Raw genomic sequence first — 71,144 nt, 5'->3', positions numbered from 1 at the left:
ACACAGCTGCTGTGACCCAAGCCAGACACGAGGCAGTACTACTTGAGTTACTGGGATGACTCAGTACAGCTCTCTCTGTTCTTTCCAACAGAATCAAGCCCTAATGATTGCAAAGATGCAAAAGCACTGTCATGTACTCTGATAAATGGGCTCATCATCACTGTGCATGCTTAGAAGGCTTTCCACAGAGAAACCAAGCAAATTCTCACAGAAATAAAGAGAAGCACTGCTCTCTGGAGACGGTCCAAATAGACTGGCATTCTGCAGCATCCCCACTTCATCACCAATGCAGAAGTTCATTGAACTTCTTGATACTCTGCAACAGCCAAAGCTATGTCCCCAGTGCCAGATCCTCAGGTAGGCAGAATTAGGGAGGAAAAGCAGTAGGTACACTGCTGGCATCACTTCACCACCACCAGAACCAGCAAAGCAGAAAAGCAGTGTGCAGAGGTATGGAAAGAAAGAGACAGGGCTCAAACTTGATTTATTTTTCCTATTCTTCAAGGGAGAGAGCACATAGCTTCCTTGCACATGTCTTTTCATTTATGTCATTGGGAATTGCACTAAATGGTTTTAATTATGGAAGCTAAGGTAACCTGTATTTCTATGACGTCATGCTTCATTTTGAGGGCTCAGTGAAGGCATCTGCCTTTTGTGCCTTGGATGGTCTCTAGACAAACTATCAGAAAAAAGAGCATGCATTGCTTCTTACTACCTTCCCATAAAGTGTTCATTTGAGTTCATCACAGCCTTCAAGGTCAGTTTAAGATCTCTTCTGCATTTCTGAATCTGCTGCCCAACTTCAGCAGCAGAAGAGAATCCTAAATGTCTGCCTGGTACTCTTCAACAGCTGCTTGTCAGACAGTTTAACTACCATGAACCTTCCCTTGGATCCTCATGCTTACATTTTCAGATTTACATTCAAAACAGTTTACAGGCATTATTCTTAAAGTGGACTGTGGAATTGTAATTATGGTAGGTAGAAATCACCAGTAAGATATACAAGTGTTATACTAAGCATTGAGTCTCAAAACTCAACAGAAAATCATAGCAGCATTATTTGTGCATCTGTAACCCAAAGGTGAGGTTGCAATTTACTCCTATGTTTATTCTCCTTCACCTGCTTTCCTCAAGCTCTAACACAGAGCACACACCAACTGACGTCTGTCTCAAACAGAAACAGGCTGCATTTTGCAAATAATAGATGAGACAGTAATATGTTCAGGTAGATTTACAAACTGGCGTGGTTACTACTATGTTTGCCTATGTACAGTGAAGTTCTACAGAAACTCTTCTCCTTGAATCTAGATGCATCTGTCTACAGGAGAACTCTGGACGCTGCAAATCCCCATTGCAATAACATGTTCAACTTCTGCCATTTTAGAGAAAAGCAGCAGCAAGAATCCTATTAGAAATAAAACAGTAATGTGCTCCCTCCTGAAAGGGACTCTGGGAGTCAATGGACTTGGAAAACTAAGATCTAGCTGCTTTTTCTAAACTGCTTGCATTCTACACCATGTCATTTTAATGGCCACATCATCCACAGCAGCTAAATCACAGCAGTTCCCGTGTATGCCATGACTTGTGGGATGGAGAGCACTTCAAGGAGCTGAAAAAACCGAAGCATCTCCTGCCCGAGTGTACAGGAAGCTAGCAGAGCACAGTGGTAGGTAGCTTTGACCAACCACACAAAACAGACAGCAGGCCAGCTGCCTGAGTTCACATCACTGAGCCATCCCATTTCCTGCTAGCAGGGGCAAAGCCTGCAATTCTACTCCCTGGCTCAGGAGAAGAGGATGCTGCCACAGGGAAGGGAGTGCAGGGAAGCAAATCAAACCACATGCCCATCTGGAACATGACCTCTGGGTAGCAGTGCACAAGCTGCAGCAATTTCACCTTGTCTGATGTAACCCTGCCTTCCAGCAGGGATGAAAGGAGCAGTCTTGTGATAGGATTGGCTTTGTGATAGGCAGATTGGATTTCACACTGACCTAGTTCTACTGAGGCAGAAAAAAAAAATTATCATGAATGTAACAGTGATGGATGTTCCCCTTTTTTTGTACAAAAGTTTGTCAGCTGATTTCTCCTTCAGTTAAACACACCTGTGTTGGTATGTTTTTCCATTTACAAATAACAAATGATCTTCTGTATCACGATCTTTTAGCTCCTGTTGCGTACCTCACTCTCTCCAACAGCCAGAGTGGGAGAAGACAAATGAAATCCTGAAGAAAAAGAAAAAAAATCTAGCAGTTCTTGAGAGTGAAAGTCAGGACTTGTGAAAATACTTGGGCAACAGCCCAAGAAAAGGGCCCAATCCTTAGAACAACTAAACAAAGGAGAGTAGGATCTCATCCTCCATCAGTCTTCAGAAGACAGCGAGAATACACAGAACTGCGGTCCCAAAGCAGAGGGTGTGAAGAATGGCCTCCCTGAGAAATTTGGGAGTGCTGCCCAAGAACCCACTGCCAACTGAAAGGAGATGGAAGAAGAAAGGTAGCCCAGCTATAGACCAGGGAATGCCAGCTTATTTTTGAACCTGTTCTACAATAACTGAAAGCCAAAACGCACCCAGCAGGAATGGGTGGCTCTGGGACTTGCATCACTTGGCTGCAATTGCTGTAATGCATTGTTTCATTCCCTCTGACAAACTAGAGATACTTGCTTCAGGAAATAAAAGTGATATCGAGTCAGTCAGTCTGTGAAACCCACAAAATCCAACATGAACTTGACCACTTTTTAATGTATACATGGGTAGAGGCTCACTCCACAAAAACCCCACCGCTGTGATCAGTAAGTGTTCTAAACTCTGAGCTGAGCAAGGGAGAGAACTCTGCCACATCTGTTAAGTTCTCATTTTCTCATAACGTGTATGTTCAAAATGCTCAACAATTAATTTCCCTGAGTGTTTGTTTTTCTCTCAGAATAATCTGCTTCTGTGAGCCCGATTTATGTTCAAGTTCCAGATTGTGCAGCTTCCCTGGAACACCTCATTTTACAGACTAGAAAGGACAGACATTGATTTCCTCGTCTGCCCCTTGCAATCTCCTCAGCTGAGAACACATTGATGCCTTTTGCTAATTGTTTTTATACAATCAAATCAAGATAGATCTATAAAACATTCACAGGCAGGTGATGTGACTGCTAATGCTATAGCATCAACTGCAGCCAAGCACTAGCAAACAGCACACAACTTCTGAATTCACCTGCCACCTCAAGGCTTTACCCCTTCACCTCCCCATCATCTCCTCCTGTAACGCTACCGAAGTGTGCAAAGGTCTCAGCAGCTGTAGCAAATGGCACATTTGATATCCCCAAAGCATAGAAGATGCACCACAAGCTCTCAGGGTTCCAGCCAGCCCCAACAGTTTACTTTCCCCCCACATTAGCATTAAGCAGTTTAAACAGACAGGAGGAGTATGTAGAGAGAAGCTGCTCCTTGCACTGGTTCTAACAAGCTGGAGATCTTGAGGCAAAGATCCTGGGAATGTCTTTTTCCCTTACTTTGCCCTACAATCAGCCCACTGACCCTTCCTGATTAAATATAAAATCCTTCCACTCCAGTGGAAGGAACCAGGAGTTTTTTCTGCCCCAGTCTCCCACAGCACAGAACGACTGCAGTGTCCCACAAAGAAATCTAGATCTGACTCTATCCTGGTGTCATTGATGTCAGAACTGGGCCAGTGTGTACAAACAAATACAAAGTAGTTTGTTGCTATGCCACAATGGCAGCAGGCTCTTTTCTGTATTTATGCCTGCAAAATGTTCCCCCGTGGGACCAGAGTGCAGTCCAGGAATCGGTGACAAATCTCCTTTAAACGCATTCAGAAATGTATTTTTAGGAATAAGGCCAAGAAGTCAACGCAACTTCCTCCTTGTTAAAAAGGAAAATAAAAATGTAGAAGTGTCTGACAGGCTGGGAAAGAAGAAAAAACTGAAAGTGTTCATCAGCTCAGCAGCTGGAAAAATGACTACTGGTACAAACAAAACTGTTAGAACTCCCTTAATATTTTAAAGACTGTGTGGCTGGAAAAAAAAACAAATTTTTTGTTAATGTGAGGGATTTACAGCTGCTGGAGAATCAGGTTTCCATAAAAACCTATCTACTGTTTAATGCCACTAAGAGCCTGGAAAATTAACTTCTTAAATATTTAACATTTATAGATGCTTACTCACTAAAAACTCAACAAACCCATAAAGGAGATGTGATAGCTACAGCAGCTATTTCATTCCTTTCAATGTCAGATGTGTGATGTGGGTGACTCGATTTCTTTTTAAAGAGAACACCACTCTTCTCCTTAGCCCCAGCCAGCCCCCTGTTGCTACTCCCTAACAGACAAGAGGGGGCTGGCTGCAATACTGAGTGTGGCAGTCGGTGCCATTCCAGCTTTCTGACTGCCCTCTCAACACTGGTATGTCAGGATGCTTTAATGACTCCTCATTGTCCTAAGGGACGAAGCAGGCCTGGTTTTCTCAGATACCTCAATTCCAGAGGAAGCCAAGAGAAGCTGCAGATGCTCTGAGCCTCAGCTCAGGCACTCCAGGTCACACATTTAAAAAGGGAGGTCCACACAACCAGAGTGAAAACATTAATTTTCTGCAGGTTCTCACAGGAGCACGTAAAATGTCTGGAGTATTTGTTTTTAGAACTTTAAGTCATCTTCAGTAAAGCTAAATGTCAGTTTTAACAAGTTACCAAAACCTCTTCTCAATTCCAATGCCAACACAACTCATCCTTTATTTCTTCAGAACAGTTTAGCAAAATTTGACCTTTGCTATTCAGTACAGTTCTGGCTGCTTTGTTAGATAAACAGCTGATTTGGTCTTTTGTCTAGAAGTGACTAAGACTTTAAAAAAAAGAAAACAATACTATAAACACAGCCTAGTGATGAACTCCCCATTTCTCAAGGAAATCAAAGAGAATCCCTACAGACAAAGCACATTCTCCCTGAAAGCCTCAAATGCAGGTTGAGGTATGCCTGTTGCTCCCAAAGTAATGCCTCCTATTTGTTTCTATGGAAACTACAACAGCTATAAAGAACACAATAACGCTGATTGGTAGAGCAAGTTCTCAGCTACTAAACACTTTTTCAGAGTCACCACCATTAGCTATGCCTTCTTGCCAGCAACGAACAAGAGCCTGCGTGCTGTGCTCATAAAAATCTGCACCAGCAGAGGCAACCCACTGTTTCACAGCTGCTGTGATGGAGCTGTCACTAGGAAAATGTTGCCCATGCAGCCCATCTTTCATTGGCCTCAGCAGATGAAAGTCAGAAAGCGCCAAGCCCAGACCACACAGTGGGTGTGGTAGGACAGCACAGCCAACATCGGCAATGTGTTCCATGATCTTCAGACTGGGAACTGGCCTGGCATTATCGTGTTGCAAGAGAAAGGCTGTCTTCTTCTCCAGCCCAACTGTGGGTTCAAGCCCTCAGCTTAGTCAGTATGATGATGTAGCAGTCAGAGTAAACAGTCTGATTCCAGGAAATCCAGAAGGATCACCCTTTTCCTGCCTCAGAAGACACTGACCACCACCTTACCTGCTGAGAGCTGTATCTTCAAATGTTTATTTCATGGGGAATTCAGATGCTGCCATTCCATGGTGTAACACAATGGAAAGCAAAGCAATGACAACAGAGTAGCAAGGTCCTAAGCTGCAGCAAGTGAGAATTTGCTCTAATGCAACAGTCACAGGCACAGAAGTAACACAAAGCTGCTGCTTACCTTTGGAAGACCTCAGGTACGCAGGAATCTCCAGCAAGAGATCCTCACCTCCACTGCCAACCCTTAAATGAGATCTGGGAAGGGGTGGATCCTGACTCCACCCCTTCTGGTCATTCAGCTGCATTGCATGCACCTGAGCCCCCCTGGGTTGGCCCTGCCTTCCCACCAGGTGCTCAATCACTGCTTCAGCTCATGACAGCACTTCTGCTACACAAGGACTGCTGTTTTGGCTCTGGATTGTAGTGTTCACACCACATCGCAGTTCAGGAACTGTCACCTTCAGCTTCATATACATTCAATAGGTTCTAACACACTTGCATACAGTGCTTTATCTGTTCCCACATGAGTATTCATGGAACCCATCTGGCACAGACTTTGTGATATTCTAACACTGCCGCCATTGTTTCCAATGCACTGAAGCTGATATTCAGCTCCAAACACAGTTCTCTGCTCATCATTCATTCATTCGCACAGATGAGCTAATCAAGACATTCTTATTTTGTGATCTGACAGCTATGCATGGCCATCCATAACATGGCTCATCTTCTGCATTGCTGTTGCCACTGCTGTAGCACATCACCCACCACCTCACTGTGCTACATCCAATGTTTGGTGTCCATAAATATCAATGGGTGCAGCTTTCTCCAGACAAAGGAATTCAGTTCTTCATCTTTGCTTCATACATACTTCCATGTCAGGCTCCATTGTGTCAGACTGATCCTCTGCTGACATTTTTCCCCACACAGCAACAATATGTAATGGGTGCTAAGGTCCAACTCCACTGCCATCCCACCATCAGCCTCTGATGTTGTGGGCTAATATAATAAAATACAAGGCATTGCTTTCAGAGCAAGCCTTGTACGTCTACTACTTCTTCTGGTTAGCATTTTACTTTGGTCACAGAATCCAAGCAAAACAGTGACCAGAAAGTAGTATGTCTTTTTCCACCCACCATGTCATCAGAGCAAGATTTACCTTCATGATGATCATGCTAAAGCAAGAAATGACACAGATTGTCTGTCAGACACCACAATGTTTTCAGCACTGGCAAACATTGTTTTATAAGAGTGTTTTCTTCACTTCTGAAATGAAAAAAATTATTCTGGGCTCCGTATCACAAAAACGATTGTAAAAAGATGGAACACCAGTGCCAACTTCGCACGGGTCATTTCCAGATTCCAGCCTCCATTTAACATTGCTTTGTCTTTGATCTTCATATAAGTTCAAAAGTACATGTTTACATCAAAGTCATTACAGCTGACTCAATAATTTGGCAAGATGAAATGTTTAAAAGAAAATAAGTGGCTAAAGTAACTATTGAGGCTGTAGGATTTTGTTATCGGTTTATGTCATGCCATAAACCAGAAAATGACTTTAAATACTGAAGGAAAAGACATGCATAAATGATAAAACATAGGCAGCCAAGAGCACCAGGATTCTGGATAACAATTTACAGCAGCAAATACTCTTGAACTGTTTAACTTTTACATGGTTTCAGAGCAGGAGAAAGTTTAACTCCGCAGCAAAGCAGACTTTAACCCTAGAAAAAGCTTTTCAAAATCATGAGGCTCTTTCATCATCCCTCGCCTGAGGTTTTTTTTTTGTTCAGTTCTTTTCTGTTTGAATTATGAAAAGTTTGAGGGTTGCTCTTCCCACTTCCCTTCACTTGAACTTTGCAGGCGCTCTCATGGGCATAAATCTTACAGTTTTGCTTGAAAATGAGTTAATAGGTAGAAGCAACAAGCGTCCTGTAGCAGCTTCCTTTCTACAGGGTTATAATACTCTGCGAGCTAGAATATACATGTCTACATTGTCCATATACACCCAAAGTTTAAGCATCCTGCGCTCGAGGGCAGCAATAAACCCTGACAAGGAACAGGGACTGTTTGGTGGCAGATCTTCTCAGTTCCTCTTGCATAAGAACAATAACAGGGACAGAAAAATGAGGACCAATTATGCTTACATTGTCATGGAAGAGGGAAACAGGCTAACCCACACACACTGCATATCCACTGTGGATTGCAGGGTGTTGATGGCTTGATATCCCACAGCCACCACATTATGAAGCAGACAGAGCTTGGATTACCATAAGTCCATCATCTCCACAGCACAAATACCTTAGAGCCATCTTCTCTGCTTGGCATTAGCAGTCATCAGGCAGGAACAAATGGATGTGTGCTGGCAGCAGCCCATTTGCTAGGCAGCTTCAGCACAGGGAGATCACAAACTGTCATGAAGCTGTCTATTTACCCAGTTTCAAAGCATTGCAGAGTTCTGGAGACTAAAAAGAGGAGATGTATTCTGTAACAGCTAGTCACCTTGTGGGACACCTGCTTCTGCAGCTATGGAGGCAGAACTTGACTCTCATTTCAGTGAAATTCAGCACTGCTCACAGGCAGTCTGTATGATAGGACCAGATCACACATGATCCTTTACTATGGGGAGGTAGAATTAAGGTCCCTCTTAATTCTGAATACATTTCCAGGAGCTGGGGAAAGTAAAAACAGAGGGCAGGTTTGAGAGCTGGCAGAACAGTCCTTTGTTTCACAAGAAGGAACACAGGTGCCACAAGAAAGGAATTTTATCCAGTAAGAATGTCTATTTCACCAAAAATCCAGCTGAAGTGACACATCAGAAAATCTTTCTGCTCTAGATTTAAAAATAGACTTATAGCCCTACTGCCTACAGCTTCACCTCTTCCTGCATCCCACCCTCCAAGGCATATCCCTCCACAGGATTTAACACTTCCGTGAGCCAACGAACAAGGCACCTAAGGCAGAGTTCCCTCATGAACTTAGCAGTCCCAGAACTCCTTCCACTTTCATTTTGGTTGTCATGGAGAGAACAGCACTTCCAGAAGAAACGAAGAAAAGAGTGTATGTGGCACTGAGGGACATAGGTTAGTATGCATGGTGGTGATTGCTTGATGGTTGAACTAGATGACCCTCGCAGTCTTTTCCAACCTTAATGATCCAATGATTGTAAGTTTTCCTCCCAGCTCCAGAACTTTCAGGCACGGGTAAGACAACTCACTGACTGCAGCAAGCTCCTAATGAACTGCAGCTTTGTGTATTAAAGTACCCCAGATGTGGCAGGGAACAAAACAACTACCAATAACCAGCCTTCCTTTACCTAGCCTTGAAACTCAGGTCAGGCTTACCTGTCATCTTCAGTGCCATCACCACCTGATTTACCATCAGCTTCTCTATGCTGATACCTACTTGTCTGCTTCACAGGCTCCAACAACATACATTGCACCCAGCTATTCTATTTAACACATCAAACAGCTCTCCCCCTTCAAGAGGAGTTCCTCTCCTAACGGTACCTTGCAGGTCAAGTCCTGTTGTTCACACCTATCTCCACACCTGTACTAAAGACAGCACTCAGGTGGAGCAAAGATTTACCAGCCATGAGATGTGGCAGGAGACAGGGGAGCAGCCTGCAAAGAGTGTGGTCACCCTGGCAGCACCTACAAAAACTCCTATTAGGTGGAGTTTAAAAGTCAGCCAGTACTTGTGTCATCTTTCATCAGTCTCCTTGGCTTGCCTCTCTCTGAACGAGTGATGAATATGACCTTCTTTGTTTGAGTTCTTGTGATGAAGCTCTGTTTGCACAAGGCTCTTTTTTATTTATTTTTTTCCTGTAGCTTGTTGACTTTTGTAAGACATTCATAAATTTGTTCTGAGTGCCAGGGAGATGCTTAATGGTGTTAAAGGGAAGGTATTAGGGATAGTCGACTCATGTTAGAACAAGCCACTTGAAAGTAGCTATAAATATTTGTCTGGATTTCATTATGCTAACAAACAGCTTCTTTTCTCTTTCTGCCCCCACCCCTCCATCCCCCTTAAAGAGTTGATTTCAGAAACAGAAGAATTTTCACATTAATATGAAAGTGCATGTCTGGGTTTGGTTTTTTAATAGAAACTTTCCTACTGGGGACATACGAGTCCTTGTGTTCTGTATGCATGAAGTCGTCTCCCTTTTCAGGAAAACTTTGGCAGCTTAAGTCCTCCAGGGTGAGCTCATGTTCTTCTACGCTCTCTCAGGCTCATCTCTACTCCTTCATTGCTCTGGCAATGAGTTTGGGCTAGACTTAGGGACTGCAGTATCCTACAACCAAGCCAGTAGCTACACATTCCTCCTCATTTTGCTCACAGGCACACTGGAGGTTTCTGGATTCCTCCAGGACTGCAGCCACTGACCACATACTTCATTAACTCCACCTTCTGGTCCCATTACTATAAGGTCACAATGACAGAGAGACACAGAATATTTTTATTTTATTGCCCCTAGTATCCAGGGTCCTCTCACTGGGAGATATGACTGCTAATCAGGGCCTACCACTCCTCTATGGTCTCACCTGTTGGAACACCAGCAATGCTGCTGCATGAGAATAGTCTAAAACTACTCCTTCAACAGACAACAAACATGAGAATTTTTTCCTGCCTCTGGCTTTAGATAGACTGAGTCTTATCCTTTCCAGAACAGTCTCTGCAGGTAACTCAGCCCAGAAAGCCCCATGTTTGTTCTCAGGGGTCTAAGAACCTTCAGATTGCTTCTGTAGGACTCAGCCGGCAGGACAGGAAAGGACAAGGGGATGCCAAGCAGTTAGGATGCTGTTCAAAGCAGAACAACTATGGGGGACCAGAAGTAGTAGCAGGGTTGGAGGAGAAGTCAGATAAAGGATTTTTTAGTTGTCTTTAACATATGACAAGAACGAGGAGCTGAGAATGCATCTTTTGACACATTTTCTCAGCAATTTCACCAACTGCAGTTCACTGCAATCAGGAAAGTTCCCTGCAAGGAGGTCTTGAACACTCATCTCAGCTCTCTAGAGCTGGGGGTGAGTTTTACCCTCAGTCCAAGTCAACAAAACTCACTAACATTTTCAGCTTAAAATCATTTCTAAAAATATTCAAAACTAACATCCCCCAGAGAAATTCCCCAGACAGCAGGAGAAACGCAGGGGAAAATAAACTTCCTAGTGACCAGAGCATCTCCATTATTTTTTCTGGATGTGCACACAGCTACATCCCAGTTCTCTCTGTTATAACATCATCATGTCACAAACAGCTCCCATGACTCCAGCATAGTTAATGGCAAAGACCTGGCAGATGGCCCAGGCCAGCAGAGATAACAGTGAGCACACCAGGTAGGTAAGCTACCTGCCTGGGGAAGGATGTAGAGCTACCTGCCAGCATGCAGCTTGCCATTTTTTGTTCTCTCCCCCTATTTTTTCTTTCATGCATATATATCATCCAGCTAGGTTTTCCAGTCAATGCAAATCTTAACTGCCACAGTTCGAAACATTCTGTACTCTATTAGAATTAAACGGCAAACCAGCAGTTCTGATGATATCATGGTGAATGATTTATCCAGTGATATACTACATTCCTTCAGTGTGCTTAAGCAATAAGGCATGCTATGGAGAACATTTGAGTTATTTGTTTGCCTCTGGTGTGAGCCACTGTCAAAGGTTAACGACCTCGAGCACCCAAGAAGCTCAATTAATGCCTTGAAAAGGACTACCTTGAGGGGCTGACTGCTATTATTAAATGAAACATTAACACAAGGAACACTATTTCATGACTTTGCAAGGCTATGGAAATTTGGATAGGGTACTCTTCATATCCAAAGGTATGTTTTTAAATTAGCAAATGCCTGAAGAACTGTTTGTTGAGAGTTGGGCCCCAGCTGCATTACAAACCCCAGTTTCTACTGTCACCACAAATCTGGACCACATAGAGTGCAGGGCTTGAGTCTGCCCCCTATACTTTTACTACCCAGCTCATCTCAGACTTCTTCAGGTAATTTTTGAGATCTCAAACTCATAAGAAATCATGGTTTCTTGTGCTACAGCAGGCAGGCTACATGCAGTTTTATGCCACCTTCCACTACTTCAGGCCCTGTTCCCACCAAAATGCCCAAAAACCAGAAACAAACAGAAGAACAGCATTTCTTTCAGATTCATAGGAAAGGCAAAGAAGCACTGGTGCTCCCTGCAGCAAACTGCTGACATTGGCTTCACTAACAACCAAGGGGACAGACCTGTCCCATGCACCACAAAGATTTTCCAGTGACTCATTTTTCCCTTGCATTCTGTGAATGCTGTGATGCTGCAAGGCAGGAGTGTGCCACAGTGCAGCCAGCCCAGGTTAGCTCTACTGAGGCTCTGGGCCACCCCATTCTGGTGGTGATACCCCCTGCCAAAACAAACTGGATTAAACTCAGGTCAGATGATGTGAGAGCTGGGCTGCAGGGACTTCTCATTCTAACCTCTTCAATAAAAGAAACCACAGGCTCAGCATGACAGTAAGAGAGAAAGGAGGGAGAAGCCATGAGGAGAAACGGACTCCTGGGGAGAGGAGAACAAAGAGATGAGATGTAAGGTAAATAAGAAGGGGCAAGGGCTTAGCTGTGACTTCAGAGGGAGTAGGGTCAAACCCTACACTGATTAACCTTGCCTCAGCAAACCCTGGAAGTCTACAACAGCACCAGCAACTGCAATATGGGCAAAGCTGCAAGTGAGAGCCAGATTTGGCTCATCTCCATGTTTTAAATTCAGGACAAAGAATGTGGCAGAAGTGTGACAGCTCCATCTCCAGATCCCAGGCAGAATTAGCTGGGCTATAGGTCTGGGCTGGAAACTGGTATCTCATCTGGGATCTCCCAGCATCTCAGTAGTTTTCTAAGAAACAGCGTTGTGAGAACACACCTGCTCCCTGCTGCAAAGCACAGAGGTACAAGCTACCCTGTACATGCAGGAGCTCTTATTAACCCAGTGTGACTATTTGCAACCTGAAATCTATGTAAATACTAACCTGGATTGGGGTTTTGTTGTTATTCTTTCTTCAAATACTGAGTAACCACCTTCATTCTGATGAATAAATCCATAGCACAGATCCCCTCTAGAGCAGGAGACACTGTAAGCATTGAAAGAACATCACAGCCTACAAGGGGATTTTTGTTATTATTTGTATAGCATGATTATAAGTATACATACCTAGAATTACTGCATTACTACAAAATAACTTCTACATACACTTCCCAGAATGATGTGTTGCCACTCAAGCACATCAACAAATCTTTGGAAACCCCTCATTTTCAACATAGTATCCAGAAATTTTTTTTTTTTTTTTTTTTTAAACACACATCCATCTTCCCTCCTGCTGCAGGATTTAACTAATCATTTTGCAGGATTTGGGAAGGTAAGGTCAGCTCTGCCAGCACATTACAGTCTAATAATTACAACAGAAGAAATAACATAGCAGTGTTCCCGTTCACTCAGGAAGAGAAACAAGCAATTGAGAATTTCTGCCTCCTGAAAAGTCTCTTTTGCTTCCCAGTCCAGTGTGCATTTGTTTAAGCTCAAGGCAAGCAAGCACAACACAAGCCCCCAGGAATCCATAACCACCCTGATACTTCTGGGTTGCAAGGCATCTCCACTGCCATCTGTTTTCAGTCACTCCAAAATGAGTTCTGAAGAGTCAATTGTTTTCTTCTAGGAAAAATAAACATGCAAGCTGCTGTTCTCCCGATTTCCAGCAATTTTCTGCTGTGGGTAAGTGTAGCTTCGGATTTTAGAACGTAAGTCTCATTCTCATCCAAAGAATTTTGCAATATAATTACCTCATTTTTACTGACTTGGATAACTGCTACCCTTAAGAAAAAAAAAGTGTGTGAAGTCTGCAAGACTAATTCCTCCTCCTGCCCCTTTGTTATAAAATCCTGGAGCAACTGATAGTGATTAATCTCACTTGATATTTCTTTGGTTCTCTATTTGTTGACTTAAAGGCGTTTGCTTTATGACTGATTGTTCTCAGTTGCTTGGACAGCTGTCAGATCTGTACTGTGGTTTTACTTGGCTTCCAGGGAGCAAGACTATTATTTTTCTTATTTTACAGCAATACCGCATGGTGGCTGATGGAGGTGGCCTTCAAAAACCATCTATGCAAAACCAAAACTACCTCCAGACTGAAAGAAGCCTTGCCTGAGATTCTGCAGGCAGATTCCACAAGCAAGATTAAGGAGGCAACCTTACAGCCTTCTTGTGTTGCTTTTTCTCAATACTCTGCTTACACATTGAATGCACACGCTCAAGTACATTGCTCAAGTCCCTCCCTAGGCAGAACTCCAGTGGCTCTACAGGAATGGTCTTTGGAGCATGCTGCCCAAGCTGGAGGGCTGCATCTCCCCTGCCCAGGGGCTCCAGCCAGAGCAGTGCACCCAGGAAAGGCTGTGCTCAGTGGGAGGAGGGGGGGGGAAGTGAGATCCAAGACTCCAGATCATAACAAAACAAAGGAGACAGTGCTTTTTTTCTTTTTGAGCATTCAGCATTAGCAAAATGCAATATCCATTATCTTGACTCCCCATTTTCAGCATTCTGACCATTTCTGACTGCATGCAGGTTCCTTTGCATCTGAACCTTACTTCCACTTCATATTTCTTAACATATGTATCAATTTCATTTTTTAACCTATACACCTCTTTTTGCCTTTTAGCTTCAACTCACAGCTGTGTGTCCTTTTATCCTTTTCCCCTCACCCTTCATCTCTTGCCCCTTTTCTCATGGTCTGCCTACAAACACAGCAACATCACCTGTATGACCTTCCTGGCTCATGCTCATGAGTCCTGATTCTAAACTAAAACCTCACCAGCCACCATCTCAAAATATGAACAGAAGAAAATCTCTTAGGCATTGAAGTCCCTCTCCTAAAATATGCAGAATAAAGTTCCCCTAAAGCAGAAAACATTGATATTAGACAGTGCTTTCTTTGCTTTCACATACAAAGCTCGTAAATTCTGCTGGTTTTCAGAAAACATACAGAAATCAGTGTTTGCTCTGGAATTTCAAGGTTCACACATTTGTGTTTTCTCTGACCTGCTGTGCTCATTCATACACAATAACCATGCTAACAACTTGATTTAAAGCAGATCTTACACATGGCTCAAGTTCTTAAGCATACAGGCAAGATCAATTACCACAGACTGTAATCTGCTAGAATATAAGCACTTCTGCATGAAGAAACAGTTGGTTTTTTTTAAAACCATAACACCTTGGAGGATAGATTATCTGATCTGCTTAACTTATCTTCATGCTGCCTCTGTCCAGCTAATAAACTGGAGGAAGAGTCTGCTTTAACCAAACACTGGAAGGAGATAGCTTAGCAACACAGCAACAGCTCAAGGGCCACACTTACTTTGTCTTTTTTTTTTTTTTTTTTAAGTGCTACTTTCACTGCCCACAGTTGCAGTATATGCAAAGAAAGAGCAAGTGTTGAAGAAGACAGTAAAGTTACGGATGGGCATCGTTGATTTGGCATGCCCCCCACCTCCTGCAAAGGAAGGTGCCTCCAGTTCTTGTGCTATCTTGAGTGACTCTCTCCTTCCATCGCCCACATCAGCCTTAGTCTGGCTGCCTCTGCCTTTCCTGGTAGCCTGTATTACTGCCAGCTCTTTGAGAAATATTAATCTTTTTCCCCCTGCCAGGTCATTCGTTACCCTTTCAGCTGAAGCATCTTAATTTAGACAAGAACTAACAGCCTTGCTACTTTTCTCAGACTTCATACATTTTTCTTGTGTTTTTACTTTTCTTTTTCCAGCCCCCTCCTTCACAGGGCACTGTGAGCAGTAGAAGTGAGTCCCATATCTTGCTTTGAAAGACTACATATAGAAGCAGAACTACGCATAGAAGTAAACTCAAGGTTGGTTTTACTAAGTCACTCACACTAGTATCTTCACTTCTTAACTTCCTAAAGCATGTCCATGAAGAGATGAAAGAAAACCCAAAACAGTGCAACAGTTGTGTCTTCCTGTCTGTACCCTCATTATCTTTTCTAACATACTCCACCATCCAAGTTTAGCCTTACACAACTGTAATACTGTAACATGATAGAAAACACAGCAATAATAGAGAAGTAGCACAATTCTAGGCTGCCCACATCAAACGAGAACAAACACCAATACAGCAGCTGTAGACACAGAAACAAAAGAGGAAAAACCACTCACCTTAGGAAAACCTCAAGCAGGCAGGGATCACCAGCAAGATATCCTTGCACCCACTGCCAACACTTAAATGAAGTCAGGGAAGGGGTGGATCCTGGCTCCACCTCTTCCAATCACTCAGGTCCATTGCATGCACCTGAGCTCCCCCTGGGTCGGCCCTGCCTTCCCACCAGTTGCTCAGTCAATATTTCAAGCCCTGACTTAGCATTTTCACTACAACAACACGCAGGTCTAGCACTACAGAGCACAGAAAAATTTCCACCCCATAGATCTTTCAACCCAGTACCTCCCCAGCTCCATAAATCCCACCATGTTCCTTTCCTCTCCATTCCTGACCATATTCTCAAGGCTCCATCTTCTCTGGACACATGTAGCACTGCTACAGTACTACTATAATCTTCCATACCACTTGGATACAGGATGGATTGGGACTGTCCTTGAACTAATCACCATGGCATTTTTATCTCTTCTGCTTTCCACCACTCTGGTCTCATTTCCATCACTCAATTCTTCTTTATTCATATTGCCTATTCTCACACCCGTTCACATCCCATGTTGAAGGTGACAAAGAGTGTTAACAATTTTTATAATCCAACAAGACCACATTTGCAGATTCAACCACCAGCTTAGTTCACCGCTCTCCTTTTAAACAAAAGGGAACAACTACAGAAGATCTAGCAACAACAGAAACAGGCAGCAGCAGAGCAGTACACACTGAAACTCAGCATGGTCCCCCATTAGGGGGAAAAATTCAAGGGTTTTAATCATGACAAACAGCCTCTTGGCTGGTGCAGTGCCAGCATCTTCCACAGGGGGTTCATCAGGCATGAATTGGCCCCATATGTGGAAAACCCAATGCAATTTGCCCAGTTTCTCCCATCCCTGTGGAGCGAAGTCTCCATATGTGAGATCCCACAGAGCTGTCAGCCAATGTCACATTTCAGTAACAGTAGAAATAACTAGGGCTGCATAAACCAGCAAAACAATCCTATTGCTCATAAACTGGCAAGTGAACCAAGTTGGCAGTGCTTTTGTTGATCACAACCCTTTCTATGGAACAAAACATAGGAACTATTATGCCAGAATAGACTCAGTGATCCATCTTCCCCTTGTCTTCTGTCTCCAGGATAGGCCAACACTGATGCTTTAATAGATGATTAAAAATGGATTTACAAAGCCTCAAGGCACCTGGGTCAGTTGTGCAATATTCTTCCCTTGACCTAGCACAGACCTATGCTACTACTATATGCAACTGTGTTGTATTATACTTTGTTATACCAGTTCTATTTCTTTATGATAGAAACTGACAGTCTATCATATGTCAAAGTCAAAGGCTTGTCATTTCTTCTCCTCTTCCTTTTCATTTTTAGCTTAGTTAATATAATTGTAACTCTCTGTCTCTAGAAGACAAATCTTTGACTGCTCACTACAATCTGCAAGATGGGACTCTATAAGGGAGTTCAACTTTGTGTCAAAAGGGGCATTTATCTTAATAGCATTCATGCCTTCACTTACAGCAGAAATTTCATGGCATTCTTTCTCATCCCATTCCCAACATCACAGAGCTATAATCCTTTTCCTTACCTTACCAAATTAACATTGGTCAAATCGATCTCTTTAGGGATTCTCTTCCCGCAGTTTTTATAAGCTTTTATTTATTCTTTTCTACCCTTATTCCACTTTCATCTAGATGTTTAAAGGTCAGCTAAAAAATACTTAGCTCTTCCCTGAGCCAGCATTGTATTCTCAGTTCCTACAATACAAATCAACAGATTAAAAAAAAAAAAAAAAAAAAGATAACTGAAACAATATCTTTTGGCCCTTATCAGAAGTAGAGTTTAGGGAAGTCATCTCAGATTATACTGATTGCTGTACAATGAATCATTCTTTCTAAACTACAGCCATTTATTTTCTGCATGAACTGTTTCATTTCCAGAGTGGAGACTATGAGGGGACTGCTTTACTGCATGTCACCTTTTGTCACAAAAAGAATGATTTCATATATATTAAATCAAAAGACAACACAGTCTAGCCTATTCTTTCTTCTGTTTTTCCTGTCTCTTTGAAAGAATTACTCTTATTGGCTGTGCCTGTGAGGTTGGTAGAGCACACCAACATGGTGAACTCCTAAATCTTTAGGGCGGGGAAAAAAAAATGTAGTGACATTTTTGTTTTGAGTGACTGCAAAACATTTGCCTCAATTTATATCAAATTAATACGGCAATCACTTCTGATTGAAGAGCTTGAAGGACTGAGGGAAAATACTTGCATCCATCTCCGAGCTAAATATTCTCTGCAGTACCAACTGCCAGCTCTGGCAGCCCCATCACCCTTGTTAGGTGATAAACTGATGCTCACACTCTTATTGTGAACCTTGCCAAGCAGGCAGAGCTCAGCCAGCCAAAGCCTTGCTTTGTCCAAACTGCACCCACCCTCTAGTGGGATGAGGAAAAAGTGCTTCTCTGGGCTGCTTTAGAACCCCATTCTCAAAGACTGGGATTCTCTCCTATACATTCATTATCCTGCAGCACAGCACAATTTGCTGTATCACTGAAATATCATTAGTACGGGGTAGATGTGATTTTCCTTTTTGCTTCCTTCTACACTCCGCACATCATTTGTAAGACATGCATTAATGGGGGATGTTGGCTCTAGAACATGGTCATGGCCCCAAGAGTTTATTGTCATTTTAACTACACTTTCATAGGTGACTAAGCACTGATAAATCCAGGGAACCAGTGGCTGTCATCATACACTTCTTTTACTATAAAGGAAAAAAAATAAAATAGATTCAACCCCCTTCTGTTTATCTGTTAGATGGACCAATATCATTGATTGCAGAAATAATGGAATATTATTGCTAACCTATGAGTGCTGCAGCTGGGCTAAAATCCATGAGAAGGCAACAGAGCTGTAAACAGATTACAGACCGTGACCCAGGTCAGTTGCACAAAGCATAACATGTGAGCAATGCTTAGGGTGAGTCTTGAAAGTGTTTTCAGTGAGCGAAAGCCAGCTCTTGCTTTCCACAGCCCTTCCACAGCTGGCTGCTCTTCGAGAGCAACAGGACCAAGGTGACCTCCATCTGAGCCCCCCATGCCTGGGCAACTGGGCAAGAGCTAAGCAGATCTGATGGCTGCAAATAGGGTCAGCAACAACCAGGTTCCTCAGGCAAATACAAGGCCAAGGCAAGTTAGAACCACAAGGCCAGGTGGAGCTGCTCAAGGCACCCCTTAGAACTGCTTCACGTTTATAAACCCAGACTAACAACCTCAGTGAATTCAGGTGAGTAAAATTAGGTCCAAAAGAAATAAGACTTACAGACAAGTTGCAAAATTAGAAGTACTAGGAAGAAATATTCTATCCACAAATACAAAGCTGGGGATTGTAAATAAATCCCCTGCCTTTAGCAGTAAACTCAGACAAAAGCTTGAGATAAAGAACTAAAACTGCAAAGAGCTATGTCTTCTATTGGTCTGAACATTTTATTTATTGCAAGAGTGACAGCAAGGTGAAGGGCAGAAATGGAGCAGAAAGGCCATTAAAAGAAAGATAGAGCCTGAGCAGGAGCGAGCAGAGCACAATCTCCTCCTCAACATGATGCAACCAGCAGTCTCCAGCAGCCTGCTTGGCAGACTCAGGCCTAGAATGGAAACAGCATGAAGCAAAGAAAAAGGGTGTGAAATAAAAATAAAGCTATCTTTCAGGGTCACATGGTCCCACCAGGAAATACGGAAACCTCTGACTTGCCTGGATTTCTCTCTCTCCCTCCCTTTGGGTCTTTTGCAGAAAGCATAGCCTGTGTGCCCAGGAGGTGATGAAATCCCTAAAGCTGTATGGCACATGGGGAATTTGGGGGATTGCAAAACAGGATGTTTCTTGGAGGAAATACAGTCTCAGCAAGCAAAAGGTTCAAGTACGGTACATCTCACAATGATGTAAGAGCTTGATTATGCATCTCGCTTAAAGCCCAGCTTAGGGTTTTAGTTCTAGTAGAACTAATAGGCAACACCTGCTGCGATGAAAACAATTTCCGTCCCTGAACTCTAGCAGAAGTGTTTATCTTTTGAGTTAGAAAATGTTTCTCTAATGTCTGAACAAGACTCCAGGGACAGGAACATATGCCCAGAACTGGCGTTTCTGCGCATTAGATAGCTTATAAAAATGAGAATTAGAAAAACCTGGTATCATCAGACATCTTGTCCAACTAAGTCATTAAATGGAAAAAAACAACAAGGTTCCTCTAATGCTCCTCTCTCTGCCACCACAGCCCCGGTTGCTCTTTGTAGAGCAGAAACAGAGGCTACTGAAAAACTTGTTGGAGTAAATTCTGACTTCACTATATGGGGCTTACCCAGAGCTGCTCCTGCCAAAACTATCATTGGCTTCAATGGAAACGTTACCCAAAAATGGGCCTCAGGACTCAGACCTCTTGGTATTAGTTACTAATTTTATTATTAAAGATTAAACAGAGCTGTTGACAGTACAAACGATTTTCTTACGTAAGCAGTGAAAGGGAGATTGTCAGATACGCAAAATAAAACAATACTGCCAAGTCAAGGCAATATAGGTTATGGGTGACTATCTTTTCACAGAACATACTGCACCAAATCCTGAGTTTCCTCCTCTTTCTCAATTAAAAGTGCCATTTAAATCAACTGGAGCACAGTGTGATCAAGAGGGAGAGTCAAGCCTAAGAAAAGACCTCAGGGTTCAGCCATGGTCACTACAAGGAGTTTAAGAGGCTGTAAATGTTGAAAACAAAGAGCTCTGACTTTACAGAACAAAATGTGTGAGCAGTGAAAGTTCATCACCAACAACAGGAGAAAAAAAAAAGAAAAGAGAGAGAAAGAAAAAGAAAAAAAAGCATGCTTTGCTTTGCAGTGAGAAAGGAAAGAGCTCAGGTTCCAGGCTCAATCAACAGATGAAGGGTGAAGCATTGCTTCATTTTAGAGCATACAGGGACTGTTTGTCCTAATAATGTGCTGGAGTGATAAGACAGACCTGACTGAGGCTGCTCTTTTGCAGAGGTACCAAGAACAAAAGCTAATGCTGAACAGATTCACAGTTTAATACCAGTTAAATACTAAAACCTACAATTTAGGTGCTTAGGTGCCTCTTGATTAGAGGAATGTCAGGGAAGGCACATAGGACTTTCCTCCCATACTTCCTGCTATGATACTTTTTTATCAACTGCTTGGACAGAAACCAGAGATTTGTTTTTCATTCTTGACCAAAAATAATAACACCAAATGATGTGATGGTTAAAAATAATTATCATCCAGTCAAAAGCAAATTGTTCTCAGTATGGTCTAACAGCACTTCATTGGGCTGGTGATTAGGTAGAAACCCAAAAGTTAACTTCTTGGAAAATCTACTGTTTTTATACTGAAATTGCACTGTCAGAGCGATATGGTAGTTGTGTCTTCAGTAACAATGCAGCAGACATTGAGGGAGATTCCTGTGGTCGTCTGTCCTATTCAGATACAGTTATCAACCAATAGATCATCAACTGTACAATAGTCAATGGTGTCACAAAGTTTTTTTGACACAGTTAACACATTAACACATTACACAGACATCAGATTTGAGCCAATTCACATTGAAGCCAATGGAAAAACTCCAACTGAGTTGTACTGGGTACAGGGATTTGGTCACACATATTGTCAATCACGTAGGAAACAAGACAATCACAGCAGTTCTCTTCTGACATCAGCGTCTGCATCCACTTGAGGCTTTGGCAGAGCCTCATGCAAGACTGATTCTTTCTCCTGCTTCTTTTAAACACACTTGGATTTGGTTTTTTGGCACAAAGCACTCAAAGGGACATTGTCGGGGTTCACAGAACTAAAATCTAAATCATTTTTGTCTTTTCTTCTTAAATTCCATCCACTTTGAAGGCATGATTTAACTTTTGCACTTATGCTATACACAGTACATTTTAAAATAAAGAAGCAACAAACCCTTGTTTTGCAATCAACCCCATGATCATAAATCACAGGCCTGCTCCCAGCATGTACTGTTGAAGTGTGGTTGTATCAGCAAACATGCCATATGCCTAACCACAGAATGTATTTTCTGAGCAAATGTTTGGTAAGACTCAATCATTTGCTGAGTAAGAGTTCATTGGGATTGATCTGCCCAGGGAAGGAACATCATGGATGAAAACATACTGTTCTTTTACCATCACAATACCAACACATCATTAAAACCTGTCTCCACTGAAAAATCAAGCTTAAAACAGCAATATTCTTGTGCGAATCATGCACCAAATTATTCAAAACCACTGTTTAAAATAATAATTTAAAAAGTAAAAAATAATGAGAAAGACTTATTACTAATCGTGATAGCAGTGATCCCTGCTGGGCTGGAGACTGAAATGAAAGAGTGGGCAAGGGCTGGAGCGTGATGATCCTTGAGGTCCCTTCCAACCCAAGCCATTCTATGATACTGTGATTCTATGATTCAGGAGACCCTGTTCTTGGAAATTTGCACTCAGAGACACAAACAAGAGCCAAAATCCAAAATAATTTTCCTTTTTTGTGAAACCAGGGCTTCAAGATCAAAAAGAAATTTGTGTTTTTCCCTGTTAGTCTAGAAAAAAATATGATCTCAAGGCTGACAAGGCAGAGACAGAACAGACAGGGTGCAGGTGCCAGTGAGGTCTGAAAGAACCCTGGGGACTGTCCCACATGTGGGTGCAGTATGCAGGAACACTCTGACCCTCTCCAGAACATTTCCCTCACCTGATGCTTGCTATGTTGCATCTGTTTCAGACAGATCTCAGTTTTCTACCCAGTGCAGTACTCCAACAACACTTGGAGTTGCCCTGAGAACGCAGCCCATGCATGCAACACCTCAAGTTTCCTTGAAGGTTTCCCATCTCCTGTCTCAGACGGAATATGGTTGGAAAAGATGATAAGCCACTTAGCTGGTGATTAGGATCAGCTGGTCCATTAGGATCAGCCACGTAACACCAGCACCCATCCTCAGACTTTGCCCAACATCATAACCTTAACACCAACACTTAAATCAGTGCAAAAACAAGCTCTTCCAAGAAGGTGAAAATGTATTGTGAAGGACGTTTTTATTCTTTATTTCCCTGCAGAGAACACAATCAATGTATGTTTTAGCTGAAACTCACAGCAAACTGCCTGGTTTACATAGGGAAATGGGGAGCATACATTCTTTGCAGTGCACCTGTAGAGGAAAGAAATTACTCTTCTGAAAGGGCCAAGTTCAGGATTTCAGCCTGCACTTTAAGCAGGGGTTGAGAGTAAAGTCCTGTCTGCTGGAATTGTGAAATACCTGCAGGCAAGCTTACCAGCAAGTGTCAGCACAGCTGGTAGGGCCTTCTGGCTGGGAAGGAGATCCTCTGCAGTGAGGGGATGCACAAGGTGCAGATGGACAGGGAGGTACAAAAGCACATCAGAACTGAGGCTGCTCCTCCATGCAGACTGGAGGCTGCTGAGGAGTCACTGTGGTATATATGGCAGATTTTAGGTCCTTAAACCAAAGTGCTGTAGCAACAGTTGTTAGTAATTCTTTCTGTTGCTGTTGTCCCCTGCACAGACTCCAGTTTTGCAGATAGCTTTGATTAAAACTTCTAGAAACACTAGAAAGTGGCATGAGATGGACCTGGCACATAATGCACAGTGAGGTAGGGCTTTGGTAGGGCCTGATGGAGCACTTCAGTCAGGTGGTGGGTTTGGGAAGCAGCTGGTACTGAGCTGAATGCAAAACTCATGACATGAAAGATGCTTTTCTTACAAGAAAAAGCTTTAATGAAAAGTCAGGTCACAAACAACTGAATGAAGGAACCTCCAAACCTATGCCAATGATAAAAAAGAAGGTCTTAATGAACCCAGAGGAGACAGAATTCCCCAGGAAATCAGGAATAGGGATCTTGTTAAAACACCAGCTGTTAATTTCCATCTGTATGTAAGTTCCATTCCTATCATCTCTATAGAATAAAGCCTTTCAAAAAAGGGTTGTTACTGATCTGGCTGAAAACTGGAGGTGGCCCAAGTGAGAGCTTGTGGTGGGTGTCCTATGGCTCAGAGGAGACCGTCTGTTTCCCACGAGGGTTTGAGGCCAGATGACATTTTTAAGAAGAACAGAGGCAAAGGTCACCAGTGACAGCATTGCCCAAGTGTAGGGAAACCACATAGGGAAAAACAGAAGTTGCTGAAACAGCAGTGTCACCATCAGCAGCCCACATAAAATCCTGGCCACACCACCACCACTGAAGGTATGATGCTGGCAGCTTGAAAGCCACGTTGCTGATCAGAACCAGTTCTGAGTCCCAGAAAACATGCGGTGCTGCAGTACGCAGCAACCAAAACTAATTGTCAGCTACATCAGATTGCAAGAGAAACCCAGTTCTCAGTGAAACCCACCTTTCCAATATGAATGCACTTTTAAGAAAGCGATCGTTATCTCTGGTGCTGTTGGGTCTTGAGAGACCTCCACTTCAGCTGTTATTTTACCACTGTGAACTCTAACTGAGATTAACTGAGTGAGGTGCTGTTCTGGAGCAAGCTCATCTGTCTGTTAACTGCTAACATGTTTTCCCATGGGCATTTTTCATACATCACCAGTGGATGGGAGTAAATCGAGTGCTGGATCTGGGACACAACAGTTGGTTGAACAGAGATGAGATGTTCTCCATGCAGAATGAGAAAAATGGTGAAGCCACCCCATGACACAGCAATGTCCCAATGGATTCTTCCTGCACTGACACTGTTTTGGCTGGCTGGTGGGAATCAGCTCCCAGAGCTGGAGCAGTCTTTGCTGGCCCAAAGAGCACGTTCTGCTGGAGGATGAAATGAGTGGCTGGTGAAAACACATCACCAGGACAGAGTTCAGTGTACCTGGTGTCACAAGGGGAGAGGCTGGCCCTGAAGTAGCTCAGTGAACCAAAGGCTGGCAGATGTGACAGCAGGGGAGAAAGAATGGGATGAGAAGGACCATCAGCCCATTTTCCAGGAACAAAGACCCAGGATCTACCCTTCACACAACACCAAACCGCACTTAAAACTGAGAGTTCTCCAAGAGCTCTGTCATCAAAACACTGGTCAGATGGGAACGAAAGAGAAACAAAGCCATGTCCTGGAGTACGGCCAGAGGCAACCACCTAAATTACCCTCAGCAGACCCAGCTGCAGCAGTAAAGAAGGCTAGGGAAACCTAGCCAGTGCATCAGCTATTGAGACCGTCATTTACAGATAAATCTGCTATGGTCTCTGTGCAGCAAACAAGCAGGACAGAACACCAAGAGAGGAATATGTTGGAGTTGAGATATAGTGCCTGTAATACCATCAGCGGTGAAACAATGAATGGTACCCTAATCTGTTGCATGTCATTCGAACCCATAAGCATTCACGAGTGATGTCAGAGGATGTTACATGATCTAACTCAAAGCTTGAGAAGTGCAAGTATTTTCACTTAGATTGTTATTTATTTCCTTAAGACACAGAGGAACATTTGGTAGGAGAGTAAGGGAATCCAAATCGTTTCAGCGAGATAAAGTGTAAATTTGCAGGGAGCAGACACCAATTTGAGAGAAACTGTATCCCTCGGCTGGGACATTTAATCATTTGGTTATTTCAGGAGACATACTTTGGCACACTAAGGTGATGCAGCTGCTAGTAGGCTCAGGGAAATCACACGTATTTGCTTAAAACTTCACTGAAGTGACACAGATCTGTTATGTCAGCTAATTAGCTAATTAATCGAGATTTTGACTGGAAAAAAAGAATATTCAATGCAATTTGGACAATTAGTTACCTAAAAGAACGCCAAAACCAAGCAGATCTCAAGTCACTGGTCCTGTCATCTCCCCCAAAACACCCTGAAGACAGTGAGCATTTGAACCAGTTGAGGTTCTCAGGGAGCAGTGCTTGAACAACTTGAGGGATTTGTTCAGTTGTTCAGTTTTTGAGAGTAAAATCAACATTCAACTACTAAACAGGAGGTTATGGTTACTGGTGAATCCCTGACAATCTATTCAGAAGAGCGTATCTGTGTTTTTTTTTTCCTTTTCTGTGCTGCATCAGGCTCTGGAGTTTCTTTTGTTAGGTCTATTGATGCACAGAACACGGTCAGGCTCCCTGTTCTTGCATAACACTGTCACAAGGCCAGTCGGAATCTATTCTTGCTGCTCTTTAGCCAGCTGAGGACATCTGTCCTGAACGCTGCTTTCCAGGCACACGGTGAGGAATGTATACACGCACAGTATATATAGACATGTATACCCATTCATCTCCGAGGGTGCCCTGAATTGCACTGTGTAAGGAGCACTCTGGTGTGGGTACACTGTGGTTTCTGTACCTAACAAACCTTACCCAGCAGTGAAGGAACTGGACAGCCTATTTTTGTGAATGCAAAAACAAAGATTTTGGCCCATTTAGTACATCAAGACTGCCACACACGTTCATTGAAAGAAAGGCAAATGCTGAGGGAACTCCGTAACCCTCCCAGACAGATGCAGGAAAGAATTTGGAAATACCCCAGTGTGTTCCAACAGCTCTCCAGTGGGAGACTGACTGTGGATGAAGAATTGCTGGTATGATCTCAGGACACAACCCACTGCAGTCAGACAGTCTGCCCACAATGAGGGGCCCAGCCAAGACAATACGAACTCTATACTCACTGATAATCAAACCAAATACAAACAACATCCCATCCCCGTGCCTGACTACCCTACTCAAGTGTGCAGATGAACATGGAAACACAATGTAGACTGCAGGCTACTTGGTCTCCAAGTTTCAAGATCAGTGAAATCTCCTCACTGTTTTCAAGAAATCCTAATGGGGCCAGTTGAAATGATGGATGTAAACAGCTCTTCCAGCCACAGGCAGTGCTGGATATTCCTACAAGTTCTAAGCTCCTGTGTGCATTACATGGCTGCCTCTATTCAGGAGGCTATAAAGAAGTTCAGTCCTGCTTGTATACGCTGGAATCATTACGTACACTGTTCCCATAAATCATCTAAATGAGTATTACTGTGTCACTAGTTAGGATGGTTTTTGTTATTATTGAAAAACCTTCTGGCAATCTGCTCCTCGTGCCATGCAAGCTGAGGCTGACCTCAGAGCAATTTATACCAGCCTCGAGTCTGTTCTAAACTCTGCCCTGCAAACAGTTTCCCAAAAAGATTCTGGCAGCTACAGGCAGTGAGAGTTAACACTGCTGTGCCCCTTCTCCATCAAATCCCCCAGCCCAAGGTGAGACAAGTTGACAAGGAGCTGTGTCACCAGCTGCATGTCACCAGGAGCTGCATCCTCTGCCCCTCCAGAGAGGGTCTGCTGCACAGCAATGCCATATTGGAGGCAGTTTTCAACTTGGGACAAAACTCCTCATGTGTCAGAGCAGACTGGGGAGAACTGAGCCTACCTTCCAGCTCAGGCTGTTACACAAACACATGGATGGGGCTTGGCAGATGCTTGCAGGGTGCCCAATAAAGCTGCTGGTGAAAGAAGACATAAGAGAAGAGACAGCATTTACCTCATCCAATGTGCATGAATATCAGAACACAAACTTGACTAAACACAGAGTTTTTAAAAGGCAGAGAAAAGAGGATTGCTGGGAGACAGCATGGACATGCTGTTTGTGGTCTCGTTCTGCACATTCCAGCCTCCAGTCAGCTCTGGCTGAGCCATTTACCCAGAGTCCAATTTATTTCCTGTGGATTTTCAAGAAATATGAATCCTAAAACAAGATGTACTGAAAGCTTAGTACATGGTATTAAAGCTAGTATCCGTCATGTCAATTCCGTCTCTCAAATTTATTCATTCTGCTTGTTATTATCATCTGATTACAATCTGCTCTTAAACAATACCCTTATGATTTTTTCCATGCCTATTTATTTCCTCAGTCGTTGACTTGGTTTCCTGAGGCAATCCCCCCAAAATTATATAAATATTTATATAAACACGTCTCTTCTTTTGAAACGGTCTCTAACTACTTACAAATGCAAGATGACATCAACCCAAAGTCAAAGCACATTTGGCACATGGGATCCTCTACCGGCTATGAAAACAGGTGTAGCTGAAACAGACACAGATCTACCCAGTACATGTACAGAGTGCATTACAGTAATGCTAGGTTCCAATCTGCATCCACAGGCAGGCAAAACTCTTGGGTGGGAGAGGAGCTACCTGGGGACACCCACACACCGGCCAGACCTGCAGCTGTGATGGTACATTTATGGTGCAGTGGGTGAAAGAACTGAGTTCCATTCATGCACATGCTTCCAGAATAAAATCTGATTACACGAGAGTAGAGAAGAAAGCAAGGATTATCTCTTAGGGTTCTCTTATAAAAAATACATCCAGCAAGACTTTGGTGTACGGATTTAAAGTAATTTAGAATATGAAGAAAAAACCTTTTGAAATACTTTCTTTGCAGACATGAGATACTGCCATGTATGGTCCCATGCTGACAAGCCCAGCTATAATCCAGTCTTTGCTTTCTGCTGACTAGCTGAGCTCTCGCGGTTTATTATGTCAGTGGAATCCCTCAAAAGAATTATAGCCCTTTATTTATCTCCGAACCATGTATGAGTATGAATACTAAACTGGTGCAAGGAGTCCATTGCTCTTCTATAACATTAGACAAAGTCTTAAGTAATTACTTATCTCTTTGAATAATGTTTTTGCTGGCATCAGATCCCACTAGAAGCAGGCATGCGTACTTGTGGATACACTGCACACCTTGAGCATATGGCAAGGTACACACAACAGCACAGAGCTCCCACCAGCACAGCACAGCAAAACAAAAGGCTTCTACAGAAAGCAAAATCTACTCCTTCATCAAGCACAGTAAGAACTCAAATAATCAAAGCTGCATTGAAAATAGACGTTAGCTTCAGTCCTCCAGTCCCATCCCAAAAGGATGGGATCCGTTCCTTTGGTACCTGGAAAGTTGACTGCTTCCATACTGGTAAGTTCCTCCAACACCCACAGGCACAGCCTTGCTCACTGTGGGAGCCCTGGTTTTACTATGGGCTCTCTGCAAGTCCTGCTCAGATCTGGTAAGATCTGGGGAATGTTCTTAGTCTCAGCTGCCCAGGCTTGGCAAATAATTATTCTCCACGCAGCTTATTTATTTCAATGTGGACTTCAATCCACAGTAGTTCCTATTCCATGGGAAGAACACAAATCCATATGTCACGTAGGTCCCAAGGGGACCATCATATCCATTATCTCAAAGTTTACTGCTGTGTGTCAGAGCATCTACCTGGATCCCATACGAGTGGAACGAGAGGTCCCACCTTCCCAGGGTCATGTTGTTGGGCCATGGGAATGGCTATCAAGCAATGGGTTGGTTCTTGTTTGAACTGTGCTGAGAACTCCCAAAGCTGAGAGGAGAGCAGGAACTTCATTATGCAAAGCCAATGGCAGCCCACAATGGAGCTGTAGAGGTGTATGCCTGCTGCATACGCTCTCACTCTCTGCGGAAATGCATTTAATTTGTCACGTACAGCATGAAAGCAAAAACTGGCCCTTAGCTTCAGCATCAGCTGCTGGTCAGTGGGGAAAAAGCTTCAGTGAGGCAGGCAAAGCATCCATTCAGTTTGTGTTCCTGGCATCGGTACGGCCATTCACGGGAGAGGCGGATTTGCTTTCAATCTGAGGTCAATCAGACTTAGAGCCAGGATTGGCAGGCAGGGAAATTGAAGAGCATTAGATTGTTTAGACTCTGATTCTGGAATCATTGTACTCTGCAGAGTTGTACTTTGTGGGCAGTGACTACGGTGCTATAATTACCACTATAATTACACTGGCATGTTTCCTTCTTGGCGAGCCCCAGAGAGTTATAGTGCCGTTACCTGACCTGAGTTTCTGATAGTCCTAACACGACAGACAATAGCATAATTTTTTTTGGCCTGGCTGCAAGTTGGTAGGGTTAATATGAACTGGAAGGACAGGAAAACCAGCACAGTTTCTTCCAGAGCAAAACAATGTGGTCAGTATCCACTCTGATAGCAGCTACGCAGTGCTGTTCGACTGCTTCCTGGTACTATCACTCGTGGCTCCTTCTAGCTGTGGGTGTTACCAGGAACAAGGAGGTGGAGAGAAGAGAAAGGGGGAAAAGAAGCATCAAGACTGATGAAGTTGGGTCTTCCATGTGTGGAGAAAGCCTGAGGCACTGAACATAGGAAGAACCAGGCTCTGCCAAGGACTGGCAAATGTCACTCATCTTTAACTTCTGCCTCGTATAACTGCATCATAAACACACATAATTTGGGTGTGTCTGATAAATGTGTCAGCTGTGACACTTTGCTAAATTGTTTGCACCGGGCTTTGGTATTAGCATTGCAGCAGCTGTTCTCTCTCCTGTAGCGACTGCTTCAGGACTTGGCAGGTTCAGAGCTGCAAAATCATATTGCATTGCAGGTGAACATTGATCTCTGAGTTTGGATCCTGCCCCCATTGGAGCACATTAACTTTGACGCTTTCTATACCAGGTGATCTTGTGATGAGGAACCCACAGAACCTTTTGCTCTCTCTCTCTCTCTCTCTCTCTATATATATATATATTTTTTTTTTAATAAATATATAGTTTTTCTCAAAATCAACATAATTTGTGCAGAAGAGCTGGGATGCTGCATCCCAGCAGCCAGTTGCCTAGATGAAACCAAAGACTCAATTGCAAATCTTTTGCAGATTACTCTTTCCTTTATAGCACACTGGGGAATTTGGCTTGGGTGACTTCACCAAACAACTCTGAATCCAAGCTCCTTCTCAAATCTCTTTCCTTGAGTTTCCAGCGTGTTTTCCTCCTGGCTGCCTCGAAGGCCAACCTGGGGACATGGGTGTTACAGGATGTTCAGCACTTCTCTGCGTCAAGCCACAGATGACTGAAGCAGCCACTTCACTGAAGGAAATTATTTGAGGTTTTCTGAGAGTCTCTTGACAGTAGGTAAAGACTGTTTCAGCTTGTAGGAGTGCCAGCCAGAGCTCTTTATAACCTGAATGACATGTAATGGCATAAAAACTCCTCCTAAAACTCATTCTGTCCTTTCAAGATGGCAGGCTTGACGTCAATGTCTGTCTTTTTAAGCATCACAAAGCAGCTCATCTGGGTAAGAACTGGCAAGTCAGAGATTGCCCGCAAGAAGCAGAGAATTAGTCCCTTCCCTGTATTATAGTATTGAAGAATGTAAGTAATTCAGCATGTCTTACAGACCTCTTTCCCATTCTTTTAAGAAAAAAAAAAAAAAATGTACTACTGTGAGAAACAGGGAGAAACAGATGCGTTTGGCCAAAGCTCTTATCTGGTGACTAAGCAGACTGCAGCCTGATACACCTCAATTTGAATAGCCACATTCTGCCGAGCCCTTTGCACATAATTATCAACAGAGCTTCCATTTTTCTTTAGTGCAGTAGTCACAGAAATCACGTCTGCTTGGCATTAGCCGCCATATATTAGTTGTAATCGCACCACATTTTCATTTATATCCACAAGTAATAAAAAACACACGGATCTTCAGTTTGACTGCAGGAATAAAATCAATACATAATTCTGGCAAATTACTTGGAATTATAGTTTAACGGCATCTGGTTCATATATTCTGTAGTAAATTGTTGGCACCGACGTTGCTGCTTTTTTATTATTATTATTATTTGAACCAAAATGTTCTCAGAAACATGTGTTTCTCGTCCAACTTCCATGTAATCCATTTTACGAAGTCCACAAAGCTTGCAGAGTTTGAAACTTAACCTACCTGGGCAGCAGGGGCTGTTTCTGGACACTCATTACACAGCTGATTAACCAAGGAATAAACAATGCTGGCATGCAACCCAGCTCGTCTGTTGTTTTGGCTTTTTGTCTCAAGGAGTTGTCTTTCTCGAAATACCTCCCCAGGTACAATGTGTACATTCCACCCTGTTTTGCTCACAAATTACATACCTCTCTTTTATGTCAAGTCCAATATAGCTACACCAGGTTTTCTCATTCCACATAAAAAGTAACCAATTACTTGAGTAAATACCTGCTTTAAAAATATCGCAGAGTGGTTTCCTGCTGCTCTAAATACTAAAACGTTCGGCAGGATTTCTAACTCTTGTAAATCTTTCAAATAGTCCATATTTTATCAGAGAAGCCAAACCATCTTGAAACCTGGTGCGTAACTCGTTGGGACCATTTCTCAAATGCTTGGTTTTTACATAATCGGGAAAACAAGTCGGTGTCATTTGTAACATAATTAGCTCTTGACTCTTCTTGTATTTCATTTTCTGTGGCTTCATTGTCAACTTCTGCTCATTCATCATAAAAACTACAGTGACAGAGATTCAAAAATAATCGATGATAAATGGAGGAAAAGTGGCTTAAAATACAGCCCTTTGAAGCTTCCCACCAGGCCCACGTATACCGAGCCTAACAGGTTCTCCAGTGTCAAATCCCATTTCAGTCACCGTCAGCAGCTTTATTCGCACCATCCAAGAACCAACTTGTGGGAATTAAACCAACCTTCCCAGCACAGGTCCCACACTGGGAGGAACGAGGTCCAAGAGGCAGCTCCTCCGCTCTCCGACCACTTTCCCAGCGATGCTCTGCAGCTCTGGGCTGGTTCGTAATGATGTGTCATTTGCAAGTCAGCACCTTGCACTAAGCCCCGAGGTGGGGAAATTACCCAGGAGAAGAGGCAACACTAAATTCCCCCGTCTTGCTTCTTTTCTCAAGTCTGATGAAATACATTGCGCTGCTTGGGCTGCGCGGCACGGCTTATTGTACCTCTGCTGCAAAATGCTTTTAGTCACCGATAAACTCCCAGAACCCAGACCTCGGCACACCTTCCCCACAGCATCTTCTGCCCTTTTCAAGTCGCCGGCTTCTCCCCATGTGCCTCTTGCACAGCATTTTTCAGCCTTCACCAGCATGAGAAGGCCTTGCAGGGACGCAGCCCTGATAATAATCATGAAAGCACCTCTTCTCCCTACAAACCCCAAACAATTAAATGCTTCCCATTTAAAGGCAGTTGCAAAACGCTCATGCTTGATCATGTTTCGATCAAAGCACGAAACGCTGTTATAAAGTAACACCTATATGCATCAGTCAAAAGGAGCTCAGAAGTGCACCTCCCTAAGCCAACAGGTTGCTGGAATGAGCCGCAAGCCCCCCGAGGTCCCTCCTCACACAGCACCCAATGCATCAGAGCCAGACCCCATCCCACAGCCAGAAGTGAGCTCCCTACTGCCTGAGCACATCCGCAGCTCGGAGGCATCCCAAGGCAGCTGGAAAGCAGCCCTGAAATGGCTGGAATTGATAAGTGCTCTATAAAATCACCTGGCACTCATGCTGGCAGCCAGAGAACGAGTAACACTATTCTCCAGAAGATGCCAAAATTGCTAGAGCATGAATTGTGTGTCGTGAGCATTTTTTCTGACAGCTCTTGGTTTTACGATGCGCTCACTGCACCCTGCCTTGCTCGGGAAGAGAATGGATCCTATGATCCCAGAGCGCCCTGAGGAGGTAGAGAAAAGGGAGAAAATCCCACCGCTGCTCACAGCACTGCAGAGCAGAAGGCAGTGGGGAGCGTTCTGCTCGCTGTCAGCTTTCTCCACCAAACAGTGACACGAGGGGGTGCTGTGATAGGCAAAGGTTTGGTAAGGAGGAGAAACGTGAAAATAACCTTGGAGGGAGCAATCGATGCAATGTGGGCTGAAGGGGAGGACGGACTCCGTGTGGTTCAAAGGATGCTGTGAGCATGGAGGAGCTCAGAGGGAGGGAGTGGGATCTGGGATGGAGGTGTGGAATTCCTTTGAGTCAAAAGGGGCAAAACCCATCCAAAAATTGTAACTTTAACGAGGGGTAGAGGGATCTGTGAAGGATGGCTGCAGGAGAGCATCTGACCTGAAGCAGTGGAGAGATGACAGAAGGAAGTACCATTTGTGAGGCACGGAAATAAAAATCATTAAAAAAATGTTTCCTGCATATACAATACAACTTGCTGGAAGGAAACATCGGTTGTTGCCTTTCCTGCTGCACCTTAAGCTTTCCTGTCTGTCTCCATCCAAGCTGCTCTGAGCTAACTCAGCCACTGGTTTTCCAGCAGTGGAGATGAGAACTGCTAAGGGCAGGTGGTTAAACCCAGCAAAGGCAGTTAAACAGCAAAATTCTTCAGCAGAACAAATAGCAGGAGGACAAGGGCAGAAGGAGGGCCAGCGGGCACCAGGGCGAGGTAAAAATGAAGCAAACAAACAAACGTGCACAAGAAATCCTCTTTTCCATTGTCAAAAGGGCACGGGGGCTTTGCAGCCATCCACACAGCACAGCGAGCTGAGGGGGAAGCTGCACGCTGCAGTTTTCGAGGCAGCAGCGCATTGATAACAGGGAATTTCCACACGAGCTTGGCACAGCTAAAGGATTTGGGTCTTAAAATGATGTTCAGCAGTCAAACCCTACCGAACAATAAGCAAAACCTGCATGGCTCAGACCCAGTGAGCAAAGCTCCAGCCTGGGACAGGAGAGAAGACCCAGGCGAGCGGAGCTGAGGATGTCGGGGGCAGCAGGGGGAAAGCTGGGAGATGGAGCGCCTGTGCTGCAGCGGAGCCATGGTCCTGCAGCGCGGCGTCACGTCCCACCGAGGAGACCCCTGCTCGGGGAGGTGTGAGTGGATTTCCTCAAGTGCATTCTGACAGCTGTGGGGAAGGCAGCGGCAGCAGCTGGAGACATTCCTGACTGTGCCTCCCCCCCCCCTCCACCCGCAGCAGAACCCCCGGCCCAGTGAGCCCCGTGCAGCACCGGGGGCTGATGAAACATCTGATGTGCATTACAACAGGGTGAGGGGAGCGGGTGGCCCTGTCCGTGCCAGCACAGCACTTCCCATCACCTGCTGTACATTTCCCTTCCGACACCACCCCCCCCCCCAGCTACCAAGACCAAAAGGAGCAGCGAGAGCTGGGATGCTGCGGTGGAGGGGGGGGGGCTGTGAGGGCGATGCCCCCTCCTTGTAGACTGCACTTCTGGGGCCATGAAAGGCAGAGTGCTTGAGTGCCACGTTCTACCACGTCCCCCCAAGAAGTGATGGCTTTGTCCCATTTGTCCCCTGCAGAGCTTGCATGATCCCAAATCTTTGGAAAATAAAAATTAATTTTAAAAAAATAAGGGGGGGGGGGGGGGGGGGGGGAAGGGAGGAAGGAAGGAAAAGGAAAAAGGGAGGGGAAGATTTCCAAGAAACTCTGTGCAACAGCTGCTTTGGACAAGGCGCGGGGAGTGGGAGGGGGGGTTGGAGGGGGGGGGCGAGATGTTTTATTTTTTTTAACCAAGTCATGCAACGAGAGCCGAGTGCCGCAGGACAGCGGAAGCGGCCCTCCCGCCCCCAGCCCCAGCGCCCCGCTCCGTCACCCCCCGCAGCCCAGCCCGGCTCGGCGCGGCTCGGAGCGGCGCGGGGGGGGCCGGGGGAGGCGGGAGGCTGCAACCTGCCGCCAGGGCAGGGCCGGCCCCCGGCGGGCGGTCGGAACGGGCGGCGGCTGCCATTGGCCGCGACGCGGAGCGACACCTGCTCGGCTCCCTCATGCGAGTGCCACCGGGGCTCGGCGGGGATATTTGAGGCACCCTCCGGCGCCGCCGCCGACACTCCGCGCCGAGCAGCGCCGGGCACATGCGGTACGCGGGGCCGCGGCGAGCAGCGCGCTGGGCCCGGGTGCGGCGGCAGCAGCAGCAGCCCGCGGGGGAGGACGAGGACGAGGAGACGGCGAGGAGGAGGAGGAGGGCAAAGCGCGACCATGTGCGCGGGGCTCCGCGGCGAGCTGCCGGCCCTGGCCCTGCTGCTGCTCCTCGCCCGGGCGGCGGCGGGCACTGAGGCCACGCGGCCGCCCGAGGGACAGCCCGAGCGCACCCCGCAGCAGAAGGGGCGGCTGTCCCTGCAGAACACAGGTACGGCTGTGGGGGGCGGCGGGAGGGGGGGGATGGATCGGTGGGTTCTGACAGCTCGGAGCTGCCCGGCACGCGTGGCCGGGGGCGAGCGGAAAGTTTCCCGGCCCGGGGACGGAGGGAAGGATCCGTGCTGTGCCTCCCCCCGCGAGAGCCGTGCAGTGATGGAGGAGGGGGTGTGCGGGGGTCTCTCCTTCCCCCGGGCATTATCTGCCTCGAAAGAGCGTGCGCTCTGCTGGATCGCTTCCCAGCCGTGCACACAGAGCGCGGGATCCAGCGTTTCCCTTCCCCCCCGCTTCCATCCTCCCCCCTTCTTTCCCCCCCCCCCTTTTTTTTTTCTTTTTTTTTTTTTTTTAACACTCTCCGTGCTGCAAGACGTGTTTAAACACACACGAGCAGGAATGCACGAATGCCCATTAGGGACTGCCACATGTGAATCACGGCACTGTGCAGTTCTCAGCACGCTGGAGCCAGGACATGTGATCCGCCGAGGGTTTGCATCCGGATGCCAACACAAGCACTACAGCTGAGCTCCCGGCCCCAGAAAAGCCCGGCTCCGCGCTCCGCAGCTCCACAAAGAGCTCCATTTTTTTCCCCGGTGCGCGCTGTCGGGGCGGCCCTCCGCGGCGCACGACGCCGAGGTGAAGCCCGCAGCCGAGCGCTGGCCACCCCCGGTGCCCACCAGCACCACTCCGGGGCAGGTGAGAAGGAGGAGTGCGAGCCGGTTCCGAGCCGGTGGTTCGAATGAACCCCGTCGGGCTCCGCACTCGCATCCGCGCTGCGTGCGGGAGGCTGCGCCGAGCCGGGAAGTTGCAGCGAGCGCTCGGCAGAGGGACCGCACGGCACAGGGGATGCCTGGAACACGCTGCGGTTCGGAGGGGATTAGGCAGGCTCCCAAGAGCGAGCTTTAATTAAAGGTACCACTAGGGCACGAAGCGCAGGCATTCTTAGCATCCTCGGTCCCAGTCTAAAAGCTGCCCCTGTTTAACTTTATCCCTGGGCTTTTTCAGCAACCCCCTTCCCTCTGGCAGTGCTACCAACATTTTTTTTTTTTTTTTTTTCTTTTTTTTAAGCTAAATTAGAATTTTAGGGTTTTTTTTCCCTGTTAGCCAGCATTCTTTTAATGCTATTACATAACATCTGACAAGGCAGAATAAACATGTATGTAACTGCTAGTTCCAGTAGATCTACTTTACATGTTATAAATACATATTAAAATGTCTTTTCAATTGATTTTTGCCTAGGTGAGGACATAGTCTCAGCTTTATGCAACACAGTGCAAAGGACTTTGTTTATCAGTGGGAGTTTTGCCATTAACTTCATAGACATCAGCCCAGGTGACACCCAGTAGCCGGTGAGAACGCTGTGCCGTAGCACAGGATCCACCTCTCAGTGCCAGCAGCAGCCCATTGGGCTGGGAGCAGTCCTCTCATTTTGGTGCTGAGATTTGATGGGGGCTCTGTACAGTCAGACAGCAAGAATCCTGCCTGTCCTTTGCTTCTGGGGAATGCAGAGCGTTAGTTCTCATGTGAAGTAGCCTGACGTAAGTGTAGTGGATTTGGCACTTGTTTCTTAGATATCACTTTCATAACATAATGCACCCGAGTTTTGGCCTAATTTCTGCAGAAAGTGGGCATGCTGTGGGTACAATAACCGTTGTCACATGTGCTTTTTCTTCCGAACTGATGATGTTAGCAAAATCTCTCTCTCCCTCCCCTCTACCCACCAGCAGCTCCTCAGAACAGTTCTTCAAGCTAACTGTAATCAATGCTCATTTTAGCTGAGATCCAGCACTGCCTGGTTAATGCCGGCGATGTGGGATGTGGAGTGTTTGAGTGCTTTGAGAACAATTCTTGTGAGATCCGAGGCTTACACGAGATCTGCATGACTTTCCTGCACAACGCTGGAAAATTCGATGCCCAGGTAATGCAGCGAGATGTCCTATGCTTGGTTCTCACATACGCTTTGCATGTGTTTTTGCTCTTCAGCACATCTTAGGAACAATTTAAGGAGCAACCTGCTTTTGCCCATGACCAGCCTCAGTAGGATTTCTTTTCTATTGAAGAGTCCAGAATCAAAACCCAAGAGCAGTGTCCCAGCAGCCAGGCTGTCCCTTGCTCAGCTCCGTGGGAGGATGTTTTCCTGCTGTTCTCAGGATAACTAAATCAGAACAGCAACATAGATGAGCATGGTTTTCAGAAGCATTAAGCGGCTTAAGCTGCTACGTCATCTTTGTTTAAAGATGGTTCTGCAGTGCAGCTTGGGCTCCCAAGCTCATTTAGATGTATCAGAAAGCATTTCCCAACGTGTGGTTATTAAAGCATGGTTCTCCAGACTTGCACACAACCAGTACAGGCAGCCTCCTAAAGCTGCTGCATTCAAATCAGCCCTTCAGTTCAAGCACTGGCATTAAAATACATTACTTGGATGGTATGCAGTATTAAGTTCGTCTCCTTCATTTTCTCCCCAGACCGTTTATGCATCATTGAGACATCCTGTTATTATGTCTTGTAAACCTCCTCTCCCATTTCAGTGTGGAGGGGAGAGAGCATGACGGCGGGCCAGCGGCATCTGGCCTGAGCACACAGCCTACAGCAGAGCAGCAGCTCCACGGCTCTGCTGAGAGCCTGGCACAGGGGAGCTTAGGCTGACATTGCCACCGGTGTGCAGAGGGTTTGGCTAACTGCTCGCAGGGGCTTGTTTCTCCTAACGCATGTGGGTATCTAAAAGCCTCTGAGTTCAGAGTGCACTGAAGAGCAGGGCTAGCACTAGCCATTCTCTGCTTTCTGAAACACAAGAAATGATGTCAGGTTGGGTTTGCATACCAATTTTCTCTAATCCTTGTTTTCCCACTGTGCTGTGCATGTTTCACACTGAAGGGAAGGGCATGTGGGGCAGGGGGAGCAGAAGGGAGTGATAACCAGAGTAGTTCCTCGATCAGCAAAATACATTTCTGGGTTGAAACAACTTGGAGACAAAACCTGCTCACAGATCTGGGTGAATCTTAAGTTTGTATGAGTGGAACCATGCTGGTGTACCCTTTGGATAAAGGGCAGTGAGAATCTGGTCTTCCAGAAGCATTTGTGTGAAAGATTCCAATGCAGTTAAGAGATGTGGGAGGCTTCCACACATTTATTGCTCAGCAGAATGGAGGGAGTGAGCAGAGCTGCTAGGCTGTGACACACTTGGTGTGGTGTCAGCAGCACAGAGGAAAGGCAGGGATGGTTTTGATTCCCCCCAAGCAGTTGAATGAGTGAATTGTGAGCAACCTCATAACGCCTGTGAGGAAGCCCAATGGGTTCAGCTCCTCTGGAAGAGCAAGGCAGGGTTACTCAGTGTGATCTCTAAGGGCAAGGAAACAAAGAGAAGAGGGAAAATGCAGCCACTGAGTGATATCCCCAGCAGTGTAATAACCCCTGACATTGTCCTGCAGAGCAGCTAGCTGGGCATAAATCAGCTGCCGCGCTTAATGGGCAGAAACACCAACCTCCTCCATTTCTTTTCTTCTCAGGGAAAATCCTTCATTAAAGATGCTCTGAAGTGTAAGGCTCATGCCTTGAGGCATAAATTCAGCTGCATCAGCCGTAAGTGCCCAGCCATTAAAGAGATGGTGTTCCAGTTACAGCGGGAGTGCTACCTGAAGCATGACCTCTGCTCCGCTGCCAAGGAGAACGTCCAGGTCATTGTGGAGATGATTCACTTCAAAGACCTGCTGCAGCATGAGTAAGTGCCGCTGCGCAGCGCAGTCAGAGGCGTGGGAGCTCCTTCCAGGAGCACGGTGGTGCCAAGGGGTTGTGCATCTGCCCAAAAGCTGTTTTGCCTTCTTCTGGCCTTGTTTTCCCATGTGCAGCACCAAGGGAATGCTTTCTCTGCACAGGCTGGGGAAGACTTGCTTGCTTACATGACAGGTAGAGCAGAAGGGGGAAGGAGATCTGGGCAGAGCTGTCAGCAGGATAATTTCTTCAGTAAATACATACTTCCAAATGTCTCTCAGTTAATTGTCCTGGAAGGAGCTGCAGTCCCATAGATAATCTCCCATGCATCTTATCCCTTATTAATCCCAGATACCTTTTAATAAAACACAGAGGTGTGCAAAGTGAAGGCACAAGTCAGATGCTGAGTGGCTCTCATGGGGAACACGGCTGCCTCCAAGCACTGGCAACACAAAGCATGGCTGAAAGTGATCAGAGCTGCTCCATGGCAGCAACAAGCCAGGCACAAGCTTTTTTTACCAACTCTTTGTGCACAGATGCAAAATGCAGAGCCTGTTTTCCTTGCAGGCGAACATCTCGCTCCCAAACAGAGATGCAGAGCAGCAGACTGGCAGTGGCTGACCTCAGCACATCTACCTCCTGCAACCATGTGCCTTTCTATCCCCAGCACAGAAACCCCAAATCCCAGTGACTGTGACATTAATTTTTCACAGAATCAATGCTTTTTGACTGCTAGGCTTGCATTTTCATTGGTGGTCTGCATAGGTGCAGCTGCAGAGAGGAAGAGGGGCCCTTCGATGCCAGGTTACTCAAATGCAGAACTATTTGCTGGGTTTGTGCAGACAACACGGTGGCTTGAAAGCAAGGCCCTTTCTGTAGAGTTCTTGAGGCTGGGATGGGGGATTCTGCTGCACCCTGCACACCAGCACTGTGCTGTGAGCACCATGAACCTGCACTGGGTGGCTGTAAGCTGGGTGATTGGTACCCGTTAATCCTCCCATCACTTACAGATGAGAAACATGGGGGCCAAATGCTGTAGAAAGAGGAACCGAGGTACTCTTATTTTACAAGCAGGCTAAAGTAGCAATGGCCAAAGGCAGCTGCTTATTCCTAGGGTGCTGAACTGGGGGTTCTCAGTTTGAGAAGACACGGGGCATTCAATTGAGCACCTATAATTTGCATCATCTCACTTAGAGCCTCTTACACTTCATTTTCAGCATCTCACAATGTCTGAGCTCAGCTTTTCTACGTGGGGCTCCCCAAATAGAAGCCAGCCCGCCTCCTCCCCTCCCCTAAATTTAGAGGCCATTGCTGAAATTCTTGACCTAAGTAACTTGTTCAAGATCAATAGGCAAGTGTGGCAGGGCTGGAAATAAAATCATGTCTGCTGACTTGCAGCCTTGTGCTCAGTTCAGGTACTATGGTCAGGCCAGCTGAAATGCAAAAAGTAAAACAGTGAAGGAGAAATGGGCTAGTATTAATCCACAGGGCTCTGGCAGGCTTTGAATACCTGAAATATTTGGCAGCCGAGCCACTTTTTAGTCATACCAGCAGCCTTTTTCTTCCAAAGATCTTGTGCAAAGGTTATGCCCAATTTTAACATTTTTTTCTTTTTTTTCCCCTTCATATGCTCAATTCTCTTCCATCTTCTATTTTATGTTTAAGACAAAACCGAAGAGCTCAGAAGCCAGACTTGTTTAATTCTGGCTCTCATGATGCACATTTGGGCAGCGGAGTTTCTTCCTGAAGAGTCAGCTGCTGTGGGGATGTGGGTCAGACCCATTTGCTATGGTGGAAGTGGTGACAGGCCCTGGCAGACTTCTTGCTGTTGCATTCCAAATAGCTTTTTTTTTTTTTTTTTTTTTTTTTCATGACAGAAACAATCCAAACATGGGAAATATTTTGAGATAGGGGAATGGAGGGCTTTCCAAGATTAGTCATTCACAATGAGCTTAAGCAGTTGGGCAGAGTAAAATCAGGGTAGTGTCTGACGCTGATCATAATCTGTTGGTTTTTCTCATCTCCCCTGACTCATTTCCTGGGAAGAGGTGGTCATACAGGGCTTGTCACAGTCACAGGGCTGGCAGAAGGTGCCCTACCAGCATCCCATGCATGCCACCACAGCTGCGTGTACTGCTGAGCCCAGGTGACTCTTGATCTGCTGTTGGGATGGTTCCTTCCAACAAGGCTGAGGCACGTCCTTAGGGCCGGCTTGCATTGCCTGCAAACAGCTGAGTGGTTGTGTCAATAGACAACATCAATATTGACCCACAAAACCTGCGACCACAACTATTTTAAAATTGCTGCACTCTGTGACCCCTGGCGGAGGAAACGAGCCTCCTGTGCTCAGAGGGCGCATTGTGCGTGGCCATGGGTGGGAGCAGAACGGGATTTGGCCTTGGCTTGTTTGGAGTCCTTGTTTGGCTGGGACAAGGGACACACTGAAAGCTGTGCTTAACTCTGTAAGGAAATGAAGAAAACATTCGGTGCCACCAGAGTGGGTTTCCATGTGCCTTACTGATAAAGGGATCATGAGTGCAGATTGGATCCTGCTGCTGGCAGAAGTTGGCACCTGCTGCTCCAGGGGGTCTGAAGATGGTGAGAAAAGCCAGCGAACATTTGCCTGAATGCCTGCTGCTCTCCTCAAAGGAGGGAATGCCTGCCTGTTGCAGACTGATGGTCAGGGTGTGCTCTGTGTTGGGGTATTCACCGGCACACAGCAAGCTGGTGTATCAGGACTAGCTTCCTTTGTTGTGTCTCCTGGCTAATAGAGACAAAGGAGCACAGAAAGAGATAACCAGAGATGGTGGGAAAATAGCAGTTCTTCCATTTGACAGCACTTTAGCCAAGTGTGTAGAATCTTTAACGGCCCTTGGTCCAACTCCCCTTCAATGAACAGGGACACCTACAGCTCCATCAGTGCTCAGAGCCCCATCCAGCCTGACCTTGAAAGGCTGTAGACCTCTCATCTTTCTCTGGTGGAAGTAAGAGCATCTCCAGAGCACCTCCACTGCAGGAACAACCAAGGCAGACTCAGCACTAGAGTGAGGCTTGGCTCCACAGAGTGCTACTGAGTGCATTTCTTGCTGTGAGATGGGCAGTTAGAACACAGTTCACTGCACAATAAACATATGGTGCAGAACTAGCCCACAAGGGAAGAGATTTGTGCCCCCCTGGCTGCCAAGTAAGCAGGTGGCAGGAGATGAACTGATCACTATTGAGAGGAGGGGAAGGCAGGGAGGCCATTTCCCCAGTTTACTGATAGATAAACCCTTCTGTGTATTTATTTACTTTCATTGTTTCCTTTACCTCCAGGCCGTATGTTGACCTAGTGAACATCCTGCTCACCTGTGGCGAGGAGGTGAAAAAGGCAATAACAAGAAGTGTCCAGGCCCAATGCGAACAGAACTGGGGAAGTCTCTGCTCTATCCTGAGCTTCTGCACCTCCTCCATGCACAGCGATGCCATTCTGGGCCCTGAAAAGAAGACAGGTGAAGCCGGCAAAGCTGCTGCTGGCCGTGGGGATGTGCTGGTCCCTGCCGAGCCTGAGCACAGGGAGAGCTCGCGAGCAGCCAAGGGAGAGAGAGGTACCAAGGGCCACCTGAACGCCCATGCCCGGGTGAAGGCTGGGGCCCATGGTCCCAAAGGGGCGCATGGGATCATGGACCGGACGGACGAACTGTCCGACTTCTCGGACATCCGGAGGTGAGAAAAGGCACCGAACCCCCATTACCCACATCCTCCCCCTCTGCTGGAACCTTCCTCCGTTGAGTCCATCTTCCCGCCTATGGACATTCCAAAGCATTTCCCATTCAGAGGTCAAGCACAGGGCATTGCAAGATATATGGACCTCAGCAACCGTGTATATAGTAGCAAAGGGAGAGCAGTGGCAGTGGGTTATTGATCCAGCAAACTCAACACTTGAGCAGCCGCCAAATGTGGCAAAATGTCTCCAACTAAATTCTTTTTTCCCCTTTTTTTGGGGGGGTAGGGATCATTGCATGTTTGTTTGTTTGTTTTCTTCCCCTCTTGGGGAGAAGGTTACGGGAGGGCTCAGGCAGATGGCACGCAGCCGCTCATGGCTTAGCACCTCCAAGGGCTCCAGGCGCAGCCTTGTAGCAGATGGCTGAATTCCAGAGGGGTTTGGTTTCTGCCTGTAGCCGAGCAGGCAGGAGCTCAAGGCTGCCTGTGACACTCAGCAGTGAAATAGCCATCCTGCCTCTGGCACTGTGCAGTCTGGAGCTCCACACTGTCTGCTGAGTGACTCCTGAGCCATTGTCCCCATCGGGCAGCGCTGCCGACTTTAAGTGCCCCCTATTTGTTTTTTAACCACTGCATAACTTGACACTTGCTTATCCAGTCACTTATCGAAGGCAGTCAGCTTCCAGACAGAGCAGTCTGGCTGTTATTCACCTCGCTCCACAGCATGTAGGACCCCCAAGAACTCCTTCACAAACCTCTAAATCCCCCCACTCAGATACGGCTCCTCCGCACTGTGCACAGCCCAAGTGTTAGAGGATGGGCACAGGCTCAGACCATGGAGGACCCCATGTACGATGTTCTTTGCAGGGCTGTGTCAGAACCCCATGGAACCTTTCTCCTTAGCTAACATGGTGTGGTTTGTTGGGACGTGGAGCCCACTGTAACCCACCTGTCAGCTGTGGTTTATCAAAATGCCAAAGATAGGGAGAGAGGGCTGACTTCATTAATTGTTGAGACTTAGTGGAGATCAAGAGCGTCAAGAATTTATTATCTCTAAGCAGTTATAAGTGTGAGTGAGGTGTTCGGATGCATCTCTCCTACCCCCTATGCAATTACAGTTCTCAGGTTGCAGACCTGCAATCCTTTATCCCCAGATATCGTACTGGAAAGGGAGGGGACAGCACCATGGGGACACAAGAGTGAGTACTTCAGCTTCCTCTGGAGGCAGAGTGAGTTTTCTTAGAAAGTGGGAATCGCACCAGGGATTTGAGCCTTCTTATTTAGAAAGTTTGGGAGGAGAGCTGTGGGGGCAGGAAGGCAGTTGAGTAGGGACAGAACGTACCCAGCAAACCGATGTACGTTTGTCGCATGGTGGGAAGGAGCTGTATAAACAGTAGAGGGTGTTGGAATTTGGCTACGATTTCCAACTCAGATTTTAGCTACTGCTAAGTGAGCACAGCTCCTAATAGCTATATTCAGGGTTTAATGCATGTATCCACCTGCAGAATTTCTGGCAGTACTTTTAATAGAAGCCATGTAGGAAGCAAGAGAGAACCGCTAAGTTGAAGAGGTGTCTCCGTGTGATCACCAGGCCTTTGTTCAAAGTGACCTTGATCCCAATGATTCTAGCTGTGTTCGGTGACAAAGTTTTCATTCAACTTAGTTGGGAAGACGTGGGATCAGACCCAATGCAGTGACAAAGGCTGCCCTGACCCAAGGAGCAGAGCTCCTTCCAGTGAGCACCCTCTCCCCTTTGGTGGCATTTGGCCACCAGGTAGAACAAGCTCGAACCAAAAAGATAATTCAGGCATTTTAGCACAAAAAGAAAAGAAAAAAAAAAAAAAAGCCACAAAACAACCAACAAATCACTACCGACGTCATGTTCACACATCAAAGTAAAACAGGACATGTCTTTTGTTGGAGGTCCGATTCATCTATGGGAGCCAAACATACAGATCTATACGTCATTGAATGTCTCCATCAACATATCACCTCAGCATGCATACAGTTTTATTTGTATTCATTTGTTGTTCTGAGTGGGGAACATTGTATATTCCCCTTTGTCAATGGAAATCTCTGGGGCGGGTGGGCAAGCAGTGGGTGGGAGGGATTTTTGTATAAGGCATAACTTTTTTTTTTCCTCTGTGTGTGAAGATTTTATGTGTTCATCTACTGATTCCACATATGCTATTATTGTAAATATTTAACATTTCTATTTATTATAGTGTCTCCATTTAAAAAAAAGAACACTGCTGGCTATGATAATTTAAACGTACGTCATGACCTGTGTTGTATATATTCATGCCACTAGTATGGGTTTTTTTTTTTTATGTTTAAAGCTACGTAAATATAGTTTTATACAGTTCCATAATGTTATTGACAGCATAAATCATTTATTTATTGTTAAACCTTCGTTCACGTCTAACAAATAGGGTGCGTTTTACCTGAGAGTATTTTATTGTGACATCTACATAGCCTTAATTCTTTATAAAGTGAAAAAAAAGAAAAAAAAAAAGTCCATTTAGATACTGTATGATGCTTTAATTAACATTCCTTATGAACTCGCAGTTCATGGAGGAGGTTTAGCTTCAAAGCCAAGGTATGAATGTTTCCTTTACGCTTTGCATCTGGAATGAGCCTTGTTCTGGAATGAGAATACTGGGAGAAGCAAAATGCCTGCTGGAAAAAGATACCAATAAACCCTGGAAAATGCTGTCCTAACTTAAAGTGCTGAACTAAAAGGAAAAAAAAAAAAAAAAAGACAAACTGTCCTTAAATCCAAATCTCTGGGAGAAAAAAACATAGTAGTTTTATCTCGTGTAGAATTCGCAGCCAAATAAGCTTGTTAAAAAAAAAAAAAAAAAAAAAAAAAAAAAAGCATATGGCTTTAGACACAAAGCTCTGTACCTTTCACACTATTATTTTCCTTAAACACTAATAAATGTTTTGAATAAGTCTGAGGCTGGCTTTTGTGTAAGCTGGGATTTCGGCCGCTGCAATAAGGGGAAGAACGGCCCTTGGAAGCTGGGGCAGAGGTGGCTGTCCCTGGGCAGGGCAGCGTGAGCCCTCCCTACAGCTGCTGTCCCCACTGCGTGCCAGGGGCAGGGACCTCATCATTGGGGTGTGGTTCCCCTGGGATGCAGACTTTGTTGGCTGGTGAGCTGGGAGCTGACAGCTTGGGATGGGAGCAGAGATGGGAACGTGGATAGAGGTGCCTATGGAGTTCCTTTTGCCCACTGCCCAAAATGCCCCAGGGAGGTGGCCCAGCCCGGCTCTGCATGCAGCTCAGCATCCAAATTCTGTTTGGTTGGGGAAGGGGACCCGAGGTGGTGGCAGCACCAAGCAGGGGACAGAGCCATGAGCACTGAATTTCAGCCAGATCCATTAACAAGCACAACAGCAGCACTTCCTAAAAGCTGTGACAGCAGGTAAGGTTTGTCCTGTGTCTGTCAGAGACCCCTCTAGTCCAGGAAACTGCAAGAGGTTCCCCTCCACGATGTTACCATAAAGACAGAGTATCCATTTGGCATCAGCTGCCAACCATCAGAAATGGGTAAGTGAGGATCAGGCACAGACAATGGGATATGGATGATGGAATCGGATGATCTCAGAGGTCCCTTAAAACCCACGCCATTCTGTGATCTATGTGACAATATCTGTAATTTTCAGCTCATTCTGTTACCATCCCAGGAATTACCAATATCAAAATCATAAATGCTTTACAGAACTCAGCAAAGGAGAAAAGCAAAACCTTGCAGAAACAGCACTTTGTGTTGTTTTCAAAGTCATTTTCATACAGCATTGCAGTGTAGGCAGCAAGAGGATAGGGAGATTATGAGAAAGCACCTCAAGAACATAACACAGGGATATATTTTTTTAAGGCTGCTTGCATGAAAAAGCACATTTTTAACACTCCTTCTGTGGGGTTTAAAAATAACTGATCACGCTGCAGCCTTTGGATGAGATGGGCTTCGCATGCCTGAATGGGATCTGCAGCAGCTGAGGACCTGGAGCATTTCTTTGCCTTTAGGTGTAAAAGCTGTCTGCAACTGCCATCAAATAGCACAGCGAGGGGGCATCATTCAGGGGAGGGTATGACAGAGCTCACTGGGATGGGACAGACCATAAAGCAGCTGGAGCTGCTGCTGGACTACTCATCACATTATGAATGCCACTGCACCTCCTGCAGGAGCTCGTCCATACCCTCATGGCATTGCAGCCGAGGTAAACTCACTGTGCCCTCCCTGCAATTTCAACCAGAAAAGTAATTTTTCACCTCCTCGTGTGTGAAGTGGTGAGGCTGCACTCTGCTCCAGGGAGCGGTTGTGCAGCAGTGATGGAGAAATGGCCCTTACCTTCCCCTCGGGCATCACATCTCACAGAATGGCACAGTGACAGAGTGCTGATACGAGTACTGAGCACAGAAAGAAGCACTAAGATGGACTGCACAGCAGGAATGCTGCATTGCACATCCCCGAGAAGCGTATTACTTCAAATCCGTTTAATGCCACACACAAATCTGCTCCACGACTGGCCTGATGTTAGATCAATTCAGACTGAGTCACTTCACAAGTGGAGTAAGATAACCCAAATTAAGGCCACTCCAATTGCACAAGCATGTCCATACGAAGGTCTCATCTGACCAAACAAACCCCACCGAAACTCAAACATTTGATTCATTAGGATTTCTTCTTCTATGGGCTCCCTGTCTCACCTCCCTAAAGAACAAAATTAATTCCAGATTCTGGCTTGCTCCCACATGCCAAAACATTTACAAACATATACATGGTCATTTACATCTCCAGCCCATGCTGGGAACCGCCGGGGGCTCTGCATACCCCATCCATCCCATCAGGTGTATCCAGCACAGCCATCCACGGGCAGGGCAGGAGCTTGTGCTCACTGAGAAGCCTCTCTCACCAGTGCATTTTAAAAGCTATTAATTTTGCAACATGTCACCAAAAACACAAAACCCACTCCGTTTTTGCTGTGTCATTCATGTTTCCATGCTCTCCCTGCAGCCCCTTGGAGGAAGGCTTCCCTCACACCTGCTGTCAGCACTTCACGCTGAGCCACACAGAGATGAGAGCCTCCGGGCACCTGGACCCAAGGGTCACCCACACTGCAACCAACCCAAACCCACTCCTATGGTTTCAGCACTAACAAATGGTCCTGGCTCAGGGTTTGGGACTGAGCGCAACCGTATCATCAGCAAAATCCTAACCGCTTCTCTTTCTGTACGTTTCTTTAGGGAAAAACCAGTGGAGCGTTTCATTTGGAAATCAAAACCTCATGGCTGTCTTGATTGGGAATGTAAAACGGGGACTTGAGGGTTTAAAGCCATGACAAATTATGGGAAGCTGCAGGGGCTGAGAATTCCTATCTCCAAGGATGCCGACTGTTATAGCCTTGACCTTTTCTGCAAATACCATCCTCTCTTATAAAATGTGGCTTGGAGTTTATTTAGAAATTCTTTTAAAATAAGAAGTCATCGTCTCTGGAGAGGCTGCTGGGAGATGCTCCACGTAGATGGGAATTTAAGGTTTTTTGGGGGGTATTCCTCCCCTGAAGGATAGCAGTTCCCGGGGCAGTGCCACTGGTCTGATCTCAGTGCCTCCAGTGGCAGTGCAGAGCGATGGGTGCTGCAGTAGGGCTGAAATGGAGCCCTGGGGCTCATGCAGCACAAGAACAAAATGCCCCCCCTGGCAAAGCCAGCACCAGCTTCCCACTGCCATTAGGAGCAGCAGTGTCACAGCAATGGCAAGGCTAAACGCAGGCTGTGCTGTAACATGGACCAGCATCCACCCGCTGCTATCTGAGGCATTATGGCACGTAATCCCCTCTATAAAGCCCACTGCCATTTCTCAGATTTTCCTCACTTTGTATCTCCATTTCTCTACCCTGCAATCACACTGGGCTGCATTTGTCACCCAGGCATAATCCCACTTACATTGCAGAGTCTCTTCCTACCCTGGAGAAAAATGTGGTGGGAGGTGTGGGGAAGCTCAGTGAAAGCTGACAGCCAGGAGAGACTGGGAAAGGCCCACAGAGAGACTGATTTAGATGTCCTATTTTAAGACAAAATGAAGGGGAATTATGCACATTCAGCATTTTGTGAAACTGACATGAAACCGAGTCACTATGAAATCTATCTGCAGAAAGGCACGGTGCATGTGTTTGAAGCATTCCCTAAAATGTTTTTATTATTTAAAACTAAACACCATATAATACAGTGAGAAGAAGAAAAAAAAAAAAGGTCTCAATTTGCAGCAGGATCAGCCAGGATCACATCTGCTCTTGCACCTTTGCCAGGGTTTGCAGCCCACAACCGTGGCCATGGGGAGCCCCACTGCAGGCTGTGCTGCCAGGAGGGCAACAAGGCTGCAAAGAGATGAAATGCACGTTGGGCTGCAAGAAGAGTGAGGGAAAGCAGCGGGGGTGTCCCAATGGGGATGCCCAAAAGCTGAGCTGTTCTGCAGCAAGGAAGGGCAGCCGCCTGCTGACTGTGCAGATTCCTGGAGAGGAGAGATGCATTTTGTGGCTGGTTGCATTACATGGACCAGTGAAAGCCACAGCTGGCAATGCTGGAGCAGGGAATGAGGCTTGGATGCTAATTAACAGCACAATCTTGGTTTCACCAAAGCCTCTGGTGACATATCCTACCGATAGCAGCAGGGCGTTAGGAGCTGGAGCTGGGAATCACTGAAGCTTTCTGACTGCACAGCCTTATCAGGAAGGAGCCTGACAAAATCAGAAAATAGATGAGGCTGAAAATAATCTGTTCTCAAACATCCCACATGCAGAAATGCCTGAATCTGTGGGGGGGGGAGGGGGGAGGTTGGTTTTTTGTTTGTTTGTTTGTTTGTTTGCAGCTCTCTCTAAGCACAATTTGTGGAAGAGCAGGCAGTCCATCCACAGTGTCACCCAACAACTCCCAGAACTGCACAAGACACTTTAAATATCACAAAGATAAGGCTTCGGTGTTGCTTTTTAAAACCTGAAATAAAGTTTGCAAGGCATTGTGACTTTATATAGCATACTGCTTCAGTTCTGGCCATCCTACACAGGCAGGGTGCTCTCTCCCTTCCCTTCACCTGATCGCACACAGGAAGGCACAGCTTTGCTGCAGCCTGAGAAATGGCCCGGGGCTCTTTGCACCCCCTCACAGGACAGCAGCAGGATGCCACCACTCGTTTGAGTGAATACAGCAATTATTCTCAGCAATGACAGAAAAAAACTTGGAAGGGTGGAGTAAAAAAAAGACCAGGAAACAGCACTGAGAATATGTGATGATGCCATCTCAGCACACAAACTCATTCAGGAGCCTGCTTAGAACAAACTGTTCTTACAGTATTGCCAGACTGACCAGAAACAAGAAGAGCATTAAGGTCCAATTGACCAATAAGTTGGTCAGATCCTCTTTCATGAGACTGCCAGCCAAATTTGTAAACACTGAAGGTCAGATAAACACACAAATGTTGCAATTTATTGGATTCACATTCCTCTGGCGATTCACCTATGTTTTCTTCTGTCTGGGCTAAGGGTGGGCGGGCAGGTAATGGGAGGATCACATTTTCTACCAGCACAAGGCTTAGGCAGGACAGAAAGAGCAGAGGCTGTAATGGAAAGTCAAAGCCCCATAGGATAAAGAAGCTCCAGAGCAACACCCACCCTTGTCTTTGAAAGAAAGTTGTGAGTATTTTCAGATCTGTGCAGTTCTCCTGAGGACAAGACAAGGACTGAACTTATTCTTCAGGAGCCATAAAACTCATCGAGCTATTAGAAACCAAGGGAAGGTTTGCTTTGGAGGAACACCAGCAGGAAGGGACTGTCCCATGGGACAGCTCATCTGCAGCAGGCACCGTGCATGCCCAGCAAGGGAAGAGGCACAGCTCTGCATGCAAGGCACTGCTGGAATGCAGCAGCTGCTCCGTCCCTCTGTGCTTCTCCAGCAGAAGCACTGCAGGCCTGTTGTTAGAGACCTCCATGGGACTAAATGCATGACTCGTGCTGGTGTCCCTCTGTGTTATCTTGTATTGGCAGAAATCCTTCGATCGCTGTCTCACAACAAACCAAAATCAGTGCAGCAGCATAAAGTTGGCTCCACACAGTGCTCCGGCCAACCAACACACAACAACACAGTCAGGCAGTGCATTTGGGCTGGCTGTGTGCTGCTGAGCCCACAGGAGCTGTGGCAGCAGTGGCACCTCCTCACAGAGCGTGCAGCTCGTCAGAATGCTGCTCCTGGCAGTCACAGCACAACAGTCCCAGCTGAGGCTGCAGCACCACTGGGGTATGTATGGATACAGCAAAAAAGGATTTGGAGTCCAACCAGGTCAGGGGAAAATCCCTCTTTCAGTTTGAAAGCGTTTCTCCTTGTACTATCACAACAGACCCTCCTAAAGAGTCTGTCCCCTTCATTCTTACATCCCCCCTAGATCCTGACAGGCTGCACTCAGGTCTCCCCAGAGCCTTTTCTTCTCCAGGTTGAACAGATTTCAGTTGGACATAAGGAAGAACTTCTTTACAATAATGGCAGTGAGGCACTGCACAGGTTGTCCAGGGTGGCGGTGCCCTGTCCCTGCAGACACCCACAGTCAGGCTGGAGGGGCTCTGAGCACTGATGGAGCTGTGGGTATCCCTGTTCATTGCAGGGAGTTGGATTATGTGGCCTTCAAGGGTCCCTTCCAACTCAAACGAGTCTACAGTTTTGTGATTCCTGCTACAGAGCTGTATGTATAAGGCCAATAGAAAGAAAGATATCAGAACAAACAAATTCCTTGCAAAGCAAAGCAAGGAATTGCTTTTTTGTCAGGAGGATGGACCTGGCACCAAAACGAAGGCCACAAAAAACAACCACACTGCCTCCAAGCTCAAGAAAACAATTGCTAAAACTCATTCACAGTAGAAGAAAATGCGGTGGAGGTGCCTTCAGTGCTGGTCAGGAGCCGTGCAGGCAGCAGGAACAGGGCAGGGAATCGGCCCAGCGCTCCACCAGCACAGCCAGCTCCGGAGTTTCCAAAGACAGGGCAGCAACTCACCCCAGGGCACTGACGCTTTATTTTATTTCTGGCTTTGAACTTCAGAAAGGCGCAGGATCCATGGACGTGTGCTGTTGCTCACATCAGGTAAATGTACCCCGGGTTTCTGTTTCAGCCATACACCCTTTGGAAAGCGGCAGTGCCTGCTTTCCATCTGACAGCAGCACAGCTGAACAAGAGAGATGCAAAACTAATCATAGGGAGAAGGGAGCCAAAAAGGGATTCCAGCAACATGAAAACCAGAGGGAAATGCCAGAGTCGTGCTATCTGCGATCAGTATCTGTGACCCTTCATTTTCCAAGAAGTAGCGATGATAAGGCAGCTCTGTCCAGGTGAAAGATATCAGCAGGGCTAATTGTAGCTGAGCAGACGGATTCTCATGGCTGTGCTGTTATCTGCTTGGATTCCAGCTCCCAGCGGCTGCTGTCACTGCTCATAATATCCAGCAGCATGGGAGAGAGAGAGAGAAAGGAGAATGGAGAGGGAATATTGAAGAAGTAACAGAGGGAAACACAAAGCGGGGGGTGGAAAAAAGGAATAAAAATAGCCATAAACAAACAAACAAACAAACAAACAGTGATGATATGGAAAGAAGCCAAAGGCAAATGTTCCCCGAGCTCCACCGCAGTTTCCTCCTAAAGGAGTTTCAAGGGAATGGAACTGATGGCAGAAATCAGGGCATAATCTTGCCTCTGCTCACTGCTGAGCAGGCTGCTGAGCACAGAAATTACTCAGAGACATCACCTCCACTCCGCTGCAGACTCTGCCTGATGCTCACCACATATGGATGGGTGGGTGAAGATGCGTAAAAAATGCAATAGAAAAACTGAAGAGAACACTACTAATGAGCTGCTAATGAGGCTACGCCTGCACACACCGTGTAGCACAGAATGAACGCTGACCCATGCCTGCAAACCTGCCCCAGAGCAGAGGGGTGTGAAAGTCCAGAGAGGGAGGGGAAAGTCAAAGCACTGGTAACTTCACATCCATCGCCACCATATCCCCTGCTATTCCTGCACCTTCACCTCTCACAGCAACCCACTCCATTTCCAGCATGAGCCCCGAGCTCTGCACACAGCTGGAGCTTGTTATGCACGTGAGCGTCAGGTCGGACCTGCTGGACCTGCTGCTTCTGCAATGGGTCTGTGCTGCACGGTGCTATGACTCCTCACATCCAGCTAAGTACATGGTACAGGAGAGTCCATGGACCGAGGAGGTGACTCTCAAAATAGCCACAGCAAAGGATGGAGGGAGCAGGGAGAAATGACTTGCTCCAGTTCACACAGCAACAGCAGCATCTAAGGAGAGATGGAAGGCATTTGTGGCCAATATAGAGATGTCAGGAGCTGGGTTACCTAATACATCCACATAGGGCTGGGACACCAGATCGCTCCAGTATGGCCTTCTGGAGCAGCTCCTGGAGGCCAAGCAGGACGCCCAGGTCCACAAATGGATGGCAGGCTCATTCTGTGAGCAGTGCCCAAAGCCCCAAGGCAGGGCTGTGTCCCCTTCATGTGTCTGTGCTGGGGAAACTCCAGCCAGCATTTGGAAGTGGATTGAGGATAAAGATCCAAAGCCCTCACAGCAGCTCTCAGGGCCATGTGCTTTAGGAACAAATGTCAAGAGGATGAGAATAGAAAAGAAGACATTATGCTCAGTCAAGGCCGATGCCATTAACAAAGCCGTGTCAGCATAAAAGCAACCTGCTGGGGTATATATAGCAGCTGGTGGATGCTCATGTCAATTAACACTAACTTAGTAAATTTTATTTTTTTTATTTCACCCACACGCATTTCAGATGACATTAGAAGTAGGATCAAACCCTTACCATCATCTCTTGGAATTCTTTGTGCTTTATAGAAAAAATGCACAAATTGTATGTGATGAAAAGTCACAGTGCTGAGAAGGTGGAAGCAGCAAGCAGAACCTGCCAAAAAAGCTCGACGAGCTTTTAATGGAAATAACTTTTACTGCAAGTATGGAAAAGAACAATCAGCATCACTCATTCTGATTTACTCAATTAGTTCAATTGAACTACTTTTCCATTCAGGTTGTAGTTAATGTCTTGAGTAGCAGGAGAGATTCTTTTTCCTCTGCTAGCCATGAAGAAATATTTCAGAATGTGTTCTGCTCATAGTAAAGTCTTGATAACTCTGATCAGCAAAAAACCTAATTTAGCTTGCTACTTAAAAACAGCCTTGAATACATCACTTTTACATGCAGAATGGGCTTTTATGCACTTATTTTGTTTTCCGTATGTATTTGATCTATGAGAGTCTCATTTAGATAATAGTTCCCTCCTGTCATTCCTGAATTCCCACGTCTATCCTGATGAACTTCAAGACATTTTGCACAGCTAAGTCTCCTACTGAGATCCAAATAAACGCTGTGTAACGGGGCAGGTGAACGCGTGCAGGTACGGCAAACCAACAACAGCTGCAGTGCGAGGGCTGCACTTCGGGCTCCGACCTACATCCTCTGGTCAACCACAGCACACCAGTTGAAGACGCCCAAAGGATTTCGCTGTGGTTGCACCACTCCTGGAGCAAAACCGGCGCGACGCACACCTCCATCTCCCCAAGAGGAGGAGCTCGTTTCATCAGCTTAAGCCACAGGCAACGGTCCGTCTGCCCTCCCTAAAAGCACAAAGCGTTGGGCTAGAGGAGGCGAACTGCTGCTGTGTGCCCCTGTCTCCCAGCAGGACTCCCCACCAACCCCCCCCCCCCATCTGCCGAGCGGCCGCGCAGCTCCGCGTTGCGCTGATCCGCAGCACCACCTTGCAGCGGGAGCGGGCACGGCAGCTCGGCACGGGGAGAGCAGGGACAGAACGAGCGGGGCGAGGAGCTGCGGGCTGCGATTGCGGACTGCGATTGCGGACCTCTGTACGCCCGTGAAACCCAGCGTCAGCACCGTGTTTCGGCTCAGCGGTTTGCAGGACTCTGTGTACGCGATTTTATTCCTCCCTGCTGCCCTTCTCTGACCGCCCGCTTACCTTTGAGGGGAAGGAAAGCAGCGGCAATCGGCTGCACAGAGGCGGCAGCGCGGCCCCAGAAGGCAGCTGGGAGGAGACCTACCCCTATTTTTCCTGCGATGCTGTCCCCACAGCTGCAGATGTGTTGTTCCCCAGTGCCAGATCTTGCACACTCCCTCCAGCTTCGCTCTTGGGGCAGCGAAGGACGCAACTGAAACCACAGCAGCAACCACAAGACGGCCCTTTACGCTCCTGCATCCCTCTGCATAGGTGGTAGATGTGGCCGGAACAGAAGGGGGCCCTGAGCACACGGAGGTGTTCACTCAGGTTCTCAGTTTGTTTGATGACACTCTTAATTGGGACTCATCACTTTTCCACTGGCTTATGGATGCCAGTATCTGGGCTTTGCAGATAACAGCAGAGAAGGGGCGGGTCGGCAAAAGGAAGAGTGTTCAACTAGAACAGCAAAGACACGGCTGGTGGGCTCTGAAACGCTGAAACGTGATAACTTTAAGTTTTAAGCGATTCTTTCCAGAGCCCTTTTAGTAAAAGAAATTAAGTGCTAAGAAGGCTGTTTGCTGGAAAGCAACTCTCGGACCGTTTGTGCCATCAAATCAGCAGCAGGTGGCATACAAATAATAACAACAATCCCGACAGATCAGAACCAAGACACAGGAATTTGTTATTCTGTGACAGAACCGCAGAGCGGCCCGTGCCGGGATCCGCTCACCGTGAAGGCACGTGAATACCGATTGCCACTGAGGAACATCCCGGAGCTCTGCAGCACGGGCAGGCATCCCGCACTACCCCCGCACCCCGCTTGGCGGCGGCCGCACCCCGCGTTTCCCCGAGCGGAGCCCCGCAACCTCCAGCACGGCTCCGCTGCGGGCTCAGCGCAGCCCCGTGCTGTGCGGACAAGGATGCTCTGCAGCCGAGCAGAGGTGATGCCCGAGCTCTCGCTGCCTATTTCTGCTCTTCTTGGCAAAAGCGCCGGCGGTGATCGCATAGCAGTGACAGCAGCAGGAGCTTAATTCTAAGTGGGGACAGAATAAGCTGGGAACCGGGTAGATAAGAGTGATGTTTCCTACTCAGCTGTCCCCAAGGAATTCTATCCCGGGATACTCGGAGTGCGGTTATCTTGGCCATTAGCAAACTTGTGAGGGACAGGTGAGATACCAGCGGACGGGCAAAGGGCGAAGGCAGCATCTCCTGTCAAAGCAGGGGATGGGAGGAGCTGGGCAATGCTAGGCCTAGCTGCTTTGCTTTGATTCCAGGAAAAATACTGGAAGAAATAAGTGCCCAAAGGGAAGCAAATGGATAACAGCACCCATGGATGGCAGCAGCGGCTGGGACAGCATGGCAGTGTGCTTGGTGCACTCATAGGGGAGGCAAGGAGACATGATCCAGAAAAAAAATGTAAGAGCCTGGTGCATTAAATGTGTCTTCTGCATTCATTCCAGTGAATGCATTGATAAATGATAGATATCCACCTCTTGACACTTCTTAGGAAAGAACAACCAACAGTGTTACTGTGCACTGAGCTGCATTTATGAAACCACTCTTCAAAGCAGAGCAATGTTTAACATCTTCTTCTTTTCCTTCTGCTCAAAATTACCATCTGGCAACAGAATTTCTGGAACAGAACCTTTTCTCTGCTTTCTGTTTGGGGACAAACTTGTGCCAATGTCCAGCAGTTCATATACTTTAGGGATGCAGAATATAGTTCTCTTCTGGAACGTACATGGGCTTGAAGTTAAATTCAGATACTGAAAAGATGTGGAGTGAAGCAAGTTGTGGGTCACGCTCTATGTGCATGCACTATGTCAGATGAAAAGGTTTGAGTCCCTTTCCACGCAGCCTCAGGCTGGGTGGTAAATTCTGTCTTTAACCACTGTCACCTCGCTCCTGCTTTGCCCTGAGCTCACCCCATCACACCTGTTTGAAGTTCCATTCAAAACTTCCAGAAACTTTCATCTGAAACCATAGGATGCAAAATCCTCCTCAGACCTCTCAGGAAGCTCTCACCAAATTGGCCTTTTCCCTCATGGCCTCATTTCTCTGGGTTTCATATTTGGGAGGAGGGTCTTGGAATACGTTATAGATGGGTTAAAAATATACCGACTTTTCTTGCTTGGAGATAAAATGTGGCTAAGCAGCACTTCCAGGGAAGGAGGTTATTGTATGAGTGGTGGGAGGCCCAGAGGGAGTCTATGAGCCTTTGTAACACAGTGAAGTACAAAAACAAGCATTAAAATCCTGCAGAAAATTGTTACTTGTTTAAAATTCCTCTCAGCAATAGTGAGCCCAGCTTCTATTCCCACTTATTAGATCTACTAAAACAGGAGGCCTGAGGAAAAATTAAAAAACAGTCCACTCTCATTGCTTCTTTTCCAACAGTGCAGAAAGCAATCCATAATTTCTACCTAAATTTTGCTTCATTTTTTCTTTTAGAAATGCCCATTTTATAAGCCAGCCTGAAATCTAAAGGAAATGCCAGCCAGAAAGTCTGAAGGAAAAAAAAAAAAGAAAAAAAGAAAAAAAGGCTGCAAAGTATTTGGCACTGGGATTTTGTGGAATCCTGATACCCAGCAATGGCTCTGCCCCTTCTGCCATCACCCACTGCACACATCTGCGGAGGCCAAGCAAAGAGCAGAGTACGTGCTGAGAGAGCTGGATCACAAATGCCAATACTGGGTTACACAACTGCTGGCCAAAGGGATGTTACTTGTCAGGAAAGCTTGAGTTACACCTCTCCTTTCTCCCCCAAAAGCAATAGCTCCATCCCAGCATCAGCTGTTGAATGGGAGCGTGTGGGCATTTGGCTGTTCACAGCCCACAGACCTCTGGTACATGTTGTTTCATGTAAAAAACTGCTACGGAAGAGCTGACTGAAAGGGATGCTTCAAGCTGATAAAGAAGGAAGTAAAGAAAATGGAGGAGGACAGCAAAGAAGGGATGGATTTGGAGCTCCTGAAGAGGCTAGCTGTGCTGTTTTGGTTTCATAGAATCACAGAACCGTTAAGTTTGGAAGAGACTGCTAAGATAATCAAGTCCAACCATAAATCAGTTTCATTTGTTTAAGGGAAGAAGACTAGCACAGTTAGCTTATCCAGCTGCTAAGCTGGAGCAGAGTCCTTGGCACATAACCAGAGGCATAGGGCCGGGTGTCTGTGGGTGCTGCATGTCACACAGCCTGCAGCAGATCTGCAGAGATGGAAAAATTGAGAAAAAAATAAGAAAAAATTCTCAGAAAGAGTGGTCAGACATTGGCACAGCTGCCCAGGGACAGGGTGCACTCACTGTCCTTGGAGATGCTCAAGAACTGTGGAGATGTGGCACTGAGGGATGCAGTCAGTGGGCATGGTGGGGTGGGTTGATGTCGGACCTGATGATCTTACAAGTCTTTTCTAACTTTAATGATCCTATGGTTCTATGAAAAGCTGAGTCAGGCAGCAAGCAGCCATCCTGGCACTGCTGAGTGGCACTGCATGAGCTGCAGCAGGCCTTGCTCTGGGATAAATAGGTGCAGTCAAGTCTAGATGCATCCTAGATTTGAGCATGTGGGCATGCAAACACAGAGAACAGGCAGCACTACCTGCTGAAATCAGGCACGAGCGCGAGATGCTGCTCGGCATTAGGAGAGGAAAGAAGCTCTGTGCTCGCCATGCAGACAGCTGTCAGCTCCTCGGCCCTCCATCCATGCCTCAGCCTGGACTGGCTGCAATCTGCCACCATGTCAAACCTCCCATTTCCCCAGGTCAGCAGAGCTCTGAGGAAAGAGGATCCAGACAGGACTTCATCTTGGTGACAACTTTCTGTGGAAACTGAAATCCATTTGGCAGTCAGGAACAGCATGTTCAGCTCTTGCCAAAAAGATCACCAGCAGCCTTTGGCACATTGGTTGTGTGGTTTCCCAAGTGGTAGAAGGGATGACAGGTTCGTATTAATTCCAGTCAGCAAATGGATTATAAATACTCCCCCAGCCAGTTGCCACCTGATAGGACTGTCCTTGAGTTCTGCAATTGTGGAAGGGAGTTGTCAACTCTAAATTTACCCACCAGCACACGTTGTGTAAACCATGCTGCTCTGAGATCCTCGGTAGAAACTTGTGCTGTAGCCCAGTATGGATTAGACCAGAAATTGCTGGTTCCACCCCCAGACAGACATCTCACTGCTGCTTATCTCAGGGTTTCGACGACAGTGAGGAGAGCAGGATGGGTTTGACAGGACGCGTCGCTGTATTGGCCATGCAATTGCCACAGCAGTCAAATCAAGTCTGAGCTAACAGAGTGATCAAAAGCCGGATCCACCTAACATCTTCCTGATGAGGTAACAGCTCCTGCTCCTAAGGATAGCCTTTCCCATCATAAAAACGCACGCCACAACTGATAGAAGGAAAGCCACGCCGAGGATGGGGTGTCCAAAAGCAGATAGAAGTGAGACAAAGCAGACAGAAATAGCGTTCCCTGGAAATGCAGTGGGCAGGATGCTAATGTTCCTCCAGACGGACTGTTCACTCGAAGAAGTGTGGCTGGATAGATGCAACTTTTGCAAAACAGAAAGTGAGCAAAAAGAAAGCAAGCAGGGAGCTCAATATTTCTAGCTTTAGAACAACACCAGTGTCGGCGCATTGGGCAAATGCACAACCCAGCTGTGCTGTGTTAAACTCTGCTCTGCTTTGGGCTTCTAATTTTGTGCCCCTTATTCTCTTGCTGTGCACTGCGAAGGAAGCCCAATGTCTGCTCCCCAACTGCACCCACAGTGCGGGTGCCCATTGCCCCCAGACCTCTCAGCACAGCATCTCCAAGGAGGGCCGTGGGTCCCACCAGGTGGCACCTGACAGCAGAGTGAGGGACAGCAGTGTGACAACCCAGTGGCCACTTCTGGACGGAGCCTCAAAAGGGCTCGTCCTGTATTTCCATTATTCCACGTGCTGAGTACTTTCTATCAGCTGAGACCAAACCACGCCTGCCCGAGCAGGGAAACCTCAGTGGAGGTAAATTGCAGTTCTTCTGTGCTTTTATGTATTTTACAAATCCTAGCATCTTTTAGCATCCCAAATACTCGAAGTCACACTGTGTACTGCCCCAAATGAATGCATGCTTTTAACTTCAAACCCTGCACATCACACTGTCTGAGCAACAGGAGTAATGCTTCTCCATGATACCCTCCCACACATGGGATGGGAACGCAGAACACCTGGTACCAAAGCCCTCACACACTCCTGCAATGAAAGATGCAATGAAAAGCTCTGCCTCCACAGCCTAACAGCTCACTGTGGAGCAAGGCCTGGGGCCACATGCTCAACAGGAAGCATAAAACTAAATATTGAATGGCAGCTTGCTGCACCAGCGCTGCTCATCCTGCACACTTCAGGAGGTGGAGGCCATAGGGGGGAAAAAAAGAGAAAAAAAAGCAAAGCTAAAATAAAGCCAAAAACTCCATTCCTGACTATGGATGTACACAGCAGGGGTCCCATCCTGTGTGCTGAGCACCTGACTTTGCAGCTTGCACAACAATCACTTTTCTTCATTTTTGCTCGTGCATTATATATATAAAAACTGGTTCAGAGTGAGTCCAGCAACCAGCCAAGTAAAGGGCCAACTTCAAAATGCAGATTTACTCCAGAGCTTCTGGGGCTTATCACAAAATTAGTACATAGAGCTAATGTTGTTTACTCACATCAGGCTGTAGAACAGAAGTCTGTACAGCAGGACGTGTTACCCTACAGGAACCTTAATCCAGCTAATGCTAGCAAGTCCTTGAGAAAAAATGTGGTGGGGACGAGAAAAGGAAAGATTGGGTTCAGTGAGCAAATCTTCACTGCTTCCATTGGATCTCCTCCACAGAGCTACAGCCGCGGTGCCTCCTTCTGCTCAACCCCTACAGCTCAGCACTGACACGGCCGAGGTTCAGCTTGGCACAGCTTTCCCATCCATGCCAAAATCTGAGGTTCCCAGGATGGGAGATATGTGGTGATTTTCCGCTCCGCCGTCTGCAGCAGCTTCCATCACCTTAAGTGCAAAGCTCTGCCTGAATGTGAACTACTGGATCAGGTTCATATTTTGTAAATATTATTGTTATTTTATGGACTTTGGCATCAATGAGAGCAAAGATAGAGAATAAGACACAATGGTTCGGAGTGTGACTGTTATTTGTCCATTTTTTAAAACGTGGGGACGGAGAAGGAAAAGAATAGTTTAGAAATGCGGTTAAACACATTTTTTTCTCTAGAGGCATTTAGGTTTTTGCCTTTGCTTTGTTTATTCTTCTTTGGGACTAAGTAAAGCCATATTTTTAAACATAGGACATCCCCCCTTTCCATTTTAAATACTGAAATTCTAAGAGTCACTCTAGATAGGGCTCAGGCTGCTCTGCCCGCTTGGAGCCGAATGCATCTCTCAGAGTGTTTTCTTGTGGCCTAAGAAAGTATTTATTTTTTCATCCATTCCACTTGGATGCACCTTTGTTCGTTTTCCAGGGCCGGTTTGGTTCCACAACCGAAATTACAACGTGCAGCAGAATCCACCGTTTGGGCCTCCAGTCTGTTATGATACTCCAAGCACATGCATGATCCTCATAATCCACATATTTAAGCACTTACTATTTCTTTATTTCTCTTCTTAGGATTTACCGCCACGCATGGGAGCAGCGGTGGAAACAACTTCTGGACAACACGAAGGGAAAAGGCTCAGAAAACGCTCAGGGATAGAATTTTTTTTCCCCCGGTTTGGATGGGGGAGGGAGAAGCGCATTTCCAACCGCATTTCCAAACCCAAAAAGCCATTGGAGAGAAATGCAGAGGTTTGGGTCCCCCCGTGCAGTGTCGGGTGTCCCCGGGCTGCAGTGGGAGGTCGGAGTGCAGGGCCCACACGGGTGCCCCGGGCACAGAAGGGCTGCGCTGGGGCAGGCGGCATCTGGGAAGCAGCAATGCAGAGCCTGACAGCTCGGGGACAGCCAGATGTTTTCATCATTATGGAAAAAATCTGCTGGTGCCTCTTTGCCCAGAGAAATGCTGGAGGAGGAAATATCCTCTTGAGCTCTGGTCAGGGCTGCATATTAAAACTGCGATGGGTCAGGGACTAAAAAGAAAAAAGAAACCAAAGGAAGGGAGGAAGGGATGTTTTCTGCCTCTGGCTCTAGCATTTAGCACAACGACGCCCCAGAAGGCTGCATTGCCAGCCCTGGGGTTTTTTCCCAAGCCTGCTGTCCCAGAGGGCTGAGACTCCCCAGAGGGCTGAGGACTCGGCCTGCATGGGGTCCCGCTGCTGTCCCTCCAGTTCCCACCCTACGGAGCTCCCCCGTCCCTCTGCCCGCAGCAGGTGCTGCCCTGGGGCTGCATGGGGCCGGAGCACAGCGCTAACCCGGCACGGCAGCAGCGGGCGCCGCGGGTCCGGCTTACAACATTGGCACTCAAGGGGTCACCCCCCGGGATTCGCCCTTCCCATCGGATCCCCGTTCCCAAAAGCAGCGCGGCCAAATCCCCCTCCCCACTCCCCCCCCTCCCACACACTGCCTCAAAACCGTGAGGAAAGCATGCAGAACGGTGAGAAAAACCAACAGCCAAAAACGATACTCTCCAATTTGTTTAAGAAATCAACTCCGTCCACAAAATAAATTCACATTTCACTGACTTTTGATATTTCCCCCCCCCCCCCCCCCCCCCCCGATCTTTAATTGCCCAACAGAGCACGGGAGGTGTCCGGGCTGAAGCATCACCCTCTCCCTCCCCCCTCCCCGAGCTCCTCTCCGCCCTTCTGTCGCGGTGTCCCTGCAGGGAAGGGCTGAGCTCAGCGGGGCTCCGAAACGGGCCGGTAAGGAACGCGGGGACCGCATCAAAACTGCGGGTCTGCTTTTGCGGATGCGGCTTTCATTTGAAATTTAAAAAGAAACTTTTCGAGATGCGACAAACCCGGTAACGTTACCCAGGGGAAACAAGCTAAAAATCTGAAGAATTTGCACAAGATTTTCGTTTCTTTCTCTCACGTGCATCTATCGTATTTACAGTGAACTGCACGCTCATCGGGCGGGTAGAAACCCTTTTCCGTGTGTTTATTTCTCACTTTCCCGTACGGCGTTTTTTTTCTCCAGCCGTTCTCCCCCCTCCGGAGGACACAGAGCAGCAACCGCAGGGCCCGGGGAGGGGGGGTGGCTGGCAGAGCCGGGATGCTCCGCTGCGGAGTCCCCGAGCCGTCCGGAGCCGCAGCCGAGGCCGGGGTTCCCCACAGGGCTGCGCTCAGCAGGTGCGGCCCTCCGGCACGGAGCGCGTTTGCCCGGAGCCTCCGTTCTTTCTCCAGTTCAGTGGTGGGAAAAGGAAGAAACGCAAACCGAAATGAAAACAGCAATAAAAACGCGAGATGGACGGATAGCAAAAAGTGAAAGCGGGTCCGACAGCGGCAAGTTAGCGGGGTTTTCATTCGTTTTCGTTATTATTTTTAAATTGATTATGAGCTGGCCGTGAGCCTCGAAGGCGGGTGGGGGATTTCGCGGGACAGCGGCAGCCCCGGCCCCCAGCCGGGGGACCCCCAGCTCCCGTGCCTCCCCCGGGCTGCTCCGCTGCGGTGCGGTGAGCGGGGAAGCGGAGGGAGAGCGGAGCCCCCGACCGCCCGTCCCTGCACTCTCGGCAGCCGATTTCATGCCTCTCCGGTTGTGGGTCACGAGCCGGGCCTTGGCGGGAGCCGAGGTGACATCGCCGGGAGACGCTGGAGCGGAGGTAGGGGTCAGGGCTCTGTAACTCGACCGGTTTCATCCTCCCCCCTCCCCGGCTCGGCGCTGGCGGGGCTCTCCCGGGGGTGCGGGCTGCTGGGAGCCCCGGGGAGCTGGGACAGCGGGAGGGAGGTGGGAATGCTTTTTAGGACAAGTAATGTCCCAACACCATCTCACGTTAAACGTGCCCCCACCCCGAGCCGCACACCCCCCCTGCAGGGCCAAAGGCAGTCCCGACCAGGGGAGGGATGGGAGCGGGGTCTCGCTGCTCTGGAGCCCCGGAGCAGACCCACGGCGTGACATCGCGTAATGGATGGGATTCGTACAGGCAGGAGGAAGCTGCGGTTGCCCTGAGATCCCCGCGGCGACTCCTACCCGCCCGGTACCGGCGGTCGGGGCTGTGCCCGGGCAGCCGCCGCCGTTACAGCTTTGTCCTTCACACAAACCCACAGCTCGCTGTGTCCGGAAAGAAAGAAAGAAAAAAAAAATCCGTTTTAAAACAATTTTGTCCATCTACTGACACCGCTGCTGCACGCTGGCTACGGGATTCCCATGTCAAGCCGTTGTTGTGTTTACTAAACGTGAAAGCAACCCCATTTAGTTTTTCTGTCCTTAAAAGAATTGTATCGCGTCGTGTTCCTCTTGGAAACTTAACGAACGAGCGCTTTGGTAATTAACTCACACCATTCAAAAGGTTTTACTCGAGCTCATGTAAACGGTGCGTATCGGAGGCGGCACCGAAAAGCGATCGCTGCGGCAGTGCTCGGGCTCTGAGACGGGAGCAAAGTCCCGAATTCATCTCCCATCAGGGAGCCCGGCACAGGCAGCAAAGCTACAGGACAGGTAAAATTTAAGCATTTCGTTTCTCTGAGCGGCTCGCAGCCGAGGGGGAGGAAACCCACCTCCTGCGGCGCGGAGCAGCAGCCAGCCTAATTGCCGGATTCCAGGCACGGAGCCCAGCGAGGGCAGCAGGGAAAGCCCACAACTGCTGCTCGAGTCACCGTGCCCCGGTCACCGTCCCGAGACACCGACCGAGATGGGAGAGCAGCCACCAGCCGTCTCCTGGGCTCTTCTCCCTAAAAAGCAAAGGGGGATTTAAAACCGAAACATCACGCGGTTTTATACTGGGTTTGGCAGAAATCGCCCCGAAATAACGGAGAAGACCCAAGCGGGTGCTTCCCGGCCGCGCTCTGCTCTGCTCAGAAGGGCAGAAATCTCTTTTCCAGGCGCAATCCCCGAGGTGAGACGCTGGGGGTTGGAAGATGCTCTCCCCGCAGGAAATGGGCTCTGGGAACTCGCTCGGTTCCAGCAAGAAAGGCCCAAAAGAACCACAGCAAGGGAAGGAAGGAGTTGTGGCTGCAGCAGGGAGAAGCGCCTGGACAGCTCCAAAAGCGTTTTCCTCCGCAGGAACGCGGAGAGGTGAAAGCAGAGCTCCGGAGAGCTGCGGGAATGCCGAGATCCCACAATGGGAACGGGGAGATTGGCACCAGCTCGCGCAAGGAAACCCTAATAGGCTATTTCTGGACTACTGGCTCTTAACAAATCTATAGCACCTGAAGTGTTAGCACTCAGTTAGTGACAAGGTTTTAAAACCCAGCGTTTACCGGCGAGGTATAAACAGAGTCCTCGGGAGATAGCCGGGAATTAGGGCGGGAGGGGGCCCGGACACCTTAGCCGGGTGGCAGTAAGAGGAAAACTTTTCCAAAAGGCCCCTTTTCTCTCTCTCTAAACAGTCCGAGGTGTCGAAAGCTCGGGGGGGGGAGGGAGGGAGGATGTGCTCTGCGGAGCTTTTTGAGGCTTTTTTGTTTGTTTGTTTGCTTGTTTGTTTTCAGCTCTCTAAATATATACGTTAAACGAATTTCATTTAGTAGTCCTGGAAGGAAGCGATGGGGTGGTGTGGAAGTCAGCCCCAGTCTGAAAGGGGTTCGTGGGCGCTGGGGTCGGATCGGGGCTGTGCGGGCATTGAGCCGCGGCACGTCGGGCTGAACCGCCCGCATTGGTGCTCAGAGCCCGGAGTGAACCGGAGAAGGAGGCGGGGTGCCGAGCCCCGACCCGGAAAGTCCGTGAGTTGCAGCGTGTCAGTGACTTATTCATCAATCAGCCGGACACAGAGCAGACCTGGCCTCTCTTTGCTCAGTGTTTGCTTTTTCACCAATTATTGCGGCCCTGCAGCTCTTTTTGTTGATACAGTAGTTCTAAAAAGTGCTAATGTTCATTTATCAGGGGACCGAGCCCGGGACTCCCACTAGTTGTGATTCTTCCAAAAATATAAACACGCGGAGAAGGGCTAAGGCTAAAGCCCCCATTTGTTTCTAAACTGCGGTATTAAAAGTGATGCATTGTTAAAGATAAAGCGGAGATAACGCTGTCTGTCTCCAATGAATGTCTCCCCGACGCATTAATGACATTCCAAATGATAGCTCCGGCTTATCGTTCAATTAATCACTTCCACCCTCTGCAGCCGGGACCACATCGATCGGGAGCGGCCGTGTGACTGCGGGCAACCCTTCAGTGCTCCAGCAGCAGCCGTTCGCCGGCCGCTCTTCTGCCTGCGTCCCCGGGGCCGCCCCGACGGGGATGAGCTGCGGGCCGGGACCGCTCCTCTGCGGGCTCTCCGGGTGGGCAGCGCCTTTCTCGCCGCCCTGAGAGCTCCGCCGTGCAGCGCTGTGTCTCCCGGTAGCCCCGTGCACCCGGATTTCTCCCGTCCCGAAGGAGCTGCCCTGAAAGCGGGTGGGCCTACTGCCGTCGGGCAGGGTTTAGGGGGAGATCGCGTTCACTTCGTTGTTTTAGAGTTTCCCTAAGCTATCTCGATTAGGTTGCAGAGAAATGAAAGGGAGGCAGCGAGGTCTGAAAGGCCGCCGGGCGGTGCCCCGCTGACCCGACGCACGGGAGGCTCTGGGAAGCTGCCTCCGCCCTCCCCGGGCTTCTCACCCCTTTTCCTGCAGCCGAGAAAAGGCACTCCGAGCCGCCGGCCCCCTCGGGCCCGGTATCCCAGGGACGTCCTCGGGGAGCGCAGCCGCACGGAGTGGCGTGGCCGCCGCCCTCCCTCATTAAATAGCCGTATTTCAGGTCTCCCCGCACGCTAATCGCTCCGACTGTCAGCGCGAGATCCGGATCTGCTTCACAAAGAACCGCTCCCGGAAAGGCAGCGGGAGGCTGCACGGAGATCGCGAGCGCTGATGCAACCCCGGCCCCAAAATCACAGCTTCACCAGCAAAAGAACGCTTAACTCAGTGCCCCCGAGCGGGACTCGAAAGTGGAAAGGCGCAACATCTCTCCGGAGGAGAGGGGAAAGGCAGCAGCTCGGGGCAGAGCTGCGGACAGGTGCTCTGCTTTTCCCCGCCTCGGAGCATCCATCCTCATCTACGGGAGGAGGAAGGTTTGCGGCAGGGCCCGGCTGCAGCCCGGGAACAAACCCTGCAAACCGCCCCTCATCTACAAAACCTGCCCCCGTGTCCCGCAGCTCCGGGCACTGCGTGCCTGGGACGCCCCAACTCACCGCAACCGCGGGGTCTCTCCGCTCGCTGCCCGGCCCCATCTCCCACCGTCTCACGGTACCGCACCGAACAAATCGCTTAAAGAGATTGGTTTTGTTTTTTTTTCCCCTCTCACCCCTAAGCCAGAAAGCTCCGTACCGCCCCTCCTCAGCCTGAGGATTTGCCGCTACGGTTCCCTCCGGCGACTCCGAGTGCGTGAAGTCACCGACCCGATGCTGCTCCGGGTGTGCGGGGCTCTGCGGGCGGACAGAGAACCGAGAGCAGCAGACCGGGCCGGGAGCTGGGCTGCCCCCGGGGCTGTATTATCCCCAAGACCCCTCGGTGCTCCGAGCGCCATTGGGTAGCGGCGGAGCAGCCCTCGCAGGGTTTGCTTTGGTTTGAAAATTTCACAAACAAGGGCGGAAAAAACAACCCATTCCTCCCCCCTCCCTCACCCGCCCGGGGCTGCTCAGGGTCGTTGTGTCGCGGGGCTTTGGAGTTGCGCTGCACCGCGGTGTGTTAAGCACGGATTTCCCCTCGAACGCGCTCGCAGCGCGGCGATCTCCCGTTTTGTAGTTCCTGTGATCGGATATTGTAGAACACTAAAAACGAAAACTCCGCTCCTTCTTCAAGAAAAAATGAAATCAGCACATATTTGGTTGATGGTTTCCTCCCGGCCTGTTTATTTAATCTGACTGTATGATAGATGGCATCAGATAGGGGCTCTGTACACATCAGGCCAGTCGAGAGTGTTTTTCTTTTTTCTTTTTTTTTTTTAATGGATCAACAAACTGAGCGGGGAAAGCTGGATAAATACAGTGCCGCCCCTTTAAATGAGCGGGGATGTTTTTGCGATGTATTACTATATTAGGTGACAAGGAACTTTGCATCTCTCATACCATCACGGCAATGTTGGCCAATAGAAAGCTAAAGTCACCCAAAAACTGCCTAGTCCCTCCTTCCCGTCCCTTATGGTCCGCTCCTACCTGCGCGCAGCACACAGGGCCGCCTCCCGCGGGATGCTATGTGCCCCCCCCGGCAGCCCACGCTGCAGCAGCGCTCCGGGCCGCCCGCTCCTCGCTTCCCCTTCCATGACCCCGGGCTGCGGCCGCTGTCCCGCTTTCCTCCGCAATGTTTCCTAGCCCTGTGACGACGACTCCCTTCTCGGTCAAGGATATTTTGAACCTGGAGCAGCAGCAGCAGCAGCAGGGCGGTCTGGCCCCTATGGAGCTCTCTTCGCCCTCCTGCATGTTGGCCACCTTCAAACAGGAGGCGTTCGGTTCCGAGCCGCCCGCCCTGCCCGAGCTCCCCGAGCCGCACCCGGCCAAACCGCCCGCCGCCTTTCCCGGCCCCTACTACGTGAAAAGCTACGGGGAGATGGACGCGGCCAAGGATTCCAAGGCGGACAAGAAAGGTAAAACTGCAGCCCGGGGCTGCGGCACTGCGCTCGGCCCTTTGCAGCCCGGCCCAGGGGCCCGAGGAGAGCGAGAGCTCGGGAGGAGCGTCCGAAGGCCTTCCGAGGTGCCACGATGGGGAGAAACCCCCGGTACCCGAGCTGGGGCACGGGGCAGGGGAGGCACGGGGTTACGCCAGGCCTCAGCTGTGGCCGGACAGCAACGAGGCAGTGAATATTTTTCTAACGAGCACAGCGAGCATGTCTCTGTGGGGTGGGATTCAATACAAAGGGATGTAAATATGAGCTAAATCCAAAGACGAGACTAATCCAAATATGAGACAAATCCAAGCCCAAGTTGTGGCGGAACCAAAAGGGATGCACTGAGCCTTATTTACAACAAACAAAAGCAAGCAAACAAACCCTAAAAAAAAAAAAAAAAAAAAAGCCTAAGCAAACATAACAACAATAATAATAATGATGACTGCAAATTGCTCACGAGGTGCTCGGAAGCCCCGGACGGAGCTGCTGCCCTGCAGACCCCACACGGATGGGACTGAGCGGTGCCGCGGGGTTCCCTCGCGGTGCACACGGGTCAGTAACACCGTTTTGCCCTTTTTTATGTTTTGCTCTCCCTGTTTTTCCTTTGTCCGTGTGTTTTGCTGCAGAACTGTGCTCCCTACACAAGAGCCTGGAGCAGGAGAAGAGAGAGCTGGAGGATCCCGAGCGGCCCAGACAGAGGAAGAGGAGGAAACCCCGCGTCCTCTTTTCTCAAGCCCAAGTCTACGAACTGGAGAGAAGGTTCAAGCAGCAGAAATACCTCTCGGCTCCCGAGAGAGACCATCTAGCGAACGTCCTAAAGCTCACCTCTACCCAGGTGAAAATTTGGTTCCAGAATAGAAGGTACAAATGCAAAAGGCAGAGACAGGACCAGACCCTGGAGATGGTGGGGATCCCACCCCCCCGGCGGATAGCGGTGCCGGTGCTGGTGCGGGACGGGAAGCCCTGCCTGGGGGAGTCTTCTCCCTACAGCTCGCCCTACAACGTCAGCATTAACCCCTATAGCTACAACGCCTACCCCGCGTACCCCAACTACAACAGCCCCGCCTGCAACGCCAACTACAATTGCAGCTACCCGGCCGTGCAGCCCGTGCAGCCCTCGGCGGCAGGCAACAACTTCATGAACTTCAGCGTGGGGGACTTGAATTCGGTGCAGCCGCCCATCCCACAGGGGAACGCGGGCATCTCCACGTTGCACGGGATTCGAGCGTGGTAGGGCGGCCCGGGCCCGGAGCTGCGCGGGGGGGTGGAGGTCGGGACATCGCCGGGCTGCAGGGCGAGGGCAGCTCGGTGCGGGACAGCGGGGAGCTCCCCGAGGCTCTGGGGCACGGGGTTCGGCCCGCTCATTCCCCTCTCCTCATCTTCCTACAGAACGGTCGGTCATTTCGCTTGACTTGTTCCTAAACAACGGCAAGCCAAGCCCTACAACTCATTATTATTATTTTCTTTTTTTCTTTCTTTCTTTCTTTCTTTCTTTTTTTTTTAAACTCTTATTCTAATTATTATTGAGAACCACATTTAATTTTGCACTTCCTGTCCGGTTCCCCCCCCTCCCATCCAGCCCGGTCCGCCCGCCTCTCCCCGCGGTCGCTGTCCCAGCGCAGGACGGGGACGGCCCCGCCGAGCTCCGGGCGCTCCGACCCGCCCCGTCCGCTCCCCGTAGGGTTATGCACTAAAACGTGAGTTAGGATTCAGATGCACTGCCCGCTCCTCGCCCCGCCGCCCGTTCGGACGTGTTTCCCTTTGCTGTACGAGCTGACGGAGATCAGCGAGTTGTCATTAAAGAGAGTGGCTTCACCTTGCGCGTTCCTGGCCTTCACTGGGCAGCCGAGGACCCCCGGGGCTCCCAATGCCGCCCCCGATCACCTTTTTGTATTACTTTTCCCCTCCTCTCCGTTTCTGTACCCCTTCGGTAATTGCGGCGATTCCCGGTTTGGTGCGAGCGTTAATGTATTTTTAAAAGCGATTTAAAAGCTGCTCTCAACCTCCCCTCCCAGCCCAAAAAGGACCGCCGTGCCTTGTCCCCCCCAGTTCCATCACGGGAAGGGCCGGGAGAGTTGCTGGGGGCTCTGGGAGGTGGGGAGCCCCACTCGCTGCTCCTGGACACTTTGGGGCCGGGGGTGAAGGGACAGATTTCTTCCTGACACGGAAAGGCAATAGGAGGGCAGCAAAGCTCCGAGCCATAAAACATCGGATCGGGTCCTGCCCGCGCCCCCACTGCGTTGCATTCCCATAGAGACAAGGGACAGAACACCCCCCGGCCCCGAAGTGCTCGGGGGCAGTGAATGGTGCTCCCCCCTCCCGGCTCCGACCCCACTTCTGACTCAGCCCCAGCCCCTCGTCCGCTTTTACAGTAGTCGCTATTAAATGTCAATTATTGGGAGTGAGAAACAACAAACATTGTAATTCAGCGCAGTCAAAACATCCTCTGAGTGTCTGAGATTGTCCGGCCCGGCGATAAGGCGATTAGGGG

At 47.9% G+C, this 71,144-nt stretch overlaps 2 protein-coding genes and 1 long non-coding RNA gene across 3 annotated transcripts; all 3 read left to right on the top strand.

Annotated features, from left to right (window-relative positions):
- Positions 1-10,798: 10,798 nt before the first annotated feature.
- LOC116232044 (uncharacterized) lies at positions 10,799-14,337 on the top strand. The gene is made up of 3 exons (XR_004167589.2): positions 10,799-10,873; positions 13,227-13,282; positions 13,626-14,337. It is a non-coding gene; the product is annotated as an uncharacterized LOC116232044 (long non-coding RNA).
- Positions 14,338-35,182: 20,845 nt separating this feature from the next.
- STC2 (stanniocalcin 2) lies at positions 35,183-46,032 on the top strand. The gene is made up of 4 exons (XM_031598106.2): positions 35,183-35,612; positions 37,390-37,532; positions 39,121-39,332; positions 42,638-46,032. The coding sequence occupies exons 1-4, from the start codon at positions 35,462-35,464 to the stop codon at positions 43,029-43,031; spliced, it is 900 nt and encodes a 299-aa protein (XP_031453966.2). The 5' UTR covers positions 35,183-35,461; the 3' UTR covers positions 43,032-46,032.
- A 22,121-nt stretch (positions 46,033-68,153) lies between these two features.
- On the top strand, positions 68,154-70,022 carry NKX2-5 (NK2 homeobox 5). Its single transcript, XM_031598105.2, has 2 exons — positions 68,154-68,632; positions 69,280-70,022. Exons 1-2 carry the CDS (start codon positions 68,350-68,352, stop codon positions 69,885-69,887), a joined length of 891 nt encoding a protein of 296 aa, XP_031453965.2. The 5' UTR covers positions 68,154-68,349; the 3' UTR covers positions 69,888-70,022.
- Positions 70,023-71,144: the final 1,122 nt, after the last annotated feature.

This window comes from Phasianus colchicus, chromosome 15 (genome assembly GCF_987193195.1).
Source record: "Phasianus colchicus chromosome 15, bPhaCol1.hap1.1, whole genome shotgun sequence".
Classification (NCBI taxonomy): Eukaryota; Metazoa; Chordata; class Aves; order Galliformes; family Phasianidae; genus Phasianus; species Phasianus colchicus.
The sequence above is the reverse complement of the archived record's forward strand: the minus strand, read 5'-3'. Positions and strand labels throughout refer to the sequence as shown.

Bases quoted from the DNA above. Each gene is read 5' to 3' on its own strand.
- STC2 (XM_031598106.2), top strand. From the start codon at position 35,462: ATGTGCGCGGGGCTCCGCGGCGAGCTGCCGGCCCTGGCCCTGCTGCTG. The intron at 37,533-39,120 runs GTAATGCAGCGA...TTTTCTTCTCAG, and splicing joins CTGGAAAATTCGATGCCCAG to GGAAAATCCTTCATTAAAGA. The intron at 39,333-42,637 runs GTAAGTGCCGCT...CTTTACCTCCAG, and splicing joins AAAGACCTGCTGCAGCATGA to GCCGTATGTTGACCTAGTGA.
- NKX2-5 (XM_031598105.2), top strand. From the start codon at position 68,350: ATGTTTCCTAGCCCTGTGACGACGACTCCCTTCTCGGTCAAGGATATT. The intron at 68,633-69,279 runs GTAAAACTGCAG...GTTTTGCTGCAG, and splicing joins TTCCAAGGCGGACAAGAAAG to AACTGTGCTCCCTACACAAG.